The sequence below is a fragment of the Artemia franciscana genome, chromosome 13 (assembly GCF_032884065.1).
Source record: "Artemia franciscana chromosome 13, ASM3288406v1, whole genome shotgun sequence".
NCBI classification, from domain to species: domain Eukaryota; kingdom Metazoa; phylum Arthropoda; class Branchiopoda; order Anostraca; family Artemiidae; genus Artemia; species Artemia franciscana.
This window is the reverse complement of record NC_088875.1, coordinates 20,583,308-20,655,396: the sequence shown is the minus strand read 5'-3', so window position 1 is coordinate 20,655,396 and position 72,089 is coordinate 20,583,308. Positions and strand designations below refer to the sequence as shown.

The window sequence follows — 72,089 nt, the reverse complement described above, 5'->3', positions numbered from 1 at the left end:
AACTTATTTACTTTACCTTATTATTTACTTTATTTTATCTTAATTTTTGGTAGACTGTAAAGTACTCTATCTTTCCTAATAGTCTAAGTCATGTTCTTACCCGCCTGTAAATGCTGCTTTACCTTATTTACTTTTTCTTATTATTGACTTATTTTACTTACTGTACCTTATTATTGCTTTATTTTATCTTAATTGTTGGTAGACTGTAAAGTAATCTATCTTTTCTAATAGTCAAAGACACGTTCTTACCCGCCTGTACATGCTACTTTACCTTATTACTTTACTTTATCATTACTTTAACTTATTTACTTTACCTTCTTATTACCTACTTTAAGTACTATATCTCTCCTAATAGTCTAAGTCACGTTCTTACCCGCCTGTAAATGCTGATTACTTTACCCTATTTACTTTCCCTTATTATTAACGTAATTTACTTACTTTACCGTATTATTACTTTTGTTTTATCTTAGTTTTTGGTAGACTGTAAAGTAATATATCTTTTCTAATAGTCAAAGTCACGTTCTTACCTGCATGTCAATGTTACTTTAACTTATTACTTTACTTTATAATTTCTTTAACTTACTTTACCATATTATTATTTTTTTTATCTTAGTTTTTGGTAGACTGTAAAGTAATCTATCTTTCCTAATTGTTAAAGTCATGTTCTTACCAGCCTGTAAATGTTACATTGCTAATCTTGCGTTTGAAGAAGTCAGAAGAAGAGGAATAAAATTGTACAGTGAATCAGAAATTCTAGCTAGCATCACAGTTCAGTTTAGTTCAGTTCAGTTCAGTTTATTAACATCAAAATAAATGGACAACAATAACTTTCTACCCCAACAAGGCTCCATGGCCCGTTACATAGGGGTTAAAACAAAAATAAATACCAAATAAAGAGTCTCTTCTTAAAAAAAACAAGAATCCAATAAATAATTTTGTGTTATTTTTACTTACAACTTCGTCCTCAAAATTCAAATCCAAGTCCACACCATCTGCCACCATCACAAAATCACAACAATTAAATTTAAATATATAAACGTACTCAAGCTTAGCATTTAGGGATGTCGCCCTACCCTCATTTATCATCATATTATTAAACATACAACAATATTAATTTAAACCAATTCAAAAATAAATTTTTTCTCAAATTTATTCCCCATTATATTTATCAACCAAATATATTTTTAGTTGGGTTTTAAAGGCATCAAAGGAATGAATGCTGCGGACAATATCAGGGAGACTGTTCCATACTTTACTACATGCTATTCGGGGACTAAAATCTGATCTGACAGTCTAAGTTTGAGGTAATAGTAAGTGGTGTTTATTGCGTAGATTATGAGAGCTCCTTGAATTAACTAAATCGGGAAAGAAAGAATTGAAACAACGAGGCAGTTCACCATGAAGATACTTGAAAATCATTGAAGAGCAAGAGATGATATAGAGTGCATAAGTATTCAAAAGCACTTTTTGATATCCTTAATTAAATTCGTTAACTAACTGGCGAACCTTTTGATGAATTACTTTAATCGGATGGAACTGAGACTGGAAAGTAGACATCCAAATCGAGTTGCAGTAAGTTAAGTATGGCTGAATGAGTGAAAAATACAGGGTCCGAAGAATAGATCCAGGAAAAAATGCATTTAAGTTTCCGAATAACCCCAAGATTACGTGATATTTTTGCTTGGACCATCTTGTTGTGGTTTCTAAAAGAAAGATTCTTATCCAAAAAAATTTCAAGGAAACGCACGTATCTTACGTTAGGTCGAGACAAAGTTCCTTTCGAGGTAGATAGAGTTGATAAGGACGGGCATACCTTGCCAGTTCTAGAAAATATGAGAAATTGTGATTTAGCGATATTTAAAGCAAGTCGGTTAGTATCAAACCAGTGGTAAGACCGCTCCATAAGCATGTGAAGTTTAACCTCCAAAGCTTGTTCCGTGTCTTCAGCACATAGGATATTGCTGTCGTCAGCGAAGGCAATTAAATCTTCATAAGGGGATGGCAGAATATCAGAAGATGCCATCGTATTTTCCTTCTCGTGACATAGAGTACAACACGCAGAAGGAATCACGTTTTTTACCGCTCTAAATAAATCGCTGATGTATATTAAAAACAGAGTAGGACCAAGAATCGATCCTTGTGGTACTCCATAGTCTACATCAATGGATTTTACAGAGTCAGGGTCCATGGAAATCGTTCTATCGTGTAAATAAGAATGGAACCATGATAGGGCCGAACCTCGTATTCCTATATGAGACAGTATATCAAGAAGTATCTTATGAATAAGAGTATCAAAAGCTTTCCGCACATCAAGGAAAATAGCGGCTGGTATTTTTCCAGAATCTAAAGCGGTATGAAGAAAACTGATGAGTGTAGTGCACGCTTGCTCCGTAGTATGTTTCGATCGAAATCCGAGCTGATGATTTTGCAAAAACTCCTTAGATTGTAAAAAACAATCAAAAACATTTTTTAGCATCGGTTTTTCAAATATTTTTGAAAACACTGAAAGAAGGGAAATTGGTCGGTAATTTGACGGGTCACTTCTGTTCCCACCCTTAAATAGAGCTATCACTCACACAGTTTTTAGGGACCTAGGAAACTTTCCTTTTTCAAACGACATATTAATAAGCTTTGTTAAAGGGCCCAGAATTGAAGGGAATATAGCTTGCACAGCTTTAGTTGATATGTAGTCTGGGCCAGATGATGATGCACCTTTTAAACCTTGAATGTGTCTTGCCACCTCTGATTCCAATACAAGCTCTATAACAATAGATTAGATTTAAGGCAAGGGGGTCCCAAGAACTTGAGATGTTGATCCTGTGTGAGGGAAATCGCGCTTCCACCAAGTCCCTTGACAGTCTTTTCACCAACTGAAGCAAAATATGATGCAAGAGAGTTCTTAATCTCACAAGGGTCCTCGATCAGTACCCCGCCAACATCAAGCTTCGCTGAAATATCAGGACTATGAGATGATGGTCTAATGACAAAATTGATGACTTTCCAAGTTTACTCACGTCCCTTTTGCACTCCAGAAAATTTGACACATAATACGAGCTTTTCACTCTGCGAATCAATTATTTGAATAAATTCCTATAAGTTTCGGATTCTTGTAGGTTACGAGCAGTAGGAGAACTTCGGTATCTTTTCCATAAGTAGAGTTTGCGGCTAGAGCTTGTCATAAGTCCTTCTGACATCCAAGGGTTAAAAGGTTGATTTTTTGTTCGAGGCTGATTAGAAGGTCTTCTGGTGCAGCATTCTATAAAACAATCTTTTACTTCAGAGTAAAATTTGTCAAAATTAGAGTCAAAGTCATCTTTTTCATCTATAAATTCCCATGAACATTCTTGCAGTTTAGTCTTTGAAGCTTCAAAGTTGTTTTCCGTAACGAAGTAAGGCGATGTTGAGGGGCTAAACCGCGAAGCCTGCATATTCGGCAACAAAAGATCTGATAAAACTGGGAAATGGTCAGATATATCATTAACAATAACGAAGCTATTCCGAAATGTCAGTGAGAAAAATAAATTATTAATCAGAGTTGCTGATTTCTCAGTAACCCTTGTGGGTATAGTGACTGATGGTAGTAGTCCAGATTCAAGCAGATCGGATAAGAAGTCTGCAGAAAACGAACCCTCGTAGTCTAGGAGATTGACATTGAAATCACTCATGACAACCGTTTTCCATGGCTGGTTCTGGTCCAGATTTCACGAAGGATCTGCAGAAAAGTCACCAAAGAGTCACTAGGGGAACGATATACCTTTCCATGATCAAAGTACTAGATTTACCAGGATAAATTTCAACAAAAAGTGATTCTAAAACTCCTTCAATGTTCTTAGAAAGATCGTGTCGGACTATGTATGGAATCGCGTCGGACATATACAGTCAATCAATCCAAGGAGTAAATCCTCCTTTACTCAACTTTTTCCTATGCAATTTTTTCGCAGTTGTATCCATGCATTTCCAGTAATAAATCCGTTCCCTCTGTAACAAATGTTTCGCAAATACCTAAAACGTCGGGACGTGAAGAATCTTCGCATATAAGTTTTAGCTGATCCAGAGATCACGAAAGGCCTTGGATGTTAAGATGTAGAGTCCGTAGACAATCAGATCGTTTTGAAACATTACCCAGAGTTGAACTATATCTACAATTAACTAAATTACTAATCCCAATATCACATTTATTCGGTAGACTTTCTTCTGAACTATTTAATAATTCCAATAAATCTAGGGGGCTTTTTTTCAAGAACTTTAAGGTTAGAAATCATCCCGGCGGAATCCCTGTGGCCAGACTGAGAACAGTTAATTAACATAACTTACCAAAAATTGTGTGGGCATGGTGTGGAACTGGACTTGCACTCCGAAGGCACGAAGCAGACGAAAAAGAAACTAACATCCCGACTGGCACTCGTAGTTCACTGAAAACAAACATACCCCAGAAACTTGAACAGCATTTTTTTTAACTAAAACTAACACACAAAACAGGGAGAACACGTGAAATGGGGGAATACTTTACTATAGAAAAAACAAAAGAAAAAAAAATATAAGAAACAAGATGAAAGAAAAAAACAAAAAAACGTATAGAAAAATTCAGCATTCTTAGTCATTTTCAATGAGACTGCGAGAAAAAAAAATCATATGGCAATGAAAGAAAAAAAAGGATGTGGAACACGATAATCAACTTCAAGTATTGTTAATAAGGACACTCTCATCCTCATCACTAATGAAGATTACAGACCAGTATTCGTTATCACGTGCCCCACGGCATCACGGCACGGCACGCGCCCTAGAGGCCGACTTCGTAAGAAATGGACCGACAACTTCCCGGCCAATAACCTCCCCCAGCTACTTCGTCTAGGGACAGATAGATCTAACTACCGTGGCCACATCCATCATTTGTTAAGAAGAGAAGATGCCCAATGCAGCCACAAAGGCCGGATGGGACTTAAGTCAAGTAAGTCAGTATTCATTTTCGTTGTTCCTGTGTTCTAGTCGAAGCGAAGCACCAGCCTGCTTGAGCCGAATAAATTGATAACTGGCTTTAAGGTCCTTCATCTTTGCAAGGAGCTTGGCCCGCTTAGTATTTAGCTCTGGAGGTAGATCAGTACAGATTCGGAGACCAGAACCTTTTAAGTTTTTTACAAGTTTCATGATCGAAAGAATATCATGATCAGAGCTGCATGTGAAGAGAACAGGCGGGGCTGAAAATCTGTTGGAACGATCGGAGACACTTTTTCCTTTTAGTCTAAAAATCCTAGAAATCCATATTTCCTCCTTGAGGCCAACTTTGTCTTTTAGAACAGATCGAACTTTCATTTCTAAGGAATCCCCACTCTTTTCTTTTGGTAAACCATGCAGAATCAGGATATGTCAACGGTCTCGAACTTCTAGAGCTGTAATAGACGCTCATTAGCCTTTTCCAGAGTCTTACGCTGGGCCTCTAAAGTTTCTTCTAGCTTGCTTATCTTAGAGTCCTTTTCAGTAATAATATATTTCAAAACAGAAATTTCTTTTTGAAAGTGTTGGAAAAATTTTGCCCCATCTACTTCGCAAGATCCTTAAATGCCTTGTCAAATGTTGCTTGTGTAAGTGCCATCTCTCAAACTAAATTTTGCTATATCACCGTCTTCCAAAATTTCTTACATTCGCATGTCTAGATACTTTTCGTAATTATGAAAACCATGATCTCGCCTCTCCTGTCTTTGACCAAACGATAAATAAAGGCGTATAAAATCGTGGGAGCACGGAAAGTTTTCCTTACGCTTTTGATTTGTGATAAATTTACTATGTCGCCGCTGCGATAATAATATTTATTATCAACTAACAAGCTAAGCAGCAAACAGGTTTAAAATACGAAAGCAGAGGTAATAAATCGAGAACAATGAATAAATAATGTCCGTGCAATGTCATTAATATTTATGTCAGTAAGGATTATACGTCACTATAATCCCTATAGCGATTTTTTTTCTCTTCACAACTAAGCTTACTGAATTAATGTCCAACCAGTATCAAATATATATGTTCACACTTTGAACTCTGAATCAAGACTGAATACGCAATTGACTAAAATTCTAATATTCATTAAACACAATTAGACTCATAGCCAAATAGAGTTAGAATACATGATTAAAATCAATTACATTGATTCATGACTTTTACAATAACTAAAAAATTGATTTAAAACTAAACTACTGAATCTATTCAGTAATTAAGATTAATTAACTCATCAATCCCAATTTAATTTAAATCTTAACTTGATAATGTATGCAATTAATTGACTGCGAACTGAGCCGATGGAATTCAAGATTAATCTTAATTGGGATTGGGAATAATTGTTAGAATAAGATTAACTAAATAAACCAAAAAACAAAAGGAAAGCACCTTGACTGGTGATTTTCCAGTTTTTTCGCAATAAAAAAAATTCTTAATTAATTTCACTTCAATTAGGAATTTTAATTTGTAACCGGTCTTAAAGGGTTCAATTCCTAGTTGGTTAATTGGAGGAATCCGTTCCTAATTACTTGATCAATTAAAGATTAATCAATTGAAATTGAAAAGGCTCTAATTGGTTAAATCTTTTGAACTAAATCAAAACACGTTTATATATAAGGATTGTCAAAAGGGTACAAAAAAGGAATAACTGTGTATATTAATCTGGAAAATTCAGGAAATGATAAAGAAGATGATCGAAAAGTCACTATTTTCGAGCTATCGATATTATTACAACTACCACCACCAATATTACTACCCTTCTCAATTTACAGTATTGAGGTGAATTTGAACTAAATCAACAGATGCTATGTGCATGCACATTGTAAAAATAGCATATCTTAAGAATTGATTCGGGTATTAAGTTGAAACTTTCAGAGAATAGGTAAAAGTGGAAGATCATCATACCAAAAGGAAATATGTGCACGCTACTGATAATGCTACTGTTACTGCTACATTTACTATTGCTGCCACTACATCAATTGCAACTACTTGTAGGGCTACGAGGATTGAGATGAAAATTTCAAGAAGTATATGAACATGCAAGTTATCAAAAGGACATATCAGCAATGTCATAGCAATGGCTAATTGTATTAAATTCAAACTTCCAGGACTTGATCGGAGGGATTTTCAATTGACCAATTGGTTAATACTACTGCTGCTAGTAGTACTGCCGCTATTATATTTTATTACTGGTAGTAGCCAGATGAAAGTTACGTGTCAGAAGAAAGATCATGGATGTATTATAACTGGTAATCACTACTACTGTGACTAGTACTACAACTATTCCTAAGGGCATAAAGGTGAAACTTTAATGACATTTTAAAGAGGGGATATGAACTGAATCATAACACGTTCTCTGTTTGCAGACTGTCAAAAGGACGCAGCAGCAATATCTTAGAAAAAGTTTGGTGAGTGAAGTTGAAACTAACTTGTTGTGAGGTAAGTTGAACTAACCAACAGAAAATATGTGCACCCTAAAGCTGCTACTTCTAATCATACTACTGCTATTGTTACTATTATTACTACTTCTATTACTACTGATGCCACTAAAGCTTAAGCTACAATTAATTTTACAGCTGCTACTACTACTGATGCTATAAACATATTAAGGAAAAAATCGGGATAATTAGAAACTGCATGGAACTAAATCAAAACACACTATGATCACACTGGTACCAGCAGGCTTAAAAGTTAAATCTTATTGGCTCAAATTCATTGAATCGAAAAAATTTTAAAATAGAACGAAAAATTACTTAAAAATAAATACTAAAAATTTAAAACGCACCTTAATTAAAAATTATAAGCCCACACAAAATAGTTGAAACATCACATATGAACTCAAACCTCAGGCACAAAAACACAAATACTAATCAAAAAACCAAAACCCAATATAATTCAAAACTTTTACACCTGAATTTACTCAAACCCGAAAGAAAACAGTTAAAACAACATAGACAGACTGGAAACCGAAAAAAGGAATCATCTAATCAGCTGGTTAATTCCCCCTTAAAAAATAGAGGCTAGAAGGCTGGCTGAAGGCCCCTACTTCTGTCCTAGGCATGGATTAGGGATTAAACATAGGGAATGACACTTAAGGGGACAGTTTGTTTTCGCTCTTAGGAATTGAATTTTATTATGGTCGGTGTTTTTCGGTCAAAATTTGGAACTTGTTAATAAAAATTAATTTTTTTTTTTAGTTCACATTTTTTTCCTCGAGTTTTGTTTGTAGGCTGTATTATGTGCTACTAAAGGCTAAAGGGTTTTTGATATACGTCTTATCTATAAAACAATATAAAAACTATATAACAACATAACTGAACAAAAAATTAAAATTAAATCCAATTGATCAAACTTCATTGAATCCTAATATTTTACACATTAAAACTAAACATTACTAGAAATTAAATACTAAATATTAAAAAATTGACTAGAACACTAAAAAAGGAAAGTACAAAAAAACTAAACAAAAGACTTAAAAATTAAATCCCACGGACCAAAATTTATTGTTTTAAGCGTAAACTTCCGTCCGGTATGCGAAAGTCAAACAACAACTGCAATGAATTGTACTCCACATGTAAAAGGTACCTAAACAAATTTAAACTCGAACACTCTAAAGTTTATGAGCACTAATATATATATATATATATATATATATATATATATATATATATATATATATATATATAATATATATATATATATATATATATATATATATTATATATATATATATATATATATATATATATATATATATATATATATATATATATATATATATATATATATATGTATACATATAATATGTTTATAACCTAATTTAAAAAACTCAAAACCAATACAATTCAAAAAATTTGATATCTTAAATATAAACTGAAACCCTAGATGCCTAAACAAATAACTTAAATATACTATAATAGTATTAATAATTAGTATTTATAATTAATAATAGAAAATGATAATTAAGCATTAATAATTAGTATTAATAATTACATCCAACCCCCTATTTTCCTCCCACTAGCAGTGCATGTGTATATACAAAAAATTAAATTCGGGGGGAGGGGGTTTAAGCCCCCAAAACAAAAACCAAACATCAACAAAACAATAGAAACATTATTAAAATATTCCAATGCCTTAAGTATACACAAGTCCTACACACGGAAACTTCATTGATCTCTTAGTCCCCCCTCCCCCCTGGATTTACATTTATAACCACATTGAAAGAAAAAATTATATAAGAAAGATAAAGATTTCAATCACCAGGGTGAAAAACAAAATAAAAAATACAATCCAAATGTCCCAATTTTGATATTTGAGAATTTTTTGTTATAGAAGCTCAGTTATCCATGGGTATTATGTCCTTTTGTTGAAATTATTTTTCTATTGTGTTAAAAATCTAGTTTTTAATTTTTGTTTTGATTCAATATATTTTCTTTCCTATTAAAATAGGATTTTAAGATTTGAGAAAAAAAAAAACACTTTGACTACACGTGTTTGTCTTTCGACACTATCAAACAGTTCGTGGTAACGAACTGTAGTAAGGAGCGACCCGGCTCAATAGTAACCAAAACTCTAAAAAATGGAATTTTTATACCAATAGCTACATCAAAAGAATTGCATTTTAATGCTGGTTTTAAATATATAAGTTTCATCAAGTTTAGTCTTACCCATCAAAAGTTACGAGCCTGAGAAAATTTGCGTTATTTTAGAAAATAGGGGGAAACGCCCCCTAAAAGTCATAGAATCTTAACGAAAATCACACCATCAGATTCAGCGTATCAGAGGACCCTACCGTAGAAGTTTCAAGCTCCTATCTACAAAAATGTGGAATTTTGCATTTTTTGCCAGAAGGCAGATCACGGATGCGTGTTTATTTTTTTTTTGTTTTTTTGTTTTTTGTTTTGTTTTTTTTTTTTTCCCAGGGGTGATCGTATCGACCCAGTTGTCCTAGAATGTTGCAAGAGGGCTCATTCTAACGGAAATGAAAAGTTCTAGTGCCCTTTTTAAGTGACCAAAAAAATTGGAGGGCACCTAGAACCCCTCCCACGCTAATTATTTTCCCAAAGTCAACGGATCAAAATTCTGAGATAGCCATTTTATTCAGCGTAGTCGAAAAACCTTATAACTATGTCTTTGGGGACGACTTACTCCCCCACAGTCCCCGTGGGAGGGGCAACAGGTTACAAACTTTGACCTGTGCTTACATATAGTAATGGTTATTGGGAAGTATACAGGCGTTTTCAGGAGGATTTTTTTGGTTTGGGGGAGGGGTTGAGAAGAGGGCGATATGCTGGGGGAACTTTCCTTCGAGAATTTGTAATGGGAGAAGAAAATTTCCATGAAGGGAGAGCAGGATTTACTAGTCTTATTTAAAAAAACAATTAAAAAATAAAAGTGAAAAAGCTTTTTCAGCTGGAAGTAAGGAACAGCACTAAAACTTAAAACAAACAGAAATTATTACCTATATAAGGGGCTCACCTCCTCCTAATACCTCGCTCTTTACGCTAAAGTATTTTTAGTAATTTCAACTATTTATTCTGCGGCTTTTGTGATTCAGGGGTCATTCTTAATGAATTGGGATAAAATTTAAGCTTTAGTGTAAAGAGCGAGGTACTGACGATGGGGCGAATCCCCTCATACATGTAATAAAAACATGAGAATACAAAAGTTCTTTACGTAAGCTTATTTATAAGTTACGTAAATCTTTTACCAATAAAAAGATTCGTAAAAAATTAAAAGTTCTAGTTGCCTTTTTAATTAACCAAAAAATCGGGGGGCAACTAGGCTTCGTCCCCCGCTCTTTTTTTCTCAAAATCATTCGATCAAAATTATGAGAAAGCCATTGAGCCAAAAAAAAAAAAAAAATATGCAAATTTCGTTTTGATTATTCCTCTACGGAGAGCCAAAATCAAAACATGCATTGATTCAAAAACGTTCAGAAATTAAATAAAAAAAAACAAGTTTTTCAACTGAAAGTAAGGAGTTACATCAAAACTTAAAACGCACAGAAATTACTTCGTATATGAAAGAGGGTGCTTCCTCATCAACGCCCCGCTCTTTACGCTAAAGTTTGACTCTTTCTCTCAATTCTTCTTTTTAAAACAGTAAAAAACTTTAGCGTAAAGAGCGGGGCGTTGATGAGGAAGCACCCTCTTTCATATACGAAGTAATTTCTGTGCGTTTTAAGTTTTGATGTAACTCCTTACTTTCAGTTGAAAAAACTTGTTTTTTTTATTTAATATCACGTAGAGCTTGGCCTTTTACCTCTTTTTATGTAAAAACTCCGTAAAACACATTTGAATTTCCTGCATAAGAACTGAGACAGATTTATAATTTCAAAAAAAAGGACAAAACAAAACTTTAGTGCTAATAGATGTTAAAATCTATTAAACCCAATATGAATAAACTTAAGCCTTTATAAATTATAACAATTGGTTCATGTAAGAATACTAGTTTTAATAGATACCCTCTTTAATATAATGCACATTATTATTTTAGCCCAAGAATAAAAACGGGAAAACAAATTCAAAAACTTAAATACGAATCCTAAAAATGCTAACCCCTACTTTTTCCGACTTGAAAACAAATTCATGCAGATATCTCCTAAAAATTGGTCAGATTCCGTGAGAAAAGCTGTGGAAAAAAGGAAAGATGTATGTGTCTGGCCCTTACAATAACTATGAAACATGCACCTTTGCATCCACTCAACAAAGTTTCCTTGAAAAGAGCATAAACATTCCTTACCTGAAATCCATCCTTAGTCCACTGCATTTTAAATCCTCAAAAATAGCACGCATTACATCTCTATATATATACCATACCATATATTTTATGACTTCAATATTTGCATTTCCTTTCCTTCTCATTTTTGTTTTGAACGATTCATAATTTTAATTTTAATTTTGTTTTTCATTCTATATTTGTGGTTTAAATTTAACCCACATCCAAGAAACAACTTAGACCTCCTTCCCCCCAAAACAGAAGAAAAACGAGAAAAATTAAAGCCCAGAAACAATTACAGCATCCAGTAAAAAATGTTCCAATATCTCAAAAATATACAAGTCCTACACACGGAAAGTTCAATGATTTCCTAGGCCCATAAGAGATGTATTAACTAGAAGTCAGAAGTATTAGTACAAAGGAGCAAAGAGGAGGTTGATTTTAATTTTGGAGGAAGGATGGTAGAGGTTAAAGAAGAAACTGTTTTACTTTCTCTTTTCCTTGTCAATTTTACGTGTGTAGTTGTTAAGGGTAATTGTCATTGGAAAATTTTCAACGGGATTTAATTATCTAGAAGATACTTCCGTTGCGAGGGCATTTCTCCATGGGGTGGGGCCAGATTTCCTCGGATTATCTGAAAAACGATCAGAAATTAAATTAAAAAAGTCTTTTCGACTGAACGTAAGGAGCAGCATTAAAACTTAAAATGAACAGAAATTATTATGTACTAGCTGTTGGGGTGGCGCTTCGCGCCATCCCAATATCTAGTTGGGGAGGGGGGGGGGGGGCTTTGCACCCCCCCAAGCCCCCCCCCGCGCGTAATTCATTATGCACCATTGTAGTTGTGTCCCTGTGTCCCACCTGTGAATATAGATATATACAGATATATATATATATATATATATATATATATATATATATATATATATATATATATATATATATATCTTTAACTACGTAGAACTTGCGAATAGACTACATTCTTGGCTGTCCCATTGTCTGTGCATATAAATAGATTGTCAGGTTTACCGACTCTTGAACATGCAACATATAATTGTCCATGGGAAAAACAATCTGTATTCAGATCTATACCTCATTATTCTAATGATTGCCCTTGAGCTTTGTTGATGGTGATTGCTAATCGAACATTCCCCGTGTCCCCGTCGTCATTTTTATATCCCCCTGTGCCCCCGGCGTCCCCGTTGCAGTTGTTTCCCTGTGTCCCGGTCGTCATTTGTGTCCCGTTGTCCCAGTCTGTAAGTTCTCTTTGAGTGTCACGGTCGTCATTTATATTCCCTGTGTCCCGGTCGTCATTTTTGTCCCGGTCGTCATTTGTGTTCCGGTGTCCCGGTCTGTAATTTCTCTTTGAGTGTCCTGGTCGTCATTTATGTTCCCTGTGTCCTGGTCGTTATTTGTGTCCCGGTGCTTTGTTGATGGTGATTGCTAATCGAACATTCCTTGTGTCCCGGTCGCTTTCTCTTTGAGTGTCCGGGTCGTCATTTATATTCCCTACTAACTGTTGGGTGGCGCTTCGCGCCTCCCCAAGACCTAGTTAGTGGGGGCGCTTCGCACTCCCCCAAGCCCCCCGTGCGCATAAGTTGCTACGCGCCATATTAGTTACGCGCCATTGTAGTTGTGTCCCTGTGTCCCACCTGTGAATATAGATAAAAGAGAAAAGATTTCTCTTTTCGTTATAGATACATATATGTTTTTAACTACGTAAAACTTGCGAATATACAACATTCTTCGATGTCCCATTGTCTGTGCATATAAATAGATTGTCAGGTTTACCGACTCTTGAACATACAACATAAAATTGTCCATGGGGAAAAAAAATCCGTATTCAGAGGAATCCGTATTCAAGGGAATGAAACAATCATGAACCTGAAACAATCCGTATTCAGGGAATGTTCGATTGCTAATGGAACATTCCCTGTGTCCCGGTCGTCATTTATATTCCCAGTATCCCGGTCGTCATTTATGTCCCAGTGTCCCAGTCTGTAATTTCTCTTTGAGCGTCCCGTTTGTCATTTATATTCCCTGTGTTCTGGTCGTCATTTGTGTCCCGGTGTCCCGGTCTGTAATTTATCTTTGAGTGTCCCGGTCGTCATTTATATCTCCCGGTCGTTATTTGTGTCCCAGTGTCCCAGTCTGTAATTTCTCTTTGAGTGTCCAAGTCGTCATTTATATTCCCTGTGTCCTGGCTTTTAGTTTTCTTTTTCTCCTTTATTTTTCATTTTTTTTCCTTTTTTTAGTTTTTTTTCTTTTTCAGTTTTTAGTTTTTTAATTAGTTTTTATTTTTTTTTCCTTTTTAGTTTTTTTTTGTAGTTTTTACCTTTTTTTAGTTTTTTTTGTAGTTTTTACTTTTTTTTTAGTTTTTTTTAGTTTTTTTTTTCTTTTTTAGTTTTTAGTTTTTTACCCTTTTTATTTTTTTTTTATAGTTTTTTGGCTTTTTTAGTTTTTAGAGTATTTTCTTTTTAGTTTTTTTGTAGTTTTTACCTTCTTTAGTTTTTTTCTTCTTTTGTATTAATGCTAAAGCCAAGGTTCAAACCTGGAGCCTCTCGGACCTAGAACCTGAAACATAAAGCTTTACCAACTCAGCTGCTTCGGCTTGAATACATTCGTTTTGAGCAGCTTCCTCGGGTGTTGCCATTGTAGGTTCTTCAGTCATTTTACAATTAGAAATTTCTCTTTCAACGATCTTCTTACAATTAAAAATCTGTCTTTGAACGATATTCTTAAATACCTGTGTCCTGGTCGTCATTTATATTCCCTGTGTCCCGGTCGTCATTTGTGTCCCGGTATCCCAGTCTGTAATTTCTCTTTGAGTGTCCCGGTCGTCATTTGTATTCCCTCTGTCCCGGTCGTCATTTGGGTCCCGGTCTGTAATTTCTCTTTGAGTGTTTTTTCTTTTTAGTTTTTTTTTAGTTTTTTTACATTTTTTCCTTTTTTCAGTTTTCTTTTTCTTCTTTATTTTTCAGCGTCACTATGAAACACATATCGCCGAACCTTTGTTTTTTTTTTTAACTAAAATCTGGTAGGCATTGATGACCTTATCCAAGTCAAAATCCCAAACCCAATCATCATCGCTATCATCTTCAGTTTTGATATGTTTTGACTCTCGCTGTCCAGGTGGATTTTCATCTAACTGCGCGGTTTTGCGTTATTTAGCCGCCTGATTCCTCGGCACGCTTTCTTTTCTTACTTTCTCTATCAGCCGCAAGTTTTTTGGCACAGACTCTTTGAGTAGCTTCCTCGGGTGTTGCCATTGTAGGTTCTTCAGTCATTTTACAATTAAACATTTTTCCGTCAATGATCTTCTTACAATTAAAAATTTGTCTTTGAACAATTTTGTTAAATACTTTTAATGACGCAATCGTCATAACAAACATGACGACAACTAACTTCATGACGACATGATGACATGACGTCACTCGACAGACCCACATACAAACAACTTATTTTTATATATATAGATGTCCCGGTGTCTCGGTCGTCATTTGTGTCCCGATGTCCCGGTCTGTAATTTCGTCAGTCGACAAACATGACGTCAGTCCACACACAAACATGACGTCACTCGACACACAGACAACTTATTTTTATGTATATAGACTAGCTGTTGGGGTGGCGTAAGTTGTTAAGTGCCATATTAGTTACGCGCCATTGTAGTTGTGTCCCTGTGTCCCACCTGTGAATATATACATATATATATATATATATATATATATATATATATATATATATATATATGTATTACACTAGCTGTTGGGGTGGCGCTTCGCGCCACCCCAACACCTAGTTGGTGGGGGCGCTTCCCCCCCCCCCCCTAAGCCCCCCCGCGCGCGTAAGTCGTTACGCGCCATATTCCCCCTGTGCCCCCCGGCGTCCCCGTTGTAGTTGTGTCCCTGTGTCCGGATCGTCATTTATATTCCCTGTGTCCCCGTCGTCATTTGTGTCCCGGTGTCCCAGTCTGTGATTTCTATTTGAGTGTCCCGGGCGTCATTTATATTCGTCAGGATAGTGTAGGGCATCGTAGCATCGATGAGTTTAAGCAATTCTTGTCAACTGATTGTTTCGCCTATAAAGAATATTATCTCGAGGTAAGAACTGATCACCGACCACAACGATTGCCACTTTTTCGATAGTTGCGTATCAGGAGGCATCAATTCGATTGCTGTTTTTAAGCAGAAGCACTAAATTATTATTTTTGTGGAAAAGATGATTTATATAAATATATATATATATATATATTTTCTTTTTAGTTTTTTTGTAGTTTTTACCTTTTTTAGTTTTTTTCTTCTTTTGTATTAATGCTAAAGCCAAGGTTCAAACCTGGAGCCTCTCGGACCTAGAACCTGAAACATAACGCTTTACCAACTCAGCTACTTTGGCGTGAATACATTCGTTTTGAGCAGCTTCCTCGGGTGTTGCCATTGTAGGTTCTTCAGTCATTTTACAATTAGAAATTTCTCTTTCAACGGTCTTCTTACAATTAAAAATTTGTCTTTGAACGATATTCTTAAATACCTGGGTCCTGGTCGTCATTTATATTGCCTGTGTCCCGGTCGTCATTTGTGTCCCGGTATCCCAGTCTGTAATTTCTCCTTGAGTGTCCCGGTCGTTATTTATATTCCCTCTGTACCGGTCGTCATTTGTGTCCCGGTCTGTAATTTCTCTTTGAGTGTTTTTTCTTTTTAGTATTTTTTAGTTTTTTACATTTTTTCTTTTTTCAGTTTTCTTTTTCTTCTTTATTTTTCAGCTTCACTATGAAATACATATCGCCGAACCTTTGTTTTTTTAACTAAAATCTGGTAGGCATTGATGACCTTATCCAAGTCAAGATCCCAAACCCAATCATCATCGCTATCATTTTCAGTTTTGATATGTTTTGACTCTCGCTGTCCAGGTGGATCTTCATCTAACTGCGCGGTTTTGCGTTCTTTAGCCTCAAGCCTGTTTCCTTGCTGTTCTTTTGATTCCTCGGCACGCTTTCTTTTCTGACTTTCTCTCTCAGCAGCAAGTTCTTTGGCATAGACTCTTTGAGCATCTTCATCGGCTTTTGCCATTGTAAGTTCATCAGTCATTTTAAACTTAAACAATAATAGATTTCTACGTGAACATATATGTCTTAAATATCTTTAATGACGTCACCGTCATAGCAAAAATGACGACAACTAACTTCATGACGCCAGTCGACACAGAAACATGACGTCACCTGATCCACAGACAGACAACTTATTTTTATATATATAGATAGATATAATTCTAAAATTGTCAGGTAATTTTCTATTTTGAAATAAAAACTAAAAATTATTGCTCAGACAACATAAATATTTTTGATATTTACATAATAGCTTTAGTGGTTCTGGACTGAAAACTAAATATGCTAATCAAATTGGGAATTGCAATCTTTTAGGTTGAAAAGCAGATCCATTGGAATCATGAGAATGCGTGGAATAAGAAAAGCCTCACCCTCAAAAGGCCCTGTCAAGATTGTTGCCTCTATTACGTTATAACAGACATAACACGTCATTTGTGTCCCGGTGTCCCGGTCTGTAGTTTTGTTAGTCGACAAACATGACGTCAGACGACAAACAACTTCATGACGACATACAGCTCAATCCTTATAATGACGTCAGTCGACACACAAACATGACGTCAGTCGACAGACAGACAAACAACTTATTTTTATATATATATATATATATACATATATATATATATATATATATATATATATATATATATATATATATATATATATATATATATATATATATATATATATATATATATATATATATATATATATATATATATATCCCATTGTCGCTGTCCCATTGTCTGTACATATAAATAGATTGTCAGGATTTCCGACTCTTAAACATGCAACATATAATTGTCCACGAGAAAAACAATCCGTATTCAGATCTATACCTCATTATTCTAATGATTTCCCTTGAGCTTTGTTGATGGTGATTGCTAATCAAACATTCTCTGTGTCCCCATCGTCATTTATATATCTCCCTGTGCCCCCCGGCGTTCCCGTTGTAGTTGTGTCCCTGTGTCCCAGTCGTCATTTATAGTCGACAAACATGACGTCAGTCGACCGACAAATATGACGTCAGTCGACACACACGTCCCAGTCGTCATTTGTGTCCCGGTGTCCAAGTCTGTAATTTCTCTTTGAGTGTCCCGGTCGTCATTTATATTCCCTGTGTCCTGGTCTGTATATACATTCGTTTTTTAATTGGTATATGATGAAATAAATTTTTTTGTTTTTTTCCTTTTTTTCTTTTTAGTTTTTTTTTGATTTTTACCTATTTTTAGCTTTTTCTTTTTTTTCTTTTTCTTTTTAGTTTTTTTTTTGTAGTTTTTACCTTTTTAGTTTTTTTTTTATTTTTATTTTTTTTTTAGTTTTCTTTTTCTCTTTTATTTTTCAGTTTTTTTCCTTTTTTTAATTTTTTTTTCTTTCTCAGTTTTTAGTTTTTTTATTAGTTTTTAGTTGTTTTTTTTCTTTTTAGTTTTTTGCTGTTTTTACCCTTTTTTTAGTTTTTTTTCTTTTTTAGTTTTTTACCTTTTTTTAGTTTTTTTTAGTTTTTTTAGTAGTTTTTACCTGTTTTTTAGTTTTTTTAGTTTTTTTCTTTTTTAGTTTTTTTTTTCTTCTTTTGTATTAATGCTAAAGCCAAGGTTCGAACCTGGAACCTCTCGGACCTAGAACCTGGAACATAACGCTTTACCAACTCAGCTACTTCGGCTTGAATACATTTACCTTTTTTATTTTTTTTTTATTTTTATTTTTTTTTAGTTTTCTTTTTCTCCTTTATTCGTCAGTTTTTTTCCTTTTTTTAGCTTTTTTTCTTTTTTAGTTTTTAGTTTTTTTAGTTTTTTTATTAATTTTTAGTTTTTTTTAGTTTTTTTAGTTTTTTTTTAGTTTTTTAGTTTTTAGTTTTTTACCCTTTTTTTAGTTTTATTAGTTTTTTAGCTTTTTTAGTTTTTTTTAGTATTTTCTTTTTAGTTTTTTTTTGTAGTTTGTATCTTTTTTAGTTTTTTTTCTTCTTTTGTATTAATACTAAAGCCAAGGTTCGAACCAGGAAACTCTAGGACCTAGAACCTGGAACATAACGCTTTACCAACTGAGCTACTGTATTTGTATTTGTATCGGATTAACGACGCTTCTTGACTACTAAGGTCCCTGCGTCGGCCCTGTAGTGCATTCCTGCAGCATGGTTCGATCTCTGGGTCCCGTATTATCAAGCTAAGGTCAAACCCACTGCGCCAACACAGGTAGTTATATAACTGAGCTACTTCGGCTTGAATACATTCGTTTTTGAATTGGTATGTGATGAAATAATTCAGACGTCATATGCGGACAGTGACGTCACTCGACACACAGACAACGCCACCCCAACACCTAGTTGGTGGGGCGGTTCGCACCCCCCCCAAGCCCCCCCGCGCGCGTAAGTCGTTACGCGCCATTGTAGTTGTGTCCCTGTGTCCCACCTGTGAATAGATATAATATATATATATATATATATATATATATATATATATATATATATATATATATATATATATATATATATATATATATATATATATATATATATATATATATATATATATATATATATATATATATATATATATATATATATATAAAATTTTTTATGAGTAGGTCAAGCTGATTACACAAACCTTATCTCCCCTCCCTGACACGCCTACCAATTTTAATCGTCCTAGCACGTCCAGAAGCACCAAACTCGCCAAATCACTGAACCCCTCCCCCCAAATCCCCAAAAGAGAGCGAATCCAGCACGATTCTGTCAATCACGTATCAAGGACATTTGTTTATTGTATCCACCAAGCTTCATCCCGATTCCTCCACTCCATGTGTTTTTCCAAGATTTCCCCCTCCAACTCTCCCCAATGTCAAAAGATCTGGTCGGGATTTGAAATAAGACCTCTGAGACATGAATTCTTTCTAAAAATTGAATTTCATTAAGATCCGATTATCTATTCGTAAGATAAAAATACCCCAATTTTCACGTTTTCCAAGAATTCCGGTTACCCCCTCCAACTCCCCAATGTCACAGGATCTGGTCGGAATTTCAAATTAGAGCTTTAAAGCACAAGATCCTTCTAAATATCAAATTTCATTAAGATCTGGTCACCCTTTCGCAAGTTACAAATACCTCAATTTTCAAATTGAGCCATATGGAAAAGCTCAAAACAAATATAAACAAACAAAACCTTTCTAGTATAGAAATTTAAATGTAAAACAGAATTTAAACACTATACACAAGAACTTCAAACACTAAAAAAAACTAAAAATCTAAATTTAAAAACTTAGCATCCCATAAATCAAAAATATAATAAATACAAGCTCTAACCAAATGCAAAAACAAACCCAAAAAAAGTTTATGTTTTTTCCTTTCTTTTTTTTAGAATTTTTATAACAATCCATGACCATGAATCAAAGTTTCAAGATACCCATCTTACTTCAAAGGGTCCCCACTCCACGGTTCCCCACACAATTAAGTCTAAGTTTAAAAATTGACAACATATTAAAATTTCAGCTCATTACAGAAAATTTAAAACACACAAAACTTAAGACCAACGCACACAATCAAATACCTCCTAATGCCGAAAGTTAAATGCAAAACAAACAGTTCAAACGCTTTACGAAAACTCCAAATAATAGCAAAACTTTGAATCTAAATGCAAAAACTAAATCGAAATACTAAAAATGTGAATGCAAAAACAGAAATCTAACAAATGAAAACTTTAACAAGCACACACAAAAAAACAAAAACGCCAATAGTAAAAACTTAAAACGAAACTTAATGTGAAAACATAAACTCAAAAACAAAATTTGATGCGAAAAACATAAACTAAAACCCGCAAGAAACCAGCTAAAACAACATAAGAAGACTAAAACCCTATAAAAAGAATTATTAATCCAATGTGTTGAAATCTTATACGGAAGCCAAAAATCAAATACGAAAATAATACTCCACATATAAAAAGTAACTAAATAAATAAATCAGTATTAATAATAAAAAATCCTAAATAAAAAAAATAAGAATTAGCTACGAAAAATTGTAACTCAAACACTAAAAATTAAACCGCATCTAAGAAACTGATAAAGCCTCCTCCCCCCCCCATGTCTTCCAAAAAAAAATCTATCAAAATGTACCAATAACCAAAAAACTAAACAAAAAAAAATTAAAACCTTAAACGAAAACAAAAATCTATGGAAATGCTCTATTGCCTCACTGAAAGTAAACCATATCTAAGAAACTGGTTAAACCTTCTCCCTTCTAAAAAAAAAATTAATAAAATTAATAGTTAATTAAAAACTAAAGACAACCAAAAAAATGTATCGAAATGTTCCAATACCTAAAAACACAATTTAAACACTATACACAAGAATTTCAAACACTAAAAAAACTTAAAATTTAAAATACAAGAAATTTAAAACGAAAATTAGTGTTAAACTTAATGAACTACCCTCTCCATGAAAAATTATCCTCGTGTGGAAAATCCATCTGAAGAAACTCCCGCACTCCCGAAAAATGTGGGCATACATCAAAAAAAAAAAAATACTATACCTAAACATGTCACTTAAAAATGTTATTAGAACTTTTAATTTTCATTTAAATGAACTTGACTCGACTTACTTGACTTAAGTCTCCTGCCAGGCACTGCTCGGCGTAGAGAGTGACGTCTGCCTCCTCCGCCCATTTCGGTCCATGGCGAGTAATTTAAATGAACCCTCTCACAATATTCTAGGACCGCTGGGTCAATACCCTAGGAAAAAAAAATTACAAATAAAAACGCATCCTTGATCTTTCTTCTGGCAAACAATACAAAATTCTACATTTAGCTTGAAACATCTAAAGTAGGGTTCTCTGATACGCTGAATCTGACAGTGTGATTTTCATTAATAATTATATGTCTTTTAAAGGGGTATCTATTGGTATCAAAATTTAGTTTTTTTTAGAGTTTCGTTTATTATTGAGCCGAGTCACTCATTACTTACAGTTATAGGGCATGTCTGATTCATGATCTCCGGAATGCGCTGCTAGTTGTGCACTGAGATTTGTGAAAATAGGGCCACTGTGTGAAGGTTGTGCCCAGCCAGCCCCGTCCACCCCTTAAAATTGGACCAGACACCGTAATACCCTCCCACTAGTAGCAGCTGTGTACATACGAAGGATTAAACACTTCCCAAGAAAACTTAGACTCCATATATGGTAATTATATACTCACCTCCACCACCAACAATAAAGGACAAAACTTAAAATATACAAAAATGACCAGCAAACCTCAATTAAGGAGATTTAAACCTCAATTAAGGAGATTTAAAACTCAATTAAGGAGATTTAAACCAGATTAACAAAAAATTTTACACTCTGACAACAAAAAATTTTAAACGATGTACAGAAGCTTTACTTCCACTTAAAAATTATAATTCATCGCTAAAAAAGATAAGCTAAATACAAAAAGCTCAAAACAATAATGAACCCATAAAACCTTTATAGTATAGAAATTCACTGGCAAAATACAATTTAAACCGTATGCACAAAACTTCAGACACTGAAAAACCTGAAAATCTAAATTAAACAAAGTTAACTTCCCATAAAACAAAAATATAAAAATGTTAGCTTTAACCAAAGAGAAAAACAATCCCAAGCCGTGTTTATGCTCTTTACCCTTTTCCTTTCTGCCCTTTTTCTTTCATGTTTTTAACAAACCATGGCAACAGATCTAAATTTTGATATACTTATCTTACTCAAAAAGGTCCCCACCGAACGAAAAAATAACTAAACTCCAAATAACTAAACTAAAACCAAAGAAACTAAAACCTGACAAACAATATTTGTTATGCCCTAACAAAATACAAAAATTAATTCTAAATGCCAAAAATTGACTATACATAAAAATTTCAGCCAATCACAGAAAAAATGTACGCACATACAAAATCTTTACACCAACGCGCACAATCTAAAACTAAAACTTCAATCTCTACACTTCAAATGTTAAAAACTAAAATAACACAAAGACTTCTAATATTAAAACCTGAGCCCTAGGGCCTCAATCAAGGAAACTAAAACCTGACAAATACTATATGTTATACCCTAAGTACAACAAAATTAAATTTAATAGAAAAAATTGACTACACATAAAAATTTTGGCCTATCACATAAAAAATAAAAACATACAAAATCATAAAAACATCGCGCACAATCGAATACCTCCTAAAACTGAAAGTTAAACGCAAAGCACACAATTCAAACCCTAGAGACGAAACTTTAAATACTAGTACAACATTAAATCTGAATACAAAAACTAAACCGATATACAAAAAATGTGAATGCAAAAACACAAATCTAACAAATGAACACTTTAAGCAAACACACACAAAGAAGCAAAAACTACCAATACCAAAACTAAAAACGAAATTTAATGTGAAACCATAAGCCCACAAACAATAGTTTAAACATCATATATGAACTTGAACCTCACATAAAAAAACATGTGGTAGTAACCATCCGCTTCACACATACCAACAATATACTCATTCTCATTTGGGGTTCCCATCTAGCCCATGTCTACTCGACTTTTTGTAGTCAATTACAGACAGTTGAAATTTTTGTTTCTGGCCCAAATCCCTTGGCTTATAAATGCAAGTTCACTTGCATAAGAGTCGAGGCAGATTGCAGGAGGCCCTTGTAGGCCTTGAATTGGACTCGTTATTTCAACATGCACGGAAAGGTGTAGCATAAATGGCAGACAGTAACAACGGCAATCAAAGGGATAAAATTAACCCTTGACTGGGCTGCCCACTTAATCCAACAATCTGTCTTGGCTTTTTTCTACAATTGGCCATGACTTCCACTTTTCCCACAACTATTCCCTCTTTTTTAAATTCAAACAATAAATTTAACAATAATACTTAAAACTATCAGAAATTTTTACATATATGAGGGAGGTTGCTCCTCCTCAACACCTAATTCTTGATTCGAAATTCTCGAGTACTTAAAAAAAACTTTTTATTATTCTAATTAAACAAACAGTGTTTTGGAGAACAAACAGTTCTTAAAGAATTGGGACAGAATCCTCAACGCCCTACTCTTTACGCTTAAGTTTTTAATTGTCTTATAAAGTGGAGTTGTTTGAAAGAGTCAAACTTTTTCATCCCATAAAACAAATATGTAATAAATGCAAACTTTGACCAAATGCAAAAACAAACCCAAAACATGTTTATATTTTTTCCTTTCTTTAATTTCTAGCGTTTTGTTTTAACAATCCATGACCATGAATCAAAATTATGAGATACCCATCTTACTCCCAATGGTCCCCACCCCACGAAAAAAAACTAAACTTCAATATAAAAACCCGAGTCCTAGGACTCAATCAAGGAAACTAAAACGTGACAAACACTATATGGCCCTAACCACAACAAAATTAAATCTAAGTGCAAAAATTGACAACAGATGAAAATTTCAGCTCATAACCGAAAAAATTAAACACACAAAATCTTAAAACCAACGCGCACAATCGAATACTTCCTAATACCGAAAGTTAAATGCAAAATCTCACAATTCAAACGCATTAGAAAAACTCCATATACTAGCAAAACTTTAAATCTAAATACAAAAACTAAATTAAAATACCAAAAATGTGAATGCAAAAATAGAAATCTAACAAATGAATACTTTAACCTCCACACAAAAAAAAACAAAAACCTCCAATACTAAAAATTTAAAACGAAACTTAATGTAAAAACATAAGCCCAAACACAGTAGTGACAGCAGTAAAACATTACATATGATTTCGAACCTCACACGCAAAAACACGAAACCTAATTTAAACCAAACTTAAGCTAAAAAACTCAAACTCAATACATCGCAAAACTTTGACCCCTTAAACATAAATTGGTACAATATTCAAACTTAAGCTTAAAAGCGAGGTGTTGAGGAGGAGTAACACCCTGAGATAAATAATCCATATATTTCGTTTTAAGTTTTAGTGTTGCTCCTTACTATAAATTGAAAAAAACTTGCTTTTCTATTTAATTTCTGATCGCTTTTTACGTAATATCAGGAAATTTGGCTACACCGCAATGGATAAATACCTCCTCCCCACCGATTTATTCTCTAGATAATTCAATCCTTGAGAAAATTTAACCCAGAAAAATATGCATAACATCTCCACTTGCAAAATTGAATCGGGAATGAGAAAGCAATCCATCAGAGGAATTTCGTATAGGAATTCTGGCAAATTCTCCTAGTACAAAATTTCGTCGGAAAAATTTACCACCTTTGAACTACCCTCCGCATGAAAAATTATCCTCGTGTGGAAAATCCATCTGCAGAAACTCCCGCAACCCCGAAAAATGTAGGCATACTTCCAAATAATAATAAAAAAAAAAATACTATACGTAAACGGACCGCTAAGAAACCCAAGGCCAGATTTCCTTGGATTATTTAAAAAACGATCAGAAATTAAATTAAAAAAGTCTTTTCGACTGAACGTAAGGAGAAGCATCAAAACTTAAAATGAACAGAAATTATTATGTATATGAAGGGGGTTGCCCCCTCCTTAAAACCTCGCTCTTTACGCTACAGTTTGAACTATGACCCGATTCCTTAAGAACGACTCCTGGAACACAAGGCTCGTTTAACTAGACTAATGAAAACCTTTTTTAAAAGTACTAAAAAACTTTTGCGTAAAGAGTGAGGTATTTAGGAGGATACAACCCGCATCAAATTAGTAAAAAAAATTGTCCGTTTTAATTTTTAATATTGCTTCTTACTTTCAGTTGAAAAAACTTGTTTTTTTTATTTAACTGAGACAGGAAGGCATATTTGATTCAAGATCTGCTGAATGCGCTGCTGTTTGAGCACTGAGATTTGTCGATACACTGAGATTTTGAAATACACTTATCTGTCTATCTATCTATCAAATAAGAAAATTATACTCCACATATAAAAAGTAACTAAACAAACAATCAGTATTAATAATAAAAAATCCTACATACAAAAACATAAGCATTAGCTAGGAAAATTGTAAATCAAACGCTAAAAAATAAACCGTGTCTAAAAAACTGATAAAGCCCCCACTCCCTATCTTTCAAAAAAAATATCCAAAAACAACAAAAACATTAATCTAAATGTACCAATACCCAAAAACTAAAAAAAAACATAAAATTAGGTAACTTGTGAAAGTAAGCCATATCTAAGAAACTGGTTAAGCCTTCCCCCTTCCCCTCCAAAAAAATTAAAACCTAAAAACAAAAAAAAATCTATCGAAATGTTCTATTACCTAAAAACAATAAAAACATAAGAATAGGTGAAGTCTAAAAGTAAACCATATCTAAGAAACTGGTTAAGCCTTTCCCCTTCCCAAAAAAAAAAAATAAAACCTAAAAACAAAACAAAAATCTATAGAAATGTTCCAATACCAAAAAACTAAAAAAACATAAAAATAGGTGACGTGTCAAAGTAGACCATATCTAAGAAACTGGTCAAGCCTTCCGCCTTTCCAAAAAATTTATAACCAAAAAAAAAAACAACCAGAAAAAAAATCTATCGAAATGTTCCAATACCTAAAAATAAAAAAAAAACATAAAAATAGGTAACATCTAAAAGTAAAACAAAGCTAAGAACCTGGTTAAGCCTTCCCCCCTTCCCAAAAAAATAAATTAAAACCTAAAAACAATAAAAAAAACATATTAAAAATATTCCACCACCTAAAAAATAAAACAATATAAATCTAAGTAGCGTTTAAGAGTAAACCAAATCTAAGAAACTAGTTAACCCCCTCCCCCCCCCAAAAAAAAAACAAAAAATCCTAAAACAATAATTAAAATTCATTAAAAATACCTAAAAAGTACACAAGCTCTATAAAATTAAAAATGAAAATTTAATTTATATTTAAATTTAAACCGCATATAAGAAACCGCATAGATCCCCTCAACCAAAAAAAGAAGAAAAACTGAAAAATAATTAAAACCCAGAAACAATTACGACATCCATAAAAAATGCTCCAATACCGCAAAAAGGCACAAGTCCTAGACACAGAAACTTCAATGATTTCTGAAGATTTTGAAAGATATGTAATAGGGGTAACAGGTTAGTTAATAAATGAGATCTTGAGAAGTAATTTAGGTCAGCTAGCTGACATGGGGATCCAGGAAAAAGTGTTTCAGACAAAATAAGCTTCTAGTCTAAATTATGGGTCCGGGTTGTCACCAAGTTAAGCTAAGTTAGATAGAAGTAGTTCAGATAAGAAATTTTAAGACAATTTTAGGCTTGAAGGATTCATTTAGTTCAGTGGAACTGAAGGAAGATTTCGGACTTTTCCTTTTCAAGAGCGTTAGATTGGTTATAATGATGAAATTTAGGGAGAAAATAATTAAGCTACCTAATTATTAAAGCTACTTTACTTCGGCTTCTTAAGTCAGCCTATTTGTAGAGTTTGAAGGACATGATTCCGGGCCAAACCAGACTTAGAAAATTTTGGACCGTTGTGGCCTTTCGGAGATAAGGAACAAAGAAAAAGGCCCAATGGATGAAAGCGTATCAGTATGGATGGTCTCGCTAACCCTAAATGGAAAATATATCCATGAGTGAAAGGCTGATAAAAATCAATCTAAATCTTTGAGGTTTTACACCCAAGGTAAAGAGTGTCGGAGGGAGGATTTTTTTTTAAATTGGGGTTGAATGGAGAGGATTTGAAGAATTTATTGTTGGTAAGAAGGGATAGTTTTGATTTAGATGGCAGAAGGAATTTTTGGGGAAAATCTAGGCTGGCGGATTACCACTACTTTTTCCCTTAGTGTGGATGTGTGAATGAAAATTTGCAGAATGAATGATTCTGACGAGTGATTGGCAGTGAATAATGTTTAATTGAGTGGATAGCTGAGAGCATCATATATGCTATTAAATAATTATGTAAAATTCTTCGTTTAGGGACTAAACATAGGGAATCACCTTTGAGGGAATACCTTGTTAACGTTCTTAGGAATCGAATTTATTATTGTTGATATTTGTCGGTCAAATTATGGACTTTGATGGTTTTTATTTTGGAGGGGGGTGAGGGTAACATCATTTAAAGTTGTATTTTGTTCCTAGAGCTTCGTTTGTAGGCCTTATTTTGGGTTTTTATAGCTCGCAGGTTTTTTGCAACAAATCTTATCTTATCTATAAACAATATAAAAGATATTTAACAACATATAGAAACAAAAATTTTAAATAAAATTCCCTAGGTCAGAATTCATTGAATACTATATTTTTAACATTGAAACTAAAAATCGCATAGGAAGACATACTAAAAGTTTAAACGAACCTTAATGCGAAACTATAAACCCATAAAAAATAACTTAAAGATCATATAAGAATTTTAACACCTCAGACAGAAAACACGAAAAAATATCAATCCAAATACAGTTCAAACAAAAAAATTTCAGTTCAACAAAACAATACAGTTAAAACAAAAATACAGTTCAAACAAAAAATAACAATAAATTCTACCTACAAAACATAAGCACTACCTACAAACAATTTAAACTTAAACACTAAAAATTAAACTGCATCTAAGAGACCGCTAAAGCCCACCTCGCCGAAAAAAAAAGGAAAAATACACGTCAAACCAAATTTTAAGAAAAAAATACATAAATAGGTAACGTTTTTTATCACCAAGGAAGATGATAAAAAGATTAAAAGAAATAAGTTAAAGTGATAAAGTGATTAAGGTGATAAAGGAAATAACTTAAAAGAATCAAACAGTTCGTGGTAATGAACTGTTAGTAAGAAGTGACAACAGAAGTGGGTCAACAGCAACCGAAACTCCAAAAAAACGAAAATTTGATACCAATAGATAAATCAAAAGAAAAGAATTGTATTTTTATGCTGATTTCAAATATATAAGTTTCATCAAGTTTAGTCTTGCTCGTCAAAAGTTAAGAAACTGAGAAAATTTGCCTTATGTTTAAAAAACGGGAAAAACAGCCCCTAAAATTCACAGAATCTTAATGAAAATCACAGATTCAGCGTATCAGAGAACTCTACTTTAAAAGTTTCAAGCTAATATCTCCAAAAATGTGGATTTTTCATTTTCAAACAGTTCGAGGTAACGAACTGTAGTAAGGAGCGACCCGGCTAAATAGTAACCAAAACTCTAAAAATTGAATTTTGATATCAATAGCTACATAAAAAAATCGCATTTTAATGCTTATTTTAAATATATAAGTTTCATCAAGTTTAGTCTTACCCATCAAAAGTTACGAGCCTGAGGAAATTTACATTATTTAAGAAAATAGGGGGAAGCACCCCCTAAAATTCGTAGAATCTTAACGAAAATGACACCATCAGATTCAGCGTATCAGAGAACCCTACTGTAGAAGTTTCAAGCTCCTATCTACAAAAAGTGGAATTTTGTATTTTTTGCCCGAAGACAAATCACGGGTGCGTGTTTATTTTTTTTCCCAAGGGTTATCGTATCGACCAAGTGGTCCTAGAATGTCGCAAGTGAGCTCATTATAACGGAAATGAAAAGTTCTAGTGCCCTTTTTAAGTGACCTTTGGAGGGCATCTAGGCCCCTTCCCAAGCTCATTTTTTTCCCAAAGTCAACGGATCAAAATTTTGAGATAGCCGTTTTGTTCTGCATAGTCGAAAACCATAATAACTATGTCTTTTGGGATGACTTACTCCCCCAAAATCCCTGGAGGAGGGATTGTTTAACCAACCATGACAACAGATCTAAATGTTGATATACCTATCTTACTCAAAAAGGTCCCCACCGAACGAAAAAAAAATTAAACTCCAAATATTAAAACCTAAGCACTAGGCCTCAAGAAAAGAAACTAAAACCTGACAAACAATAATGTTATGCCCTAACACAAAACAAAAATTAATTCTAAATGCCAAAAATTGACTATACATAAAAATTTCAGCCAATCACAGAAAAAATTTACGCACATACAAAATCTTTTCACCAACGCGCACAATCTAAAACTAAAACTTCAACCTCTATACTTTAAATGTTAAAAACTAAAATGAGACTAAGACTTCAAATATTGAAACCTTAGACCTAGGGCCTCAATCAAGGAAACTAAAACCTGAAGTAAAACAAAATTAAATTTAATAGGAAAAATTGACTATACATACAAATTTTGGCCCATCACAGAAAAAATCTAAACATACAAAATCATAAAAATATCGCGCACAATCGAATACCTCCTAAAACTGAAAGTTAAACGCAAAGCACACAATTCAAACCCTAGAGACGAAACTTTAAGAGTACAATATTAAATCTAAATACAAAAACTAAACCGAAACACAAAAAATGTGAATGCAAAAACACAAATCTAACAAATGAACACACACAAAGAAGTAAAAACCACCAATACCAAAACTAAAAACAAAATTTAATTTGAAACCATAAGCACACAAACAATAGTTTAAACATCATACATGAACTCGGACCTCACATAAAAAGCATAAAACTCAAACCCAATACATTGAAAATTTTGATCCCTTAAATATAAACTTAAAACCTAGAGAAAACAGCTAAAACAAGATAAACAGACTAGAGCCCAACAAAAGAAATGTTCAATCCAATATATTATTAAATGAAATTAACAAGATTTTTCAAACCAAAATAAGGAGCAACATTAATACTTAAAACTATCAGAAAATTTTTACATATATGAGGGAGGTTGCTCCTCCTCAACACCTAATTCTTGATTCGAATATTTTCGAGTACTTAAAAAAACTTTTTATTATTCTAATTAAAAAAAAACAGTGTTTTGGAGAACAAACAGTTCTTAAAGAATTGGGACAGAATCCTCAACGCCCTACTCTTTACGCTTAAGTTTTTAATTGTCTTATAAAGTAGAGTTGTTCGAAAGAGTCAAACTTTAGCATAAAGAGTGGGGCGTTGAGGAGAGGACAGCCACTTTCATAAACGGAATAATTTATTTTCGTTTAAGTCCTAATTTCGCTCATTGCTTTCAGTTAGAAAAACTTGTTTTTTTTTAATTACTGAGAAAAGTATGCATGTCTGGACTACAATTAGACAAAGGGTATTCAGTTGAGCCTTTCAGAGAATGTTCAGGAGAGTGCTGAACCAAATCAAAACACGTTTATATATAAGGATTGTCAAAAGGGTACAAAACAGGAATAACTGTGTATATTAATCTGGAAAATTCAGGAAATGATAAAGAAGATGATCGAAAAGTCACTATTTTCAGGCTATCGATATTATTACAACTACCACCACCACTATTACTACCCTACCCAATTTACGGTATTAAGGGGAATTTAAACTAAATCAACAGACGCTATGTGCATGCACATTGTAAAAATAACATATCTTAAGAATTGATTTGGGTATTAAGTTGAAACTTTCGGGGAATAGGTAAAAGCGGAAGATCATCATTACAAAAGGAAATATGTGCACGCTACTGCTATTGCTACTGTTACTGCTACATTTACTATTGCTGCCACTACTTCAATTGCAACCACTTGTAGGGCTACGAGCATTGAGATGAAAATTTCAAGAAATATATGAACATGCAAGTTATCAAAAGGACATATCAGCAATGTCATAGCAATGGCTAATTGTATTAAATTCAAACTTCCAGGACTTGATGGGAGGGATTTTCAATTGACCAATTGGTTAATACTACTGCTGCTAGTAGCACTGTCGCTATTATATTTTATTACTGGTAATAGCCAGATGAAAGTTACGTGTCAGAAGAAAGATCATGGATGTATAATAACTGGTAATGCTGGTATTATCACTACTACTACTGTGACTAGTACTAATTTTGAAGGGGGGATATGAACTGAATCATAAAACGCCCTCTGTTTGCAGACCGTCAAAAGGATGCAGCAGCAACATCTTAGGAAAAGTTTGGTGAGTGAAGTTGAAACTAACAGGGCTTGTTGTGAGGTAAGTTGAACTAACCAACAGAAAATAGGTGCACCCTAAAGCTGCTACTTCTAATCATACTACTGCTATTGTTACTGTTATTACTACTTCTATTACTACTGATGCCACTAAAGCTTAGGCTACAATCTATTTAAAACTACTACTACTACTACTCCTTTAGACAAATTAAGGGACAAAATCGGGATAATTAAAAACTGCATGGAACCAAATCAAAACACACTATGATCGCACAGGTACCTGAAGGCTTAAAAGTTAAATCTTATTGGCTCAAATTCATTGAATCCAAAAAAAATTTTAAAATAGAACTAAAAATTACTTAAAAATAAATACTAAAATTTAAAACACACCTTAATTAAAAAGTATAAGCCCACACAAAATAGTTGAAACATCACATATGAACTCAAACCTCAGGCACAAAAACACAAATACTAATCAAAAAACCAAAACCCAATATAATTCAAAACTTTTACTCCTGAATTATGAACTAAAACCCGAGAGAAAACAGTTTAAACAACATAGACAGACTGAAAACCGAAAAAAGGAATCATCTAAGGAGTTGGTTAATTCCCCCTAAAAAGAAATAGAGGCTAGAAGGCTGGCTTAAGGCACCTATTTCTGTCCTAGGTGTGGATTAGGGATTAAACATAGGGAATGACACTTAAGGGGACAGTTTGTTTTCGCTCTTAGGAATTGAATTTTATTACGATCGATGTTTTTCGGTCAATATTTGGAACTTGTTAATAAAAATTAATTTTTTTTTAGTTCGTATTTTAAAAAATTAAAAAAAACTTATTTTAAAAAATATCTAAACAAAAAATTAAAATTAAATCCAATTGGCCAAACTTCATTGAATCCTAATAGTTTACGCATTAAAACTAAACATTACTAGCAATTAAATACTAAATATTAAAAACAAACCTTAAACTATGCTTAATTAACAAAAGCTTACTTAATTATAAACTAAAACCCGAGAGAATACAGCTTAAGCAAGAGAAATAGACTAGAACACTACAAAAGGAATGTACCAAAAAACTAAACAAAAGACTTAAAAATGAAATCCCACGGACCAAAATTTATTGTTTTAAGCTTAAACTTCCGTCTGGTATGCGAAAGTCAAACAACAAACACAATGAATTGTACTCCACATGTAAAAAGTACCTAAACAAATTTAAACTCGAACACTATAAAGTTTATGAGCACTAATATATATATATATATATATATATATATATATATATATATATCTATATATATATATATATATATATATATATATATATATATATATATATATATATATATATATAACCTAATTTAAAAAACTCAAACTCAATCCAATTCAAAACTTTGACATCTTAAATATAAACTGAAACCCGAGAGAAAACAGAAAAAATGCTAAAAAAGACTAGAACTCTTCAATCTAATATACATAAATCTAAACAAAAAATTTAAACCTTTGATCCAACATTTGATGCCACAGACGAAAAACTCCGTCCCGTATACACAAAAAGTCCAACACCTACCACAAAGATTGTAATCTAAATTTGAAATATACCTAAACAAATAACTTAAATATGCTATAATAGTATTAATAATTGGTATTTATAATCAATAATGAAAAATCATAATTATTCATTAATAATTAGTATTAATAATTAGATCCGACCCCCTATTTTCCTATCACTAGCAGTGCATGTGTATATACGAAAAATTAAACACTTCCCAAGAAAATTTTGACTTCGTATATAGTAACTACATACTTAACAAAACTTAAAATACAAAATCATAATCACCAAACCCCAATTAAGGAATAAAACCGGATGAACAAGAAATATTTTAATATGACTACAAACATTTTAATCTAAGCACAAAGCCTTTACTTCAAAATAAATTCTAGCGAATCCCAAAACAAGGTTAAGCCACGAAATCTCAAAACAAACATACAAAATAAAACCTTTCTAGTATAGAAATTTATATACTAAATACAATTTAGACACTATACGCAAAAGCTTCAAATACTAAAGAAAATTAAAATCTTATTTATGAAACTTTTATTTCCTATAAAACAAAAATGTAATAAATGCAAGTTTTGACCAAATACAAAAACAAACAAAAACCTTTATAAATATTTATATATATATAGATATATACATATATATATATATATATATATATATATATATATATATATATATATATATATATATATATATATATATATATATATATATATAGCAGCGACCCGGCTAAATAGTAACCAAAACTCTAAGAAATGGAATTTTGATACCAATAGCTACATGAAAAGAATTGTCTTTTAATGCTAATTTTAAATATATAAGTTTTATCAAGCTTAGTCTTATCCATCAAACGTTAAGAGCCTGAGAAAATTTGACCTATTTTAGAAAATAGGAGGAAACACCCCCTAAAAGTTATATAATCTTAACGAAAATAACACCATTAGACTCAGCATATCAGAAAACCCTAATTTAGAAGTTTCAAGCTCCTATCTACAAAAATGTTGAATTTTGTATTTTTTGCCAGAAGGCCAATCAAAGATGCGTGTTTATTTGTAAGTTTTTTTTTTTTTTTTTCAGGGTGATCGTATCGACCCAGTGGTCCTAGAATGTTGCAAGAGGGCTCATTGTAACGGACCCTTTTTAAGTGACCCAAAAAATTTGAGGGCACTTAGGCCCCCTCCCACGCTAATTATTTTACCAAAGTCACAGGGTCAAAATTCTGAGATAGCCATTTTATTGAACATAGTCGAATGACCTTGTAACTATGTCTTTGGGGACGAATTATTCCCTCAACGTTCCCAAGGTAGGGGCTACAAGCTACAAACTTTGACCAGTGCTCACATATAGTAAAGGTTATTAGGAAGTGTACAGTCATTTTCAGGGGGATTTTCTGGTTGGAGGAGGGATTCAGAAGAGAGGGATATGTTGGGGGAACTTTCCATGAAGGAATTATCATGGGGTAAGTAAATTGTGTTTTAAGTTTTAAGGTTACTCCTTACTTTCCGTTGAGAAAACTTTTTTTGATTTAATTTTGGATCATATGCCAAGAAATCTCAATGCACCTCAAGGGATATATACCTCCTCCCCACAGATTTATCCTCTAGACATTTCAATTCTAGTAAAAATTTAACTCGGGCAATTATTCTTAGCATCTCCACACGTAAAATTGAGTTGACAATAAGAGAGCAGGACATAAGAAGAATATCAGAAGGGAATTCTGGCAAATTCTCCTAGTGTGAATTTATCCTGAATGAATTCATCCCCTGAGAACCTCCCTCCCAACAAAAACATTTTCCCCGTGAAAAATCCCACGAGCAGAATATCCAGCCCCCCCCTCCCCCAACAAATAAACGCATTTTCCCCAATAGACCATTTTGAGAAAAAAATGGGTGTGGGAGAGGGGACCAGTTGCCCTTTTATTTCTTTGCTCATTTAAAAAGAGCTCTTGAACTTTTAATTTTCAATTGAATGAACCCTCTCACGATATTTTAGTACTATTATGTCGATAAGATTACCCCTAAGAAAAACACACAAATAAACACGCATCCGGGATCTCTGTTTTTTAAAGTTTCGGCTACTATTGATCCGGGTCGCTCCTTAATTACAATTTGTTACCACATACTGTTTGATAAGCATTACTTAAAAAAATTTTTGAACTCAAACACTAAAAGTAAAATGCATCTAAGAAACTGATTCAGCCCACCTCCTTAAAAAATTAATACCCCAAAACAAAACAAATTTCCATAAAATTATCCAATACCTAAAAAATGCATCAATATAAAAATAGATAACTTTTAAAAGTAAAACACATCTAAGAAACCGGTTAAGCCCAAATCCCCAATCATAAACCAAACATCAACAAAACAATAGAAACATTGTTAAAATATTCCAATGCCTAAAATATACACAAGTCCTACACACGGAAACTTCATTGATCTCTTAGTCCATCCCCCCCCCCTGGATTTACATTTATAGCCACATTGAAAGAAAAATTATATAAAATAGGTAAAGATTTCAATCACCAGGGTGAAAAATAAAATACAAATACAATCCAAATGTACCAATTTTGATATTTGAGAATTTTTTGCTATAGAAGCTCCGTTATCCATGGGTATTTTGTCCTTTTGTTGAAACTATTTTTCTAGTGTATTAAAAATCTAGTTTTTAATTTTTGTTTTGATTCAGTATATTTTCTTTCCTATTGAAATATGATTTTAAGATTTAAGAAAAAAACACTTTGATTACATTTGTTTCTGTTTCAACACAATATCACGTAGAGCTTGGCGTTTTCCCTCTTTTTATGTAAAGACTCCGTAAAACATATTTGAATTTCCTGCATAAGAGCTCAATGTATGCCTGGCATACAAAACTAAACTTCAAATAAAAAAAAAACGACCCCTTAAGTGAAACATTAAAAACCCCAAATAAAACATACAGATGTTTGAGTCCACAAAGAAAAACTTTATTCGAATACATCGGAAAATGAAACTTCACTGTCACACCCATAGACTTAAACCCAAAACAAAAAAGCCTTGAACCCTGAATCCAATATCCTAAGCAAAGGGAGACATATTTATGATTTCAAAAAAGGGCAAAACAAAACTTTAGTGCTAATAGAAGTTAAAATCTTTTAAACCGAATATGAATAAACTTAAGCCTTTATAAACTAAACAATTGGTTCATGTAAGAATACTAGTTTTAATAGATATCCCAAGATTTTAGCCCAAGAATAAAAACGGGAAAACAAATTCAAAAACTTAAATACGAATCCTAAAAATGCTAACCCCTACTTTTTCCAACTTGAAAACAAATTCATGCAGATATCTCCTAAGAATTGGTCGGATTCCGTGAGATAAGCTCTGGAAAAAAGGAAAGATGTATGTTTCTGGCCCTTACCATAACTATGAAACATGCACCTTTGCATCCACTCAGCAAAGTTTCCTTGAAAAGAGCATAAACATTCCTTACCTGAAATCCATCCTTAGTTCACTGCATTGTAAATCCTCAAATATCCTTCTCTGGGAGCACTACCTGACGCTTCACCAGTGAAAACTAAAAAGAAACTATAAAATAGCACGCATTACATCTCTCTATATATATACCATGTGACGTCATTTCATTTTTGATTGTGACGTCACTATAAGAATTAATATGTTTTCCTTTTATGAGTTCAATATTTGCATTTCCTTTCCTTCTCATTTTTGTTTTGAATGATCCATAATTTTAATTTTAATTTTGTTTTTCATCCTATATTAGTGGTTTAAATTTAACCCAAATCCGAGAAATAAGTTAGACCCCCTTCCCCCCAAAATAGAAGAAAAACGAGAATAATTAAAGCCCAGAAACAATTACAGCATCCAGTAAAAAATGTTCCAAAAGCGCAAAAATATCCAAGTCCTACACACGGAAAGTTCAATGATTTCCTAGGCCCATAAGAGATGTATAATATTGAAGTCAGTAGTATTAGTACTAAGGAGCAAAGAGGAGGTTGATTTTAATTTTGGAGGAAGGATGGTAGAGGTTAAAGAAGAAACTGTTTTACTTTCTCTTTTCCTTATCAACTTTACGTGTGTATTTGTTAAGGGTAATTGTCATTGAAAAATTTTCAACGGGATTGAATTATCTAGAAGATACTTCCGTTGCGAGGGCATTTCTCCGTTGATGTGGGGCCAGATTTCCTCGGATTATTTAAAAAACGATCAGAAATTAAATTAAAAAAGTCTTTTCGACTGAACGTAAGGAGTAGCATCAAAGCTTAAAATGAACAGAAATTATTATGCATATGAAGGGGGTTGCCCCCTCCTTAACACCTCGCTCTTTACGCTATAGTTTGAACTTTGACCCGATTCCTTAAGAACGACTCCTGGAACACAAGGCTCGTTTTGAAAACCTTTTTTAAAAGTACTAAAAAACTTTAGCGTAAAGAGTGAGGTATTTAGGAGGATACAACCCTCATCATATTAGTAGAAAAAAATTGTTCGTTTTAATTTTTAATGTTACTTTTTACTTTCAGTTGAAAAAACTTGTTTTTTTTTATTTAACTGAGACAGGAAGGCATATTTGATTCAAGATCTGCTGAATGCGCTGCTGTTTGAGCACTGAGATTTGTCGATACACTGAACTTTTGAAATACACTTATCTATCTGTCTATCTATCTATCTATCAAATAAGAAAATTATATTCCACATATAAAAAGTAACTAAACAAACAATCAGTATTAATAATAAAAAATCCTACATACAAAACATAAGCATTAGCTAGGAAAATTATAAATCAAACGCTAAAAAATAAACCGTGTCTAAAAAACTGATAAAGCCCCCACTCTCTATCTTTCAAAAAAAAGACCCAAAAACGACAAAAAACATTAATCAAAATGTACCAATACCCAAAAACTAAAAAAACAACAACATACAATTAGGTAACGTGTAAAAGTAAGCCATATCTAAGAAACTGGTTAAGCCTTCCCCCTTCCCCCCCCCAAAAAAAAAACAATAAAAAACATAAGAATAGGTGAAGTCTAAAAGTAAACCATATCTAAGAAACTGGTTAAGCCTTTCCCCTTCCCAAAAAAAAATAAAACCTAAAAACAAAACAAAAATCTATAGAAATGTTCCAATACCTAAAAACTAAAAAAACATAAAAATAGGTGACGTCTCAAAGTAAACCATATCTAAGAAACTGGTTAAGCCTTCCACCTTCCCAAAAAAATTATAACCAAAAAACAACCAGAAAAAAATCTATCGAAATGTTCCAGTACCTAAAAATAAAAAAAAAAAACAACATAAAAATAGGTAATATCTAAAAGTAAAACAAAACTAAGAACCTGGCTAAGCCTTCTCCCCTTCCCAAAAAAATAAATTAAAACCTAAAAACAATAAAAAAACATATTAAAAATATTCCACTACCTAAAAAATAAAACAATATAAAAATAAGTAGCGTTTAAGAGTAAACCAAATCTAAGAAACTAGTTAACCCCCCTCCCCCCAAAAAAACAAAAAAACCTAAAACAATAAATAAATTCATTAAAAATACCTAAAAAATACACAAGCTCTATAAAATTAAAAATGAAAATTAAATTTAAATTTAAACCGCATATAAGAAACCGCATAGATCCCCTCATCCAAAAAGAAGAAGAAAAACTTAAAAATAATTAAAACCCAGAAACAATTACGACATCCATAAAAAATGCTCCAATACCGCAAAAATGCACAAGTCCTACACACAGAAATTTCAATGATTTCCTAAAATTTTGAAAGATATGTAATAGGGGTAACAGGTTAGTTAATAAATGAGATCTTGAGAAGTAATTTAGGTCAGCTAGCTGACATGGGGATCCAGGAAAAGGTGTTTCAGACAAAATTAGCTTCTAGTCTAAATTATGGGTCCGGGTTGTCACCAAGTTAAGCTAAGTTAGAAGTAGTTCAGGTAAGATATTTTAAGAGAATTTTAGGCTTGAAGGATTCATTTAGTTCAGTGGAACTGAAGGAAGATTTCGGACTTTTCCCTTTCAAGAGCGTTAGATTGGTTATAATGGTGAAATTTAGGGATAAAATAAATAAGCTACCTAATTATTAAAGCTACTTTACTTTGGCTTCTTAAGTCAGCCTATTTGTAGAGTTTGAAGGACATGATTCCGGGCCGAACCAGACTTGGACAATTTTGGACCGTTGTGGCCTTTCGGAGATAAGGAACGAAGGAAAAGGCCCAATGGATGAAAGAATATCAGTATGGATGGTCTCGCGAGCCCTAAATGGAAAATAAATATATGAGTGAAAGGCTGATAAAAATAAATCTAAATCTTTTAGGTTTTACACCCAAGGTAAAGAGTGTCGGAGGGAAGATTTTTTTTTTAATTTGGGTCGAATGGAGAGGATTTGAGGAATTTATTGTTGGTAAGAAGGGATAGTTTTGATTTAGATGACAAAAGGAATTTTTGGGGAAAATCTAGGCTGGCGGATTACCACTACTTTTGCCCTTGGTGTGGATGAGAGAATGAAAATTTGCAGAATGAATGTTTCTGACGAGTGATTGGCAGCGAATAATGTTTAATTGAGTGGATAGCTGAGAGCATCATATGTGCTATTAAATAGTTATGTAAAATTCTTCATTTAGGGACAAAACATAAGGAATCACCTTAGAGGGAATACCTTGTTATCGTTCTTAGGAATCGAATTTATTATTATTGATATTTGTCGGTTAAATTATGGACTTTGGTGTTTTTTGGAGGGGGTGGGGGTAACATCATTTAAAGTTGTATTTTGTTCCTAGAGCTTTGTTTGTAGGCCTTATTTTGTGTTGTTATAGCTCGCAGGTTTTTTGCAACAAATCTTATCTTATCTATAAACAATATAAAGGATATATAACAACATATAGAAACAAAAATTTTAAATAAAATTCCCTAGGTCAGAATTCATTGAATACTATATTTTTAACATTGAAACTAAAAATCGCATAGGAAGACATACTAAAAGTTTAAACGAACCTTAATGCGAAACTATAAACCCATAAAAAATAACTTAAACATCATATAAGAATTTTAACACCTCAGACAGAAAACACGAAAAAATGTCAATCCAAATACAGTTCAAAAAAAAAAATTCAGTTCAACAAAACAATACAGTTCAAACAAAAATACAGTTCAAACAAAAAATATTCAGCACAAAAAGTTACAATTCACATTTAAAAGGTATCTAAACAAATAACTTAAATGTGCTGCAATAGTATAAATAATAATAAATTCTACCTACAAAACATAAGCACTACCTACAAACAATTTAAACTTAAACACTATAGAGTAAAGTGCATCTAAGAGACCGCTAAAGCCCCCCCCCCCAAAAAAAAGAAAAATACACGTCCAACCAAATTTTAAGAAAAAAATACAAAAATAGGTAACGTTTTTTATCACCACGGAAGATGATAAAAAGAATAAAGGAAATAACTTAAAGTGATAAAGTGATTAAGGTGATAAGGGAAATAACTTAAAAGAATCAACCAGTTCGTGGTAATGAACTGTTAGTAAGAAGTGACAACAGAAGTGGCTCAACAGCAACCAAAACTCCAAAAAACAAAAATTTGATACCAATAGATAAATCAAAAGAAAAGAATTGTATATTTATGCTGATTTCAAATATATAAGTTTCATCAAGTTTATTCTTGCTCGTCAAAAGTTACGAACCTGAGAAAATTTGCCTTATGTTTAAAAAACAGGAAGAACAGCCCCTAAAATTCACAGAATCTTAATGAAAATCACAGATTCGGCGTATCAGAGAACTCTAAAAGTTTCAAGCTAATATCTCCAAAAATGTGGATTTTTCATTTTTTGCCAAAAGAATGATCACGGATGCGTGTTTATATATTTTGTTTTTTGTTGTTTATTTTCGCAGGGGTGATCGTGTCAACCTGCTTGTGATCGTGCCAAGAGAGCTCATTCTAAGGGACATTAAAATTTCTAGCGCCCTTTTAAGTGACCAAAAAAATTTGAGGACATCTAGGCCCCCTCCCACACTTATTTTTTCCCGAAAAAACGAGGTCAAAATTTTGAGATTTCTATCTTTTTTAGCATAGTCAAAATGCTTGATAACTATGTCTTTGATTATGACTTAATCCCCCGTAGTCCCCGGAGGAAGGGCTGCAAATTATGAACTTTGCCTACTGTTTACATGTAGTAATGGTTTTTGGGAAGTATACAGAAGTTCTGAGGGGGATCAGGGAGGCATTTTTCATTGGAAAAGGAAATTTTCCATGAAAATTGGGGGCATCGGATTTCCCGACTTTATTTAAAAACAATAAGAAACTATAAAAAAGAAGTTTTTTCAACTGAAAGTAAGGAGTAAAATTAAAACTTACAATGAAATGAAATTATTACGTATATGAGGGGGTTCATCCCCTCGTCAATTCCTTGCTCTTTACGCTAGAGAAGCAATTTCAAAACAGCAGTTTATTCTAATTAACGGCCTTTGTTATTCAGGGATCATTCCTAAGGAATTGGAACAAAATTCAAACTTAAGCGTAAAGAGCAATATATTGACGAGGGGGCAAACCTCCTCAAATACATAATAATTTCTGTTCGTTTTAAGGCCTAATGTTTCTCCTTATTTTCAGTTGAAACAACTCGTTTTCTTTTTATTTAGATGAGAAAAAAGCGTAAATTTGATTCATTATCTTTTTGATTCGTTTTCTTTTTATTTAAATTTGTTTTCTTTTTATTTGATTAATTATTTGCTGAATGCACTGCCAATTGGGCAGTGAGAATTGTGAGAACGGGGTCACCATGTGATTGTTGTGCATCGGTAGCCCCTCCACCTCTTACCATTAGACCCGATAACCTAATATCCTCCCACTAGAAGCTGTTGTGTATTCACCAAGGATTAAAAACTTCCCAAGAAAACTTAGACTCCATTGTAATGACATACTCATCTCCATCGTCATCATAAAAGAACAGATGTAAAAAGAAGATTTTAATTTTATAATAACCAAACAAAATCTCCAAACCCCAATTAAACAAATTAGAACCAGATTTTCAAAAAAAAAAATCCAACAAATAAAAACTTTAACCAACACACACAAAAAACAAAACCGCCAATAGTAAAAACTTAAAACGAAACTTAATGTGAAAACATAAACGCAAAAACGAAATGTAATGCCAAACCATAAACTCATACAATAGTTTAAACATCTTATAGAAACTCGAACCTCACACAAAAAAACATTTAATTTAAATTAAAAAATTCAAACGCAATTCATTATAAGACTTCGACCCCTTAAACATAAACTAAAACCCACAAAAAACCAGCTAAAACAACATAAGAAGACTAAAACCTACAAAAAGAATTATTAATCCAATGTGTTGAAATCTTAACAAAAAACTTAAAAGTTAAATCCAAAGGGCCTAAAATTAATGGCACAAATACAAATGTCCGTCCCGTATACGAAAGTCAAATATCAAATACGAAAATTATACTCCACATATAAAAAGTAACTAAATAAATAATCAGTATTAATAATAAAAAATCCTAAATAAAAAACCTAAGAATTAGTTACGAAAAATTGTAACTCAAACACAAAAAATAAACCGTATCTAAGAAACTGATAAAGCCTCCTCCCCAACCCCCATGTCTTCCAAAAAAACAACAACAAAAAACATCTATCAAAATGTACCAATAAAAAAAAAACCCATAAAATTAGGTAACGTGCAAAAGTAAACCATATCTAAGAAAATTGGTTAAGACTTCCCCCTTTCCCCCCAAAAAATTAAAACCTAAAAACAAAAACAAAAATCTTTGGAAATGCTCTATTGCCTCAAAACAATAAAAATAAAAAAATAGGTGATGTCTGAAAGTAAACCATATCTAAGAAAATGATTAAGCCTTCTCCCTTCTAAAAAAAAAAAAATATAAAAAATAAAACCTAAAAACAAAAACAAAAATCTATCAAAATGTTCCAATACCTAGTAACTAAAAAAACATAAAAATAGGTAGCGTCTAAAAGTAAACCATATCTAAGAAAATGGTTAATTCTTCCCCCTCTCCCCCCCAAAAAAAAACAAACCTAGAAACAGCTAAAAAATCTATTAAAAATGTTCCATTACCTAAAAAATAAAACAACATAAGAATAACTAGCGTTTAAAAGAAACCATATCTAAGAAACTGGTTAAGCCTTCCCGCTTCCAAAAACAAAAAATAAAACCAAAAACAACCAAAAAAATCTATCAAATTGTTCCGATACCTAAAAACAAAAAAAAAACATAAAAATGGGTAATATCTAAAAGTTAGCCATATCTAAGAAACTGGTTAAGCCATCCCCCTTTCCAAAAAAAAGTTAATTAAAACCTAAAGACAACCAAAAAAATGTATCGAAATTTTCCAATACCTAAAAACACAAATTAAACACTATACACAAGAACTTCAAACACTAAAAAAACTTAAAATCTAAATTTAAAAACTTAACATCCCATAAAAATAAAATGTAATAAATGCAAGCTTTAACCAAATGCAAAAACAAACCCAATACATGTTTATATTTTTTCCTTTCTTTAATTTCTAGCATTTTTTTTTAACAATCCATAGCCATGAATCAAAATTATGAGATACCCATCTTACTCCCAATGGTCCCCACCCCACGAAAACAAACTAAACTTCAAATATAAAAACCCTAGAGTCCTAGGCTTCAATCAAGGAAACTAAAACAAGACAAACACTATGTGGCCCTAACCACAACAAAATTAAATCTAAGTTTAAAAATTGACAACAGATGAAAATTTCAGCTCATAACAGAAAAAATTAAACACACAAAATCTTAAAACCAACGCGCACAATCGAATACTTCCTAATACCGAAAGTTAAATGCAAAACTCACAATTCAAACGCTTTAGAAAAACTCCATATACAAGAAAAACTTTAAATCTAAATACAAAAACTAAATCGAAATACCAAAAATGTGAATGCAAAAATAGAAATCTAACAAATGAATACTTTAACCTCCACACACAAAAAAACAAAAACCTCCAATACTAAAAATTTAAAACGAAACTTAATGTGAAAACATAAGCCCAAACACAGTAGTAAAACATTATATATGATTTCGAACCTCACACGCAAAAACACGAAACCTAATTTAAACCAAACTTAATCTAAAAAACTCAAACTCAATACATCGCAAAACTTTGACCCCTTAAACATAAATTGGTACAATATTCAAACTTTAGCTTAAAAGCGAGGTGTTGAGAAGGAGTAACACCCTGAGATAAGTAATTATATATTTCGTTTTGAGTTTTAGTGTTGCTCCTTACTATAAATTGAAAAAACTTGTTTTTCTATCTAATTTCTGATCGCTTTTTACGTAATACCAGGAAATTTGGCTACACCACAATGGATAAATACCTCCTCCCCACCAATTTATTCTCTAGATCATTCAATCCTTGAGAAAATTTTAACCCGGAAAAATATACTTAACATCTCCACTTGCAAAATTGAATCGGGAATGAGAAAGCAATCCATAAGAGGAATTTCCGATAGGAATTCTGGCAAATTCTCCTAGTGCAAAATTTCTTCGGAAAAATTTACCACCTTGGAACTACCCTCCGCATAAAAAATTATTCTCGTGTGGAAAATCTATCTGCGGAAACTCCCGCACCCCCGAAAAATGTAGGCATACTTCCAAATAAAAAAAAAAATACTATACGTAAACGGACCGCTAAGAAACCCAAGGCCAGATTTCCTTGGATTATTTAAAAAACGATCAGAAATTAAATTAAAAAAGTCTTTTTGACTGAACGTAAGGAGAAGCATCAAAACTTAAAATGAACAGAAATTATTATGTATATGAAGGGGGTTGCCTCCTCCTTAACACCTCGCTCTTTACGCTATAGTTTGAACTTTGACCCGATTCCTTAAGAACGACTCCTGGAACACAATGCTCGATTAACTAGACTAATGAAAACCTTTTTTAAAAGTACTAAAAAACTTTAGCGTAAAGATTGAGGTATTTAGGAGGATACAACCCGCATCATATACGTAAAAAAAATTGTCCGTTTTAATTTTTAATGTTGCTTCTTACTTTCAGTTGAGAAAACTTGTTTTTATTTTATTTAACTGAGACAGGAAGGCATATCTGATTCAAGATCTGCTGAATGCGCTGCTGTTTGAGCACTGAGATTTGTCGATACACTGAGATTTTGAAATACACTTATCTATCTATCTATCTATCAAATAAGAAAATTATACTCCACATATAAAAAGTAACTAAACAAACAATCAGTATTAATAATAAAAAATCCTACATACAAAACATATGCATTAGCTACGAAAATTGTAACTCAAACACTAAAAAATAAACCGTGTCTAAAAAACTGATACCCCCCCCCTATCTTCCGAAAAAATACCCCAAAACAACAACAAACATTAATCAAAATGTACCAATACCCAAAAACTAAAAAAAAAAAAAATATATATAAAATTGGGTAACGTGTAAGAGACATATCTAAGAAACTGATTAAGCCTTCCCCTTCCAAAAAAAAAAATTCAAACCTAAAAACAAAAAAAAATCTATCGAAATGTTCTATTACCTAAAAACAACAAACCGTGTCTAACAATATAACACTAAAAAATAAACCATGTCTAATAAACTGATAAACTCCCCCCCCCCCTATCTTCCGAAAAAAATACCCAAAAACAACAAAAAACATTAATCAAAATGTACCAATACCCAAAAACTAAAAGAAAACCATAAAATTAGGTAACGTGTAAGAGCCATATCTAAGAAACTGGTTAAGCCTTCCCCTTCCCAAAAAAAAATTAAAACCTAAAAACAAAAAAAAAATCTATCGAAATGTTCTATTACCTAAAAACAATAAAAACATAAGAATAGGGGAAGTCTAAAAGTAAACCATATCTAAGAAACTGGTTAAGCCTTTCCCCTTCTCAAAAAAAAATTAAAACCTAAAAACAAAACAAAAATCTATAGAAATGTTCCAATACCTAAAAACTAAAAAAAAAACATAAAAATAGGTGATGTCTAAAAGTAAACCATATCTAAAAAACTGGTTAAGCCTTCCCCCTTCCCAAAAAAAAATTATAACCAAAAAAATCTATCGAAATGTTCCAATACCTAAAAACTAAAACAAAACCATAAAAATACGTAACATCTAAAAGTAAAACAAAGCTAAGAAGCTGGTTAAGCCTTCCCCCTTCCCAAAAAAAATTATAACCAAAAAACAACCAAAAAAATCTATCGAAATGTTCCAATGCCAAAAAACTAAAAAAAAAACAAAAAAAAACATAAAAATAGGTAGCATCTATAGGTGAAAACAGAAGTGGCTCAACAGCAGCCGAAACTCCAAAAAACGAAAATTTGATACCATAGATTAATCTAAAGAATAGAATTTTATTTTAATGCTGATTTCAAATATATAAGTTTCATCAAGTTTAGTCTTATTCGTCAAAAGTTACGAACCTGAGAAAATTTGCCTCATTTTTAAAAAACGGGAAAAACAGCCCCTAAAATTCACAGAATCTTAATGAAAATCCCAGATTCAGCGTATCAGAGAACTCTACTTTAAAAGTTTCAAGCTCATATCTCCAAAAATATGGATTTTTTATTTTCTGCCAAAAGAATGATCACGGATGCGTGTTTATTTAAATGAGAAAAGAGCGTATATTTGATCCATTATCTGCTGAATGCACTGCCAATTGGGCAGCGAAAATTGTGAGAACAGGGCCACCATGTGATTGTTGTGTATCGGTAGCCCCTCCACCTCTTACCATTAGATCCGACACCCTAATATCCTCCCACTAGAAGCTATTATGTATTCGCCTAGGATTAAAAACTTCCCAAGAAAACTTAGAGTCCATTGTAATGACATTCTCATCTCCACCGTCATCATAAAAGAACAGATGTAAAAAGAAGATTTTAATTTTATTAAAACCAGATTTTGAAAAAAAATTCTACACTCCAAAACCCATTACTTCCATTTAAAAATTTTAGCCCATTACAATAAAAAGTTAAGCAATATACAAAAGCTCAAAACAAATATAAACAAACAAAACCTTTCTAGTATAGAAATTTAAATGTAAAACACAATTTAAACACTATACACCAGAACTTCAAACACAAAAGAAAAAAAAATCTAAATTTAAAAACTTAGCATCCAATAAATCAAAAATATAATAAATGCAAGCTTTAACCAAATGCAAAAACAAACCAAAAACACGTTTATGTTTTTTCCTTTCTTTTCTTTCTAGAATTTTTTTTAACAATCCATGAACATGAATCAAAATTTTGAGATACCCATCTTACTCCCAAAGGTCCCCACTCCACGAAAACAGAATAAACTTCAAATATAAAAACCCAAGCCCTAGGCCTCAATGAAGGAAACTAAAACCTGACAAACACAATATGTTATGCCCTAACAACAACAAAATTAAATCTAAGTTCAAAAATTGACAACATATAAAAATTTCAGCTCATCACAGAAAATTTAAAACACACAAAATCTTAAGACCAACGCGCACAATCGAATACCTCCTAATGCCGAAAGTTAAATGCAAAACACAAAGTTCAAACGCTTTAGAAAAACTCCAAATACTAGCAAAACTTTAAATCTAAATGCAAAACTAAAACGAAATACTAAAAATGGGAATGCAAAAACAGAAATCTAACAAATGAAAACTTTAACCAACACACACAAAAACAAAACCGCCAATAGTAAAAACTTAAAATGAAACTTAATGTGAAAGCATAAACTCAAAAACGAAATGTATTGCCAAACCATAAACTCATACAATAGTTTAAACATCTTAGGTAATTAGGTAATTAGGTAACTAGGTAATTTAGGTAATTAGGTAATGTGCAAAAGTAAACCATATCTAAGAAACTGGTTAAGCCTTCTCTCTTCTAAAAAAAAAAAATTAAAACCTGAAAACAAAAACAAAAATCTATCAAAATGTTCCAATACCTAATAACTAAAAAACATAAGAATAGGTAGCGTCTAAAAGTAAACCATATCAAAGAAAATGGTTAATTTTTCCCCTCCCTCCAAAAAAATTAAAACCAAGAAACAGCTAAAAAACCTATTAAAAATGTTCCATTACCTAAAAAATAAAACAACATAAAAATAACTAGCGTTTAAAAGTAAACCATATCTACGAAACTGGTTAAGCCTTCCCCCTTCCCAAAACAAAAAATAAAACCAAATAACAACCAAAAAAATCTATCAAATTGTTCCGATACCTAAAAACTAAAAAAAAACGATAAAAATGGGTAATATCTAAAAGTGAGCCATATCTAAGAAACTGGTTAAGCCATCCCCCTTCCCAAAAAAAAGTTAATTAAATCCTAAAGACATCCAAAAAATGTATCGAAATGTTCCAATACCTAAAAACACAATTTAAACACTATACACAAGAACTTAAAACACTAAAAAACTTAAAATTTAAAATTCTAAAAATTTAAAACGAAACTTTATGTTAAATTTAATGAATTACCCTCCCCAAGAAAAATTATCCTCGTGTGGAAAATCCATCTGCAGAAACTCCCGCACCCCCGAAAAATGTAGGCATACTTCCAAATAAAAAAAATACTATACCTAAACAATTGACTAATATTGTAACTTAAAGACCTTGCCCCACGGGGTTTGAGGGGGTTCATGATATCTCCAAAGACATATATCATCGATCTTTCAACTATGCTGGACAAAATGGCTATTTTGAAATTTTGATTTGACCATTTTGAGAAGACAAAGGGGCGTTTTGCCCTCCAATTTTTGGTCACTTAAAAATAATATTAGAACTTTTAATTTTCATTTTAATGAGCCCTCTCACAATATTCTAGGACCGCTGGGTCAATAAAATCACCCCTAGGAAAAAAAGATACAAATAAAACGCATCTGTGATCTTTCATCTGGCAAACAATACAAAATTCCACATTTAGCTTGAAACATTCAAAGTAGGGTTCTCTGAAACGCTGAATCTGACGGTGTGATTTTCATTAATCATTATATGTCTTTTAAAGGGGTATTCCCTCATTTTTAAAAATCAGGCAAATTTTCTCAGACTTGCAACCTTTGTTAAAATACGAAATACAAATTCCACATTTTTTTCAGATAGGAGCTTAAAACCTCTAAAGAAGGGTTCAATGATACGCTGAATCTGATGGAATGATTTTCATTAAGTTTATATGTCTATTAAAGGGGTATTCCCGCATTTTTAAAAATCAGGCAAATTTTTTCAGACTTGCGACCTTTGTTTGGTAAGACTAAACTTAATGAAATTTACATATTTAAAATCAGCATAAGGATTCGAGTCTTTTTAAATATCTACTGGAACTAAAACTTCATTTTTAGGGTCTCAGTTCCTATTGAGCCGGGTCACTCCTTACTTACAGTTCGGTACCACGAACTGTTTGAAAAATACAAATTCCACATTTTTTCAGATAGGAGCTTAAAACCTCTAGAGTAAAACCTCCACCAAAAAATGTAGGCATACTTCCAAATAAAGAAAATACTATACGTAAACAATTGACGAATTTTGAAACTTGAAGACCTTTCCCCACGGGGTGTGAGGGAGGCCATGATACTTCCAAAGACATATATCATCGATCTTTCAACTATGCTGATTAAAATAACTATTTCAAAATTTTAACTGGACCCTTTTGAAAAACAAAAAGGACGTGAGTGGAGGGTCTAACTGTCCTTCGATTTTTTGGTCACTTAAAAATGTTAATAGAACTTTTAATTTTCATTTAAATGAACCCTCTCACAATATTCTAGGACCGCTGGGTCAATACGATCACCCCTAGCAAAAAACGATACAAATAAATACGCATCCGTGATCTTTATTCTGGCAAACAATACAAAATTCCACATTTAGCTTGAAACATCTAAAGTAGGGTTCTCTGATACGCTGAATCTGACAGTGTGATTTTCATTAATCATTATATGTCTTTTAAAGGTGTATTACCACATTTTTAAAAAATCAGGCAAATTTTCTCAGACTTGCAACCTTTATTAAAATACAAAATACAAATTCCACATCTTTTTTCAGATAGGAGCTTAAAACCTCAACAGTAGGGTTTTCTGATACGCTGAATCTGATGGTGTTTTTTTTTTTTATTTAAGATTCTACCGTTCATAAGGAGTTTTCCCCTTTTTTTAAAATGAGGCAAATTTTTCACCTCGTAACTTTTGATGGGTAAGACTAAACTTGATGAAATGTATACATTTGAAATCAACATAAAATCTCATTTTTTGGATGTATCTTTTGGTATCAAATTTTTTTTTTTTTTTAGAGTTTCGTTCACTATTGAGCCGGGTCACTCATTACTTACAGTTATAGGGCATGTCTGATTCATGATCTCCGGAATGCGCTGCTAGTTGTGCACTGAGATTCGTGAAAATAGGGTCGCTGTGTGAAGGTTGTACCCAGCCAGCCCTGTCCACCCCTTAAAATTAGACCAGACACCGTAATACCCTCCCACTAGTAGCACCTGTGTATATACGAAGGATTAAACACTTCTCATGAAAACTTAGACTCCATATATAGTAATTATATACTCTATATAATTATATACTATAATTATATACTAAAGAAAAAAACTTAAAATATACAAAAATGACCAGCAAACCTCAATTAAGGAGATTTAAACCAGATTAGCAAACAATTTTACATACTGACAACAAAAAAAATTTAATTTTTGTTGTCAGTGTAATTTTTCTGTGCCCATCAGAGAAAAAATCAAAACATACAAAATCATAAAAACATCGCGCACAATCGAATACCTCCTAAAGCTGAAAGTTAAACGCAAAGCACCCAATTCAAACCCTAGAGACGAAACTAAATACTAGTACAACATTAAATCTAAATACAAAAACTAAACCGAAATACAGAAAAATGTGAATGCAAAAACACAAATCTAACAAATGAACACTTTAAGCAAACACACACAAAGAAGCAAAAACCGCCAATACCAAAACTAAAAACGAAATTTAATGTGAAATCATCAGCCCACAAACAATAGTTCAAACATCATATATGAACTCGAACCTCACATAAAAAAACATAAAACTCAAACCCAATACATTGAAAACTTTGACCCCTTAAATATAAACTAAAACTCTAGAGAAAACAGCTAAAACAACATAAACAGACTAGAATATATTATTAAACGAAAATAACAAGTTTTTTCAACTCAAAATAAGGAGCAACATTACTACTTAAAACTATCAGAAATGTTTACATATATGAGGGAGGTTGCTCCTCCTCAACACCTAATTCTTGATTCGAAAATTTTTGAGTACTTAAAAAAAACGTTTTATTATTCTAATTAAACAAACAGTGTTTTGGAGACTTCCACTTAAAAATTGTAATTCATCGCTAAAAAAGATAAGCTAAATACAAAAAGCTCAAAACAAAAATGAACCCATAAAACCTCTATAGTATAGAAATTACTGGCAAAATACAATTTAAACCATATGCACAAAACTTCAGACACTGAAAAACCTGAAAATCTAAATTAAACAAAGTTAACTTCCCATAAAACAACAATATAATAAATGTTAGCTTTAACCAAAGAGAAAAACAATCCCAAGCCGTTTTTGTGCTCTTTACCATTTTCCTTTCTGCCTTTTTTCTTTCATGTTTTTAACCAACCATGACAACCGATCTAAATTTTGATATACCTATCTTACTCAAAAAGGTCCCCACCGAAAGAAAAAAAAAATTAAACTCCAAATATTAAAACCTAAGCACTAGGCCTCAAAAAAAGAAACTAAAACCTGACAATATTTGTTATGCCCTAACACAAAACAAAAATTAATTCTAAATGCCAAAAATTGACTATACATAAAAATTTCATCCAATCACAGAAAAAATTTACGCACATACAAAATCTTTACACCAAGGCGCACAATTTAAAACTAAAACTTCAAGCTCTATACTCAAAATGTTACAAACTAAAATAAGACTAAGACTTCAACTATTAAAAAATGAGCCCTAGGGCCTCAATCAAGGAAACTAAAACCTGACAAACGCTATATGTTATACCCTAAGTAAAATAAAATTAAATTTAATAGAAAAAATTGACAACACATAAAAATGTTGGACCATCACAGAAAAAATCAAAACATACAAAATCATAAAAACATCGCGCACAATCGAATACCTCCTAAAGTTGAAAGTTAAACGCAAAGCACACAATTCAAACCCTAGAGACGAAACTAAATACTAGTACAACATTAAATCTAAATACAAAAACTAAACCGAAATACAGAAAAATGTGAATGCAAAAACACAAATCTAACAAATGAACACTTTAAGCAAACACACACAAAGAAGCAAAAACCGCCAATACCAAAACTAAAAACGAAATTTAATGTGAAATCATCAGCCCACAAACAATAGTTCAAACATCATATATGAACTCGAACCTCACATAAAAAAACATAAAACTCAAACCCAATACATTGAAAACTTTGACCCCTTAAATATAAACTAAAACTCTAGAGAAAACAGCTAAAACAACATAAACAGACTAGAACCCAACAAAAGAAATGTTCAATCCAATATATTATTAAACGAAAATAACAAGTTTTTTCAACTCAAAATAAGGAGCAACATTACTACTTAAAACTATCAGAAATGTTTACATATATGAGGGAGGTTGCTCCTCCTCAACACCTAATTCTTGATTCGAAAATTTTTGAGTACTTAAAAAAAACGTTTTATTATTCTAATTAAACAAACAGTGTTTTGGAGAGCAAACAGTTCTTAAAGAATTGGGACAGAATCCTCAACGCCCTAATCTTTACGGTTAAGTTTTTAATTGTCTTATAAAATAGAGTTGTTTGAAAGATTCCAAACTTTGGCTTAAAGAGTGGGGCGTTGAGGAGAGTACAGCCCCTTTCATAAACGGAATAATTAATTTTCGTTTAAGCTTTAATTTCGCTCATTATTTTCCGTTAGAAAAACTTGCTTATTTTTTAATTACTGAGAAAAGTATACATGTATGGACTGCAATAAGACAAAGGGTATTCAGTTGAGCCTTTCAGAGAATGTTCAGGGGAGTGTTGAACTAAATCAAAACACGTTTATATATAAGGATTGTCAAAAGGGTACAAAACAGGAATAACTGTGTATATTAATCTGAAAAATTCAGGAAATGATAAAGAAGATGATTGAAAAGCCACTATTTTCAGGCTATCGATGTTATTACAACTACCATCCCTACTATTACTATCCTACTCAATTTAAAGTATTAAGGGGAATTTGAACTAAATCAACAGACGCTATGTGCATGCACATTGTAAAAATAGCATATCTTAAGAATTGATTCAGGTATTAAGTTGACACTTTCAGAGAATAGGTAAAAGCGGCAGATCATCATACCAAAAGGAAATATGTGCACGCTACTGCTAATGCTACTGTTACTGCTACATTTACTATTGCTGCCACTACATCAATTGCAACTACTTGTAGGGCTACGAACATTGAGATAAAAATTTCATGAGGTATATGAACATGCAAGTTTTCAAAAGGACATATCAGCAATGTCATAGCAATGGCTAATTGTATTAAATTCAAACTTTCAGGACTTGATGGGAGGGATTTTCAATTGACCAATTGGTTAATACTACTGCTGCTAGTAGTACTGCCGCTATTATATTTTATTGCTGTTAGTAGCCAGATGAAAGTTACGTGTCAGAAGAAAGATCATGGATGTATTACAACTGGTGATGCTGGTATTATCACTACTACTACTGTGACTAGTACTACAACTGTTCCTAAGGTCATGAAGGTGAAACTTTAATGAAATTTTGAAGGGGGAATATGAACTGAATCATAACAATCCCTCTGTTTGCAGGCTGTTAACAAGACACAGCAGCAATATCTTAGGAAAAGTTTGGTGAGTGAAGTTGAAACTAACAGGGCTTGTTGTGAGGTAAGTTGAACTAACCAACAGAAAATATGTGCACCCTAAAGCTGCTACTTCTAATCATACTACTGCTATTGTTACTATTATTACTACTTCTATTACTACTGATCCCACTAAAGCTTAAGCTACAATTAATTTTACAGCTACTACTACTACTACTGCTATAGACATATTAAGGAAAAAAAATCGCGATAATTAGAAACTGCATGGAACTAAATCAAAACACACTATGATCACACAGGTACCTGCAGGCTTAAAAGTAAAATCTTATTGGCTCAAATTCACTGAATCCAAAAAATTTTAAAATAGAACGAAAACTTACTTAAAAACAAATACTAAAAATTTAAAACGCACCTTAATTAAAATGTATAAGCCCAAACAAATAGTTGAAACATCACATATGAACTCAAACCTCAGGCACAAAAACACAAATACTAATCAAAAAACCAAAACACAATATAATTCAAAACTTTAACTCCTGAATTATGAACTAAAACCCGAGAGAAAACAGTTTAAACAACATAGACAGACTGGAAACCGAAAAAAGGAATAATCTAAGAAGCTGGTTAATTCCCCCTAAAAAAATAGAGGCTAGAAGGCTGGCTGAAGGCCCCTACTTCTGTCCTAGGTGTGGATTAGGGATTAAACATAGGGAATAACACTTAAGGGGACAGTTTGTTTTCGCTCTTAGGAAATGAATTTTATTATGGTCGGTGTTTTTCGGTCAAAATTTGGAACTGGTTAATAAAAATTAATTTTTTTTTTAGTTCACATTTTTTTCCTCGAGTTTTGTTTGTAGGCTGTATTATGTGCTGCTAAAGGCTAAAGGGTTTTTGATCAAGGTTTTTGATAAAGGGTCTTATCTATAAAACAATATAAAAACTATAAAACAACATATCTAAAAAAAAACATTAAATCCAATTGGTAAAACTTCATTGAATCCTAATATTTTACACATTAAAGCTAAACATTACAAGAAATTAAATACAAAATATTAAAAACAAACCTTAAACTATACTTAATAACAAAAGCTGACTTAATTATAAGCTAAGACCCGAGAAAATACAGCATAAGCAAGAAAAATAGACTAGAACACTAAAAAAGGAATGTACAAAAAAACTAAGCAAAAGACTTAAAAATTAAATCCCACGGACCAAAATTTTTTGTTTTAAGCGTAAACTTCCGTCCATTATGCGAAAGTCAAACAACAAATACAAATAATTGTACTCCACATGTAAAAAGTACCTAAACAAATTTAAACTCAAACGCTATAAAGTTTATGAGCACTAACATTTATATATATATATATATATATATATATATATATATATATATATATATATATATATATATATATATATATATATATATATATATATATATATATATATATATATATATATATATATATATATATATATATATTTATATATATAACCTAATTTAAAAAACTCATACCCAATCCAATTCAAAACTTTGACATCTTAAATATAAACTAAAACCCGAGAAAAAACGGATAAAATGCCAAAAAAGACTAGAACCCTTCAATCTAATATACAATTAAATAAAAAAAAACAGTTTTTTTAAATGAAAGTAAGGAGCGACATTAAAACTTAAAACGAACAGAAATTACTCCGTATATGAAAGGGGCTTTTCCTCCTCGACACCCCGCTCCTTACGCTAAAGTTTTTTATTGTTTTAAAAAGTAGAGTTGCGAGAAAGAATCAAACTTTAGCGCAAGGAGCGGGGTGTCGAGGAGGAAAAGCCCCTTTCATATACGGAGCAATTTCTGTTCGTTTTAAGTTTTAATGTCGCTCCTTACTTTCATTTAAAAAAACTGTTTTTTTTTTTATTTAATTTCTGAAAGTTTTTGAATTAATGCAGGTCTGATTTTGGCTCTCCGTACATAAATTACTAAAATGAAATTTGCATATTAATTCTTTTTTTGGCTAAATGGCTTTCTCTTAGTTTTGATCAGACGATTTTGAGAAATAAGGGGTGGGGAAGGAGGTCTAGTTGCCCTCCAATTTTTCGGTTACTCAAAAAGGCAACTAGATCTTTTAATTTTTAACGAACGTTTTTATTAGTAAAAAAAAATGTAACTTAAGAATTAACTTACGTAACAAACGTACATAACTTACGTAACTTACGTCACGTTTTATCCCAATTCTTTAAGAATGACCCCTGAATCAGAAAGGCCGTAGAATAAATAGTTGAAATTATTTAAAAATTTTTTAGCATAAAGAGCGAAGTATTTATCTCCTCCTAAATACCTCGCTCTTTATGCTAAAGTATTTTTAGAACCCTTCATATGCGTAATAATCTCTGTTCGTTTTAAGTTTTAATGCTTCTCCTTACTTTCAACTGAAAAAACTTTTTCATGTTTATAATTTCATTGTTTTTTTTATAGTAATGCTAGAAAGTCCTGCGCCCTCTTCATTGAATTTCTCTTCCCCCATGAAATACTCCTCCAAGGAAAGATCCTCCCATATAGCCCCCTCCCCTGAACCCCACACCAAACCAAAAAAATCCCCCTGATAACGTCGGTACACTTCCCAGTAACCATTACTGTATGTAAACATTGGTCAAAGTTTGTAACTTGCAGCCCCTCCCCCAGGGACTGTGGGGGGTAAGTCATCCCCAAAGACATAGTTATTATGGTTTTCGACTATGCGGAACAAAATGGCTATCTCAAAATTTTGATCCGTTGACTTTGGGAAAAAAAGAGCGTGGGAGGGGGCCTAGGTACCCTCCAATTTTCTAGTCACTTAAAAAGGGCACTAGAACTGTTTATTTCCGTTAGAATGAGCCCTCTTGCAACACTCTAGGACCACTTGGTCGATACGATGACCCCTGGAAAAAAAAACAAATAAAAAACAAATAAACACGCACCCGTGATTAGTCTTCTGGCAAAAAATACGAAATTCCACATTTTTGTAGATTGGACCTTGGAATTTTTTCTATAGGGTTCTCTGATACGCTGAATGCGATGGTGTAATTTTCGTGATCCTATGACTTTTAGGGGGTGTTACCCCCTATTTTCCAAAATAAGGCAAATTTTCTCAGGCTCGTAACTTTTGATGACAAAGACTAAATTTGATGAAATTTATATATTTAAAATCAGCATAAAAATCCGATTCTTTTGATATATCTTTTAGTATCGAAATTCCGTTTTTTAGAGTTTCGTTTACTATTGAGCCGGGTCGCTCCTTACTACAGTTCGTTACCACGAACTGTTTGAAAATCTAAACAAAAAAATTAAACCTTTGATCCAACATTTAATGCCACAGACGAAAAACTCCGTCCCGTATACACAGAAAGTCCAACACCTAGCAAAAAAATTGTAATCTAAATTGAAAAATACCTAAACAAATAACTTAAATATACTATAATAGTATTAATAATTAGTATTTGTAATTAATAAAGAAAAATGATAATTAAGCACTGATAATTAGTATTAATAATTAGATCCGGACCCCTATTTTCCTCGGCACTAGCAGTGCATGTGTATATACGAAAAATTAAACACTTCCCAAGAAAATTTTGACTTCGTATATAGTAACTACATACTTAACAAAACTTAAAATCCAAAATCATAATCCCCAAGCCCCAATTAAGGAATAAAACTGGACTAACAAGAAAAATTTTAATCTGACTACAAGCATTTTAATCTAAGCACAAAGCCTTTACTTCAAAATAAATTTTAGCAAATCCCAAAACAAGGTTAAGTCACGAAATCTCAAAACAAACATACAAAAATAAAACCTTTCTAGTATGAAAATTTATATACTATATACTATACATTTAGACACTATAAATTTAGACACTATACACAAAGGCTTAAATACTAACGAAAATTAAAATCTGATTTATGAAACTTTTATTTCCTATAAAACAAAAATGTTTTAAAAAAGTTTTAACCAAATACAAAAACAAACAAAAACCTTTATAAATATTTATATATATATATAAATATATATATATATATATATATATATATATATATATATATATATATATATATATATATATATATATATATATATATATATATATATATATATATATATATATATATATATATATATATATACATATATATATATAGGGGAGACACCCCCTAAAAGTCATATAATCTCAACGAAAATAACACCATTAGACTGAGCATATCAGAAAACCTCAATTTAGAAGTTTCAAGCTCCTATCTACAAAAATGTTGAATTTTGTATTTCAAACAGTTCGTGGTAACGAACTGTAGTAAGGAGCGACCCGGCTCAATAGTACCCAAAACCCTAAAAAATTGAATTTTGATATTAATAGCTACATCAAAAGAATCGCATTTTAATGTTGTTTTTAAATATATAAGTTTCATCAAGTTTAGTCTTACCTATCAAAAGTTAGGAGCCTGAGAAAATTTGCCTGATTTTAGAAAATAGGGGGAAACAACCCCTGAACGTCATAGAATCTTAACGAAAATCACACCATCACATTCAGCATTTCAGAGAATCCTACTGTAGAAGTTTCAAGCTCCTATCTACAAAAATGTGGAATTTTGTATTTTTTGCCAGAAGACAAATCACGGGTGCGTGTTTAATTGTTTTTTTTTTGTTTTTTTTTCCCAGGGGTCATCGTATCGACAAAGTGGTCCTAGAATGTCGCAAGAGGGCTCATTCTAACGGAAATGAAAAGTTCCAGTGCCCTTTTTAAGTGACCAAAAAAATTGGAGGGCATCTAGGCCCCCTCCCACGCTCATTTTTTCCCAAAGTCAACGGATCAAAATTTTGAGATAGTCATTTTGTTCAGCATAGTCGAAAACCATAATAACTATGTATTTGAGAATGATTTACTCCCCCACAATCCCTGGGGGAGGGGCTGCAAGTTACAAACTTTGACCAGTGTTTACATATAGTAATGGTTATTGGGAAGAGTACAGACGTTTTCAGGGGGATTTTATTTTGTTTGGAGGGTGGGTTTGAGGGGAGGGGGTATGTTGGAGGATCTTTCCTTGGAGGAATCTGTCATGGGGGAAGAAAACTCAAGGAAAAGGGCGCATGATTTTTTAGCATTACTATAAGAAAACAATGAAAAATAAACATGAAAACGACCTTGGTAAAGGTTATTAGGAAGTGTACAGTCATTTTCAGGGGGATTTTCTGGTTGGAGGAGGGGTTGAGAAGAGGGGGATATGTTTGGGGAACTTTCAATGAAGGAATTATCATGGGGAAGAAAATTGTGTTTTAAGTTTTAAGGTTACTCCTTACTTTCCGTTGAGAAAACTTTTTTTTATTGAATTTTTATCATTTTTTAAGTAATACCAAGAAATCTCAATGCACCTCAAGGGATATATACCTCCTCTCCACAGATTTATCCTCTAGACATTTCATTTCTAGTAAAAATTTAACTCGGACAATTATCCTTAACATCTCTACACGTAAAATTGAGTTAACAATAAGAGCGCAGGACATAAGAAGAATATCAGAAGGAAATTCTGGCAAATTCTCCTAGTGTGAATTTATCCTGAATGAATTCATCCCCTGAGAACCTCCCTCCCAACAAAAAATTTTTCCCGTGAAAAATCCCACGAGCAGAATATCCAACCCCACCCCCACACAAAATTATACGCATTTTCCACAATAGACCATCTTGAGAAAAAAATAGGCGTGGGAGAGGGGCCCAGTCGCCCTTTTATTTCTTTGCTCATTTAAAAAGAGCTCTAGAACTTTTAATTTTCAATCGAATGAACCCTCTCACGATATTTTAGTACTATTATGTCGATACGATTACCCTAAGAAAAACACATAAATAAACGCGCATCCGGGATCTTTCATCTGGTAAAAATACAAATTCTATATTTTTTCAGACAGGAGCTTGAAACCTTTAAAGTATGGGTTCTTGTATACACTGAATTTCATGGTGTGTTTTTCATTAAGATTCTATGACTTTCAGCGGGTTCCCTTCTTTTTTCAAAAATCGAGAAATTTTATCAAGCTCTTAACCTTCGATTGGTTAGACTAAACTTAATGAAACTTACATATTCGAAATCAGCATAAAATTAGTACTCTTTTGATATATCTACCAGTACGAAAACTCTGTTTTTTAAAGTTTCGGCTACTATTGATCCGGGTCGCTCCTTAATTACAATTCGTTACAACATACTGTTTGATAAGCATTACTTAAAAAAAAAAAATTGAACTCAAACACTAAAAGTAAAATGCATCTAAGAAACTGATTCAGCCCACCTCCTTAAAAAATTAATACCCCAAAACAAAACAAATTTCCATAAAATTGTCCAATACCTAAAAAATGCATCAATATAAAAATAGATAACTTTTAAAAGTAAAGCACATCTAAGAAACCGGTTAAGCCCAAATCCCCAAACAAAAACCAAACATCAACAAAACAATAGAAACATTATTAAAATATTCCAATGCCTAAAATATACACAAGTCATACACACGGAAACTTCATTGATCTCTTAGTCCACCCCCCCCCCTGGATTTACATTTATAACCACATTGAAAGAAAAAATTATATAAAAAAGGTAAAGATTTCAGTCACCAGGTTGAAAAACAAAATACGAATATAATCCAAATGTCCTAATTTTGATATTTGAGAATTTTTTGTTACAGGAGCTCCGTTATCCATGGGTATTTTGTCCTTTTGTTGAAACTATTTTTCTATTGTATTAAAAATCGAGTTTTTAATTTTTGTTTTGATTCAGTATATTTTCTTTCCTATTAAAATATGGTTTTAAGATTTGAGAAAAAAACACTTTGACTACATTTGTTTCTGTTTCAACACTATATCACGTAGAGCTTGGCCTTTTCCCTCTTTTTCTGTAAAGACTCCGTAAAACACATTTGAATTTCCTGCATTCAAGCCTGGCTTACAAAACTAAACTTCAAATAAAAAAAAAAAAAACGACCCCTTAAACCAAACATTAAAAATCCCAAATAAAACATACAGATGTTTGAGTCCACAAAGAAAAACTTTATTCGAATACATCGGAAAATGAAACTTCAGGGTCACACCCAAAGACTTAAACCCAAAACAAAAAAAGCCCTGAACCCTGAATCCAATATCCTAAGCAAAGGGAGACAGATTTATAATTTCAAAAAAAAAGGACAAAACAAAACTTTAGTGCTAATAGAAGTTAAAATTTATTAAAAATATTACCTATTACCTATTAAAATCTATTAAATCTATTAATTCAAGCCTTTATAAATTATAGCAATTGGTTCATGTAAGAATACTAGTTTTAATAGATATCCTCTTGAATATAATGCACATTATTATTTTAGCCCAAGAACAAAAACGGGAAAACAAATTCATTCAAATTCAAATACGAATCCTAAAAATGCTAACCCCTACTTTTTCCGACTTGAAAACAAATTCATGCAGATATCTCATAAAAATTGGTCGGATTCCTTGAGAGAAGCTGTGGAAAAAAAGGAAAGATGTATGTTTCTGGCCATTACTATAACTACGAAACATGCGACTTTGCATCCACTCAGCAAAGTTTCCTTGAAAAGAGCATAAACATTCCTTACCTGAAATCCGTCCTTAGTTCACTGCATTTTAAATCCTCAAATATCCTTCTCTGGGAGCACTACCTGACGCTCCACCAGTGAAAACTAAAAAGAAACTAAAAAATAGCACGCATTACATCTCTATATATATACCATGTGACGTCATTTCATTTTTCATTGTGACGTCACTATAAGAATTAATATGTTTTCCTTTTATGAGTTCAATATTTACGTTTCCTTTCCTTCTCATTTTTTTATGAATGATTCATAATTTTAATCTTAATTTTGTTTTTCATCTTATATTTGTGGTTTGAGTTTAGCCCAAATCCAAGAAACAACTTAGACCCCCTTCCCCCCAAATAGAAGAAAAACGAGAAAAATTAAAGAACAGAAACAATTACAGCATCCAGTAAAAAATGTTCCAATACCACAAAAATATACATGTCCTACACACGGAAAGTTCAATGATTTCCTAGGCTCATAAGAGATGTATAATATTGAAGTCAGTAGGATTAGTACTAAGGAGCATAGAGGAGGTTGATTTTAATTTTGGAGGAAGGATGGTAGAGGTTAAAGAAGAAACTGTTTTACTTTCTCTTTTCCTTGTCAATTTTACGTGTGTAATTATCTAGAAGATACTTCCATTGCGAGGGCATTTCTCCGTGGAGGAGGGGCCAGATTTCCTCGGATTATTTAAAAAACGATCAGAAATTAAATTAAAAAAGTCCTTTCGACTGAACGTAAGGAGCAGCATCAAAACTTAAAATGAACAGAAATTATTATGTATATGAAGGGGGTTTCCCCCTCCTTAACACCTCGCTCTTTACGCTATAGTTTGAACTTTGATCCGATTCCTTAAGAACGACTCCTGGAACACAAGACTCGTTTAACTAGACTAATGAAAACCTTTTTTAAAAGTACCAAAAAACTTTAGCACAAAGAGTGAGGTATTTAGGAGGATACCACCCGCATCATATACGTAAAAAAATTGTCCATTTTAATTTTTAATGTTGCTTCTCACATTCAGTTGAAAAAACTTGTTTTTTTATTTAACTGAGACAGGAAGTCATATTTGATTCAAGATCTGGTGAATGCGCTGCTGTTTGAGCACTGAGATTTGCCGATACACTGATATTTTGAAATACACTTATCTATTTATCTATCAAATAAGAAAATTATACTCCCCATATAAAAAGTAACTAAACAAACAATCAGCATTAATAATAAAAAATCCTACATAAAAACATAAGCATTAGCTACGAAAATTGTAAATCAAACAGTAAAAACTAAACCGTGTCTAAAAAACTAATAAAGCCCTTACTCCCTATCTTTCAAAAAAACGACCCGAAAACAACAAAAAACATTAATCAAAATGTATCAATACCCAAAAACTAAAAAAAAAACACATACAATTAGGTAACGTGTAAATGTAAGCCATATTTAAAAACCTGGTTAAGCTTTCCCCCTTCCCAAAAAAAATTAAAACCTAAAAACAAAAAAAAAACTATCGAAATGTTCTATTACCCAAAAACAATAAAAACATAAAAATAAGTGATGTCTGAAAGTAAACCATATCTAAGAAACTGGTTAAGCCTTCTCCCTTTAAAAAAAAAATTAAAACCTAAAAACAAAAACAAAAATCTATCAAAATGTTCCAATACCTAAAAACAAAACAAAAAACATAAAAATAGGTAGCGTATAAAAGTACACCATATCTAAGAATATGTTTAATTCTTTCCCCTCCCCCAAAAAAATAAAACCTAGAAACAGCTTAAAAAATCTATTAAAAATGTTCCATTTCTTAAAAAATAAAACAACATAAAAATAACTAACGTTTAAAAGTAAACAATATCTAAGAAACTGGTTAAGCCTTCCCCCTTCCCAAAACAAAAAATAAAACCAAAAAACAACCAAAAAAAATCTATCGAATTGTTCCAATACCTAAAAACTAAAAAAACATAAAAATGGGTAATATCTAAAAGTGAGCCATATCTAAGAAACTAGTTAAGCCATCCCCCTTCCCAAAAAGAAAGTTAATTAAAACCTAAAGACAACCGAAAAAAATGTATCGAAATGTTCCAATACCTAAAAACACAATTTAAACACTATACACAAGAACTTCTAAATTTAAAAACTTAACATCCGTAAAACTAAAATGTAATAAATGTAACCAAATGCAAAAACAAACCCAAAACATGTTTATATTTTTTCCTTTCTTTTATTTCTTGCATTTTTTTTTAACAAGCCTTGACCAGGAATCAAAATTATGAGATACCCATCTTACTCCCAGTGGTCCCCACCCCACGAAAACAAACTAAACTTCAAATATAAAAAGCCGAGTCCTAGGCCTCAATCAAGGAAACTAAAACCTGACAAACACTATATGGCCCTACCCACAACAAAATTAAATCTAAGTGCAAAAATTGACAATAAATAAAAATTTCAGCTCATAACAGAAAAAATTGAACACACAAAATCTTAAAACCAACGCGCACAATCGAATACTTCCTAATACCGAAAGTTAAATGCAAAACTCACAATTCAAACGCTTTAGAAAAACTCCATATACAAGAAAAACTTTAAATCTAAATACAAAACTAAATCAGATAAATCAAACTAAATCTAAATAGCAAAACTTTAAATCAAACAGTGCGTGGTAACGAACTGTAGTAAGGAGCGACCCGGCTCCTTAAATCTAAATTAAATAAAAAAAAAAACAATTTTTTTAGCTGAAAGTAAGGAGCGACATTAAAACTTAAAACGAACAGAAATTACTCCGTATATGAAATGAGTGTTCCCCTCCGCAATCCCTCGCTCTTTACGCTAAAGCTTTAAATTGTTTTAAAAAGTAGAATTATGGCAGAGTCAAACTTTAGCGTAAACTTTTAGCGTAAGACTTTTAGGGGGTGTTTCCCCCTATTTTCCTAAATAAGGCAAATTTTCTCAGGCTCGTAACTTTTGATCGGTAAACTAAACTTGATGAAACTTATATATTTAAAATCAGCATTAAAATGCGATTCTTTTGATGTAGTTATTGATATCAAAATTCAATTTTTTAGAGTTTTGGTTACTATTGAGCCGGGTCGCTCCTTACTACAGTTCGTTACCACGAACTGTTTGATACAAAAACTAAATCGAAATACCAAAAATGTAAATGCAAAACAGAAATCTAACAAATGAAAAACTTTAGCCACCACACACAAAAAAACAAAAACCTCCAATGCAAAAAAATTAAAACGAAACTTAATGTGAAAACATAAGCCCAAACACAGTTGTGACAGCAGTAAGACATTATATATGATTTCGAACCTCACACGCAAAAACACGAAACCTTATTTAAACCAAACTTAATCTAAAAACTCAAACTCAATACATCGCAAAACTTTGACCCCTTAAACATAAATTGATACAATATTCAAACTTGACCAGCAAACCTCAATTAAGGAGATTTAAACCTCAATTAAGGAGATTTAAACCAGATTAACAAAAAATTTTACACTCTGACAACAAAAAATTTTAAACTATGTACAGAAGCTTTACTTCCACTTAAAAATTATAATTCATCGCTAAAAAAGATAAGCTAAATACAAAAAGCTCAAAACAAAAATGAACCCATAAAACCTTTATAGTATAGAAATTCACTGGCAAAATACAATTTAAACCGTATGCACAAAACTTCAGACACTGAAAAACCTGAAAATCTAAATTAAACAAAGTTAACTTCCCATAAAACAAAAATATAATAAATGTAAGCTTTAACCAAAGAGAAAAACAATCCCAAGCCGTGTTTATGCTCTTTACCATTTTCCTTTCCGCCCTTTTTCTTTCATGTTTTTAACCAACCATGACAACGGATCTAAATTTTGATATACCTATCTTACTCAAAAAGGTCCCCACCGAACGAAAAAAAAAAATTAAACTCCAAATATTAAAACGTAAGCACTAGGCCTCAAGAAAAGAAACTAAAACCTTACAAACAATATTTGTTATGCCCTAACACAAAACAAAAATTAATTCTAAATGCCAAAAATTGACTATACATAAAAATTTCAGCCAATCACAGAAAAAAATTACGCACATATAAAATCTTTACACCAACGCGCACAATCTAAAACTAAAACTTCAACCTCAATACTTCAAATGTTAAAAACTAAAATAAGACTAAGACTTCAAATATTAAAACCTGAGCCCTAGGGCCTCAATCAAGGAAACTAAAACTTGACAAAAACTATATGTTATACCCTAAGTAAAACAAAATTAAATTTAATAGAAAAAATAGACTACACATAAAAATTTTGGCCCATCACAGAAAAACTCAAAACATACAAAATCATAAAAACATTGCGCACAATCGAATACCTCCTAAAACTGAAAGTTAAACGCAAAGCACACAATTCAAACCCTAGAGACGAAACTTTAAATACTAGTACAACATTAAATCTAAATACAAAAACTAAACCGATATACAAAAAATGTGAATGCAAAAACACAAATATAACAAATGAACACTTTAAGCAAACACAAACAAAGAAGCAAAAACCACCAATACGCTAACTAAAAACGAAATTTAATGTGAAACCATAAGCCCACAAACCATAGTTTAAACATCATATATGAATTCGAACCTCACATAAAAAAAAACATAAGACTCAAACCCAATACATTTAAAACTTTCACCCCTTAAATATAAACTAAAACCCTAGAGAAAACAGTTAAAACAACATAAACAGACTAGAACCCAACAAAAAGAAATGTTCAATCCAATATATTATTAAATCAAGTTTTTTCAACTCAAAATAAGGAGCAACATTAATACTTAAAACTATCAGAAATTTTTACATATATGAGGGAGGTTGCTCCTCCTCAACATCTAATTCTTGATTCGAAAATTTTCGAGTACTTAAAAAAAACTTTTTATTATTCTAATTAAACAAACATTTTTTTGGAGAAAAAACAGTCTTAAAGAATTGGGACAGAATCCTCAACGCCCTACCTTTACGCTTAAGTTTTTAATTATCTTATAAAGTAGAGTTGTTTGAAAGAGTCAAACTTTGGCGTAAAGAAAGGGGCGTTGAGGAGAGGACAGTCCCTTTCATTAACGGAATAATTTATTTTCGTTTAAGTTCTAATTTCGCTCATTACTTTCAGTTAGAAAAAGTTTTTTCTTTTTTTTTAATTACTGAGAAAAGTATGCATGTATGTACTACAATAAGACAAAGGGTATTCAGTTGAGCCTTTCAGAGAATGTTCAGGGGTGTGTTGAACTAAATCGAAACACGTTTATATATAAGGATTGTCAAAAGGGTACAAACAGGAATAACTGTGTATATTAATCTGGAAAATTCAGGAAATGATAAAGAAGATGATCGAAAAGCCTTTATTTTCAGGCTATTGATATTATTACAACTACCAACACCGCTATTACTACCCTACTCAATTTACAGTATTAAGGGGAATTTGAACTAAATCAACAGACGCTATGTGCATGCACATTGTAAAAATAGCATATCTTAAGAATTGATTCAGGCATTAAGTTGAAACTTCCAGAGAATAGGTAAAAGCGGAAGATCATCATACCAAAAGGAAATATGTGCACGCTACTGCTAATGCTACTGTTACTGCTACATTTACTATTGCTGCCAACACTTCAGTTGCATCTACTTGTAGGGCTACGAGCATTGAGATGAAAATTTCAAGAAGTATATGAACATGCAAGTTATCAAAAGGACATTTCAGCAATGTCATAGCAACGGCTAATTGTATTAATTTCAAACTTCCACGACTTGATGGGAGGGATTTTCAATTGACCAATTGGTTAATACTACTGCTGCTAGTAGTACTGCCGCTATTATATTTTATTACTGGTAGTAGCCAGATGAAGATACGTGTCAGAAGAAAGATCATGGATGTATTATAACTGGTAGCCTAATACTGGTATTGTCACTACTACTACAACTATTCCTAAGGGCATGAAGGTGACACTTTAATGAAATTTTGAAGGGGGGATATGAACTGAATTATAACATGCCCTCTGTTTGCAGGCTGTCAAAAGGACGCAGCAGCAATATCTTAGGAAAAGTTTGGTGAGTGAAGTTGAAACTAACAGGGCTTGTTGTGAGGTAAGTTGAACTAACCAACAGAAAGATGCACCCTAAAGCTGCTACTTCTAATCATACTACTGCTATTGTTACTATTATTACTACTTCTGTTACTACTTTTGCCACTAAGGCAATCCAAAAAATTTTAAAATAGAGCGAAAAATTACTTAAAAATAAATACTAAAAATTTAAAACGCACCTTAATTAAAAAGTATAAGCCCACACAAAATAGTTGAAACATCACATATGAACTCAAATCTCAGGCACAAAAACACAAATACTAATCAAAAAACCAAAACTCAATATAATTCAGAACTTTTACTCCTGAATTATGAACTAAAAGCCGAAAGAAAGCAGTTTAAACAACATAGACAGACTGGAAACCGAAAAAAGGAATCATCTAAGGAGTTGGTTAATTCCCCCTAAAAAGAAATAGAGGCTAGAAGGCTGGCTGAAGGCCCCTACTTCTGTCCTATGTGTGGATTAGGGATTAAACATAGGGAATGACACTTAAGGGGACAGTTGAATTTTATTATGGTCGGTTAAGAGGTTAAGGGGACAGACAGGAATTGAATTTTATTATGGTCGGTGTTTTTCGGTCAAAATTTGGAACTTGTTAATAAAAATTAATTTTTTTTTAGTTCAAATTTTTTTCCTCGAGTTTTGTTTGTAGGCTGTATTATGTGCTGCTAAAGGCTAAAGGGTTTTTGATATAAATCTTATCTATAAAACAATATAAAAACTATATAACAACATATCTAAACAAAAAATAAAAATTAAATCCAATTGGTCAAACTTCATTGAATCCTAATATTTTACACATTAAAACTTAACATTACTAGAAATTAAATACTAAATATTAAAAACAAACCTTAAACTATACTTAATTAACAAAAGCTGACTTAATTATAAACTAAAACCCGAGAGAATACAGCCTAAGCAAGAGAAATAGACTAGAACACTAAAAAAGGAATGTACAAAAAAACTAAACAAAAGACTTAAAAATTAAATCCCACGGACCAAATTTTGTTCTTTTAAGCGTAAACTTCCGTCCGGTATGCGAAAGTCAAACAACAAATACAATGAATTGTACTCCACATGTAAAAGGTGCCTAAACAAATTTAAAATCGAACACTATAAAGTTTATGAGCACTAATATTTAGAACCCTTAAAAAAATAATATTCAATCTAATATACATAAATCTAAACAAAAAATTTAAACCTTTGATCCAACATTTAATGCCACAGACGAAAAACCCCGTCCCATATACACAAAAAGCCAACACCTACTACAAAAATTGTAATCTAAATTTGAAAGATACCTAAACAAATAACTTAAATATACTATAATAGTATTAATAATTAGTATTTATAATTAATAATGAAAAATGATAATTAAGCACTAATAATTAGTATCAATAATTAGATCCAACCCCATATTTTCCTCCCACTAGCAGTGCATGTGTATATACGAAAAATTAAACACTTCCAAAGAAAATTTTGACTTCTTATGTAGTAACTACATACTTAACAAAACTTAAAATCCAAAATCATAATCCCCAAACCCCAATTAAGGAATAAAACCGGATTAACAAGAAATATTTTAATCTGACTACAAACATTTTAATCTAAGCACAAAGCCTTTACTTCAAAATAAATTTTAGCAAATCCCAAAACAAGGTTAAGCCACGAAATCTCAAAATAAACATACAAAAATAAAACCTTTCTAGTATAAAAATTTATATACTAAATACTATACATTTAGACACTATAAATTTAGACACTATACACAAAAGCTCAAATATTAACAAAAATTAAAATCTGATTTATGAAACTTTTATTTCCTATAAAACAAAAATGTTTAAAAAAGGTTTTAACCAAATACAAAAACAAAAAAAAAACTTTATAAATATTTATATATACATATATATATATATCAAAACAAACATACAAAAATAAAACCTTTCTAGTATAGAAATTTATATACTAAATACAATTTAGACACTATACGCAAAAGCTTCAAATACTAACGAAAATTAAAATCTGATCTATGAAACTATTATTTCCTATAAAACAAAAATTTAATAAATGCAAGTTTTAACCTAATACAAAAACAAACAAAAACCTTTATAAATATATATATATATATATATATATATATATATATATATATATATATATATATATATATATATATATATATATATATATATATATATATATATATATATATATATATAATTTTTTATGAGTAGGTCAAGTTGAATACACAAACCTTATCTCCCCAAATAAAAAAAAACAATACAAATCTAACAAATGTCCACTTTAACCAAAGGGAATGAAGGTAAATGCAAACCTTCAATATCATCAAACAGTTCGTGGTAGCGAACTGTAAGTAAGCAGCGACCCGGCTAAATAGAAACCAAAACTCTAAGAAATGGAATTTTGATACCAATAGCTACATGAAAAGAATTGCCTTTTAATGCTAATTTTAAATATATAAGTTTTATCAAGTTTAGTCTCAACTATCAAACGTTACGAGCCTGAGAAAATTTGACCTATTTTAGAAAATAGGAGATAACAGCATCTAAAAGTCATATAATCTTAACAAAAATAACATTATTAGACTCAGCATATCAAAAAAACCCTAATTTAGAAGTTTCTAGCTCCTATCTACAAAAATGTGGAATTTTGTATTTTTTTGCCAGAAGGCCAATCAAAGATGCGTGTTTATTTGTAAGTTTTGTTTTTGCTCTTTTTTTTTCAGGGTGATCGTATCAACCCAGTGGTCCTAAAATGTTGCAAGAGGGCTCATTGTAACAGAAATGAAAAGTTCTAGTGCTCTTTTTAAGTGGCACAAAAAATTTGAGGGCACTTAGGCCCCCTCCCACGCTAATTATTTTACCAAAGTCACAGGGTCAAAATTCTGAGATAGCCATTTTATTGAACATAGTCGAATGACCTTGTAACTATATCTTTAGGGACGAATTATTCCCTCAACGTCCCCAAGGTAGGGGCTACAAGCTACAAATTTGACCAGTGCTTACATATAGTAAAGGTTATTAGGAAGTGTACAGTCATTTTCAGGGGGATTTTCTGGTTGGAGGAGGGATTGAGAAGAGAGGGATATGTTGGGGGAACTTTCCATGAAGGAATTATCATGGGGGAAGAAAATTGTGTTTTAAGTTTTAAGGTTACTCCTTACTTTCCGTTGAGAAAACTTTTTTTTATTTAATTTTTGATCATTTTTTATGTAATGCCAAGAAATCTCAATGCACCTCAAGGGATATATATCTCCTCCCCACAGATTTATCCTCTAGACATTTCAATTCTAGTAAAAATTTAACTCGGGCAATTATCCTTAACATCTCCACACGTAAAACTGAGTTGACAATAATAGAGCAGGACATAAGAAGAATATCAGAAGGGAATTCTGGCAAATTCTCCTAGTGTGAATTTATCCTGAATGAATTCATCCCCTGAGAACCTCCCTCCCGACAAAAAAAATTCCCCGTGAAAAATCCCACGAGCAGAATATCCAGCCCCGCCTCCCCCAACAAATATACGCATTTTCCCCAATAGACCATTTTGAGAAAAAAATGGGCGTGGGAGAGGGGCCCAAACCTCTAAAGTATGGGTTCTTGTATACACTGAATCTGATGGTGTGTTTTTCATTAAGATTCTATGACTTTCAGTGGGTTCCCTTCTTTTTTCAAAAATCGAGAAATTTTCTCAGGCTCTTAACCTTCGATTGGTTAGACTAAACTTACTAAACTTACATATTCAAAATCAGCATAAAGTTTGCATTCTTTTGATATATCTACCGGTGCGAAAACTCTGTTTTTTAAAGTTTCGGCTACTATTGATCCGGGTCGCTCCTTAATTATAATTCGTTATCACATACTGTTTGATAAGCATTACTTAAAAAAAAAAAATTGAACTCAGACACTAAAAGTGAAATGCATCTAAAAATTGATTCAGCCCACCTCCTTAAAAAAAATTAATACCCCAAAACAAAACAAATTTCCATAAAATTGTCCAATACCTAAAAAATGCATCAATATAAAAATAGATAACTTTTAAAAGTAAAGCACATCTAAGAAACCGGTTAAGCCTAAATCCCCAATCAAAAACCAAACCTCAACAAAACAATAGAAACATTGTTAAAATAATCCAATGGCTAAAATATACACAAGTCCTACACACGGAAACTTCATTGATCTCTTAGTCCATCCCCCCCCCCCTCTGGAATTACATTTATAACCACATTGAAAGAAAAAATTATATAAAAAAGGTAAAGATTTCAATCACCAGGGTGAAAAATAAAATACAAATACAATCCAAATGT

The 72,089-nt window shown here is 32.1% G+C and overlaps 2 long non-coding RNA genes across 2 annotated transcripts; both read right to left on the bottom strand.

The window, feature by feature from the left end:
- Positions 1–13,101: 13,101 nt before the first annotated feature.
- On the bottom strand, positions 13,102–17,481 carry LOC136034638 (uncharacterized). The gene is made up of 2 exons (XR_010619220.1): positions 16,423–17,481; positions 13,102–14,528 (listed from the first exon to the last, which is right to left on the bottom strand). It is a non-coding gene; the product is annotated as an uncharacterized LOC136034638 (long non-coding RNA).
- Positions 17,482–21,793: 4,312 nt separating this feature from the next.
- On the bottom strand, positions 21,794–52,856 carry LOC136034637 (uncharacterized). The gene is made up of 2 exons (XR_010619219.1): positions 50,830–52,856; positions 21,794–22,058 (listed from the first exon to the last, which is right to left on the bottom strand). It is a non-coding gene; the product is annotated as an uncharacterized LOC136034637 (long non-coding RNA).
- Between the last annotated feature and the right edge of the window lie 19,233 nt (positions 52,857–72,089).